The sequence below is a fragment of the Zea mays genome, chromosome 9, assembly GCF_902167145.1.
Source record: "Zea mays cultivar B73 chromosome 9, Zm-B73-REFERENCE-NAM-5.0, whole genome shotgun sequence".
Taxonomy (NCBI): Eukaryota; Viridiplantae; Streptophyta; class Magnoliopsida; order Poales; family Poaceae; genus Zea; species Zea mays.
The window spans coordinates 127601135-127673223 of NC_050104.1; the positions used below are offsets into that span (position 1 = coordinate 127601135).

Genomic DNA, 72089 nt, shown 5'->3' on the forward strand with positions numbered 1-72089 from the left:
ATTAAACATGGCTTGCAGATGAAGAAGGCAGATTAAACAAATAAACATAATTGTTTATCTTAAACTATTGCTCTCAAAGTAGCGGGTTGCTGTAATAAACAGCCCTCCAACGCTTAAAAGGTGATCAGAGATCCTCGACTAACGTGACAGTCCTATCTTACCAAATAAGAGTTTTAGATCAGATGTAATAAGCCTAATAATCAAATATAAATACTGATAGTAAGGAGCTGTGTATTAAATAAATTAACAGAATTTAACACAGGTAAACAGCCTCAACAAAGAGAGATTTAATTAGGCACAAATAATATCAATGCTGAAAATGATAATACACTAAAATCCAGACTGTCACGCTGTCTCACTACACCGCTATCATCATCGAGCACATAAATCCGCCCACAACAGTGCAATCACACCCAAGTATTTAATACTAGCAGATTGCACAAAATTAAACAGTAAATAAAGCGAGACAACGAATAACTCACAGCACGTAGATTGTCTACGTGGGAAGACCAGCTCAGCGAACACAAGGTTCTGTCCCAGAAAACCAATTCCGCCGCCCACGTCCGGGCCTGCACGGCGGGAGGTTGACGGAGATACTAGAGCCGCTGCCGGAGCCGAGGGAGACATCCACGGCACCAGCCCGAGAAGACGAACACCGCGCAGCAGGGAGCCCAGACACCAGGCCACGGTGGACAATAATCAGAACAGACAGAGCACCACACAGGTGCACTGGTGAGACAACGGAGCGCAGGAGAACCTCGCTGCACACAAGCAGTACCACCTCCACCTTCTTCCACCAGCAGGATTAGCACCAGAACACCAAGAATCGAAGGAATCGATCCAAATCGTGACTGGAACCGAGAGGAGGAATAGGAACAGAGAGCTGGGATTTTTCGGCGAGTTGCAGAGCAGGGAACAAGTCTCCATACCTAAGGAACCGAGGGAGAAACGGTTGCAGAAGGGCGGCGTAGAGATCGGCGAGCGTAGAACTGCTCTTCTCCAGAACGCCGCCGCCACCCTGCCTTTTCTCCGCTCGCTCACTCCAGATCGTGCGGCAACTGCTGCCCTTAGGTTTTGGCTGCTGCTGTCTGGGCTGCTCGGTCAGCTGGCCTAGTAGCGGCCCAGCTGGCCGGCCTTTTTTTTCCTTCTTTTATTTCCAACAAGAAAATAACAGGGAAAATTCCCAAAAAGAACAGCAATCCCCACCATTTTCACTCTTATTTTCTGATCAATGTCATTGAGCTCCCGTACTGTTTATATACTACTTTTTGGCAGAGGTACTTGTTAGGTTTGAACCAAAGCCTATCCCAGTGTACTCTAACCCTGCACGAGTAAGCGGAGGACTACGCCTTGATCCACAAACCCTAGTGTGAGAATCTTCGCACAAAAGGCACATAGTACTAGGCAGATTATCTGCTTCTCTTACGGGGCAGGGCGTTACGGTCATGCCCTTTAATATCTATTCATGAGCTCACTAGAGAGAAAACCCCATTCTCTCCTGGACTGCGACCCCACAGTCAGCTCATATAGGTGAAATCGTTAAGGAAATTCTGTAGGACAATTTCCCTGCTTATAGCATTGACTTCATTAAGAGCATATCGCTCAACCTGCCATACAGTCAGAGCACAGCAGCTCATGAGACTCTTTATCTTTTGTGCTCTTGGTTCCACAGTGCTTCGTTTCCTGGAGCCTGGATCTCGGGATCTCCGGTCACACAGGACAGTTATCCGCAGTTGAAACCGCTAACAGGGTACGAGTCCCATTCCCATGCACGCTGCTTGGATTGGCTTTTGAGCCAGCCCTTTGGTGAAAGGATCAGCAAGGTTCCTTTCAGACTTGATGTAATCTACGGTTATTACACCCGTCTCTCTAGCATGCCGACATGAATCAAGTCGTCTTCTGATATGCCTCGAGGATTTTTGGTTGTCCTTCCTACTGTTCACTTTCAGCAACACAGAAGTGTTGTCACAGTATACTAGGACAGCCGGTATCGGCTTTGCTAGCATTGGAAGGTCCGACAATAGGTCTCTCAACCATTCAGCCTCCAATGCTGCTGAATCAAGTGCAACTAATTCAGCCTCCTTGGTGGAACGTGTCGACACTGATTGTTTAGACGATCTCCATGACACGGCCCCACCAGCTAAAGTGAACACATAGCCACTTGTAGACTTCATTTGATCCGAGTCAGAGATCTAGTTTGCATCACTGAATCCTTCAAGTACTGACGGAAATCCGGTATATTTAATACCAAGATTCATCGCTCCCTTCAAATATCGAAGCACTCTGTACAAGGCTACCCAGTGTCTATCTCCTGGACTGGTCGAATAACGAGCCAGTCTGCATATTGCATATGAGATATCTGGTCTAGTTGCACTGCTCAGGTACATGAGAGATCCGATGATCTGCGAATATAGTAGCTGGTTCACAGGCTCGCCTTCATATTTACTGAGCGTGTAGGATGGATCATAGGGCGTGGTGACTGGTTTACAGTCCATATGTCCAAAGCGAGTCAGGACCTTTTCCACATAATGGGATTGTGACAAAGTAATCCCATCCTCACCCTTTATCAGCTTGATGTTCAGTATAACATCAGCTTCACCCAAGTCCTTCATATCAAAGTTCTTGGAGAGGAATAATTTTGTCTCCATGATAGCCTCCAAATCGGTCCCAAATATCAATATGTCATCAACGTATAAACACATGATGACACCTTTGCCCCCAGAGAAGCGATAATACACACACTTGTCGGCTTCGTTTACACAAAACCCGGCAGTGGTCAGAGTATTATTAAACTTCTCATGCCATTGTCTGGGAGCTTGCTTAAGACCGTATAAGGATTTAATCAAGCGACACACTTTGCTCTCTTGTCCTTTAACCACAAATCCTTCTGGTTGCTACATATAAATTTCCTCTTCCAACTCTCCATTTAGGAATGCTGTCTTTACGTCCATTTGATGGACAAGAAGTTTATAAGCAGCTGCCAGCGCTAAAAGCACACAGATTGTGGGCAATCGAGCCACCGGAGAATAAGTATCAAAATAATCCTCCTCTTTCTTTTGAGTAAAACCCTTAGCCACAAGACGGGCCTTGTACTTTTCAATAGTACCATCGGGTCTCCTCTTCCTCCTAAAGATCCATTTGCAGCCCACAGGCTTGCAACCAGCTGGGAGATCAGTTATCTCCCAAGTTCCGTTCGAAATGATTGAATCCATCTCGCTACGGACAGCCTCCCTCCAGTACTCTGCATCCGGGGATGTATATGCCTCTGTGAGGGAGCGTGGTTCTTCATCCACTAGATAAATAATATAATCATCACCCAGAGACTTTTCAGTCCTTTGTCTCTTACTCCTCCTTAACTCCAAATCTGGAGTCTGGTCATTGACACTCGAGGGCAGAGAATATGTCCGAGATGGACCATCTGGGGCTACTACTTCCTTATCCCGCATAGGGAAGATGCTCTCAAAGAATGTCACATCCCGAGACTCCATTATTACATTTATAGCAACTTCGCTTGTCTCGGAATGGACCACTAGAAATCTATAAGCTGCACTGTTATGTGCATAACCCAGGAAGACACAGTCTACGGTCTTAGGGCCTAACTTTCTCTTCTTCGGCAACGGGACATTCACCTTTGCAAGGCAACCCCAAGTCCGAAGATGCGAAAGATCTGGCTTCCTTCCTTTAAATCCTTCATAGGGCGTGGCCTCACGGTTGCGAGGCGGCACCCTGTTCAGGACATAGCACACCGTGAGTACTGCCTCGCCCCACCAGATGTCAGGCATCCCCGAACTTTGTAACAAAGCATTAGCTAAGTCACACACTGTTCGGTTCTTCCTTTCAGCTACCCCATTTGACTGAGGTGAATATGGAGCGGTGGTTTCATGAATGATTCCACACTCTTTGCAGTACTCATCAAAAAGGTTGGAAAGGTATTCACCTCCTCTATCAGACCGTAGCCTTTTAATTTTCTTGTCTAACTGGTTTTCAACTTCAGTCTTATAGATCTTAAAGTGTTCTAGTGCCTCATCTTTAGTTCTGAGTAAGTAAATATAACAGAACCTAGTAGCATCATCTATCAAGGTAAGAAAGTATCTTTTACCGCCTTTTGTGATTATACCATTCATCTCACAGATATCTGAGTGAATTAGTTCTAAAGGAGTGGTACTTCTGCCTTCAACCGTATGAAACGGTTTTCTTGGCTGCTTAGCTTGCACACAAATACCACATTTTACACCTTTAACATGTTTATATTCAGGAATTAAAGACATGTCACTTAATCTCTTAATGGCCTCAAAATTCACATGACACAAACGGGAATGCCATATATTATTAATGGAATCGTTATTACAGACCACATTAACAAGGTAAGAAGAATGATTATTCAAAACAGAAAGACGGAACAAACCGCCTGACTCATATGACTTTCCAACAAAAGTACCAAACTTAGAAAGGACCACTTTATTAGACTCAAACACTAATTTGAGACCCTGTCGACATAGCAGCGACACTTAAATGAGGTTCCGACTCATCGATGGCACATAGAGTACGTCCTTCAGCACGAGCGTCTTTCCTGAAGTTAACTTCAGGTAGACCTGTCCAGTACCTCGAACTGCTGCCGGAACACCATTTCCCATCAAGACTGGTGCGCTGTTGAATCCCTGGAATGAAGAGAACATGGATCGATCAGCACAAATATGAACAGTAGCACCGGAATCCATCCACCAGTCATCTGATGGACTTGCCATAAAGGCCTGAAGTGCATACCCTGGGGTGGAGTTAACCACCACGTTCCCTTCTTTGCGCTGAGGTGGAGGACCTTTTCCCTTCCTAAGTTTGCACCTCCGAGCTGTATGCCCGGAGACACCACAAACGTAGCAGATAAAGTCCTCCTTTTTCTTCTTCATCTTTTTGGACTTAGGTTGGTTCATATTCTTCTGTGGAGAGTTCTTCTTCTTCTGGAATTTTCTATCTCCACCCTTCTCAACAACGTGAGCCTGAAGTTGCTGGGATGGCTTGTTACTGGACCTTGCACGCTCTTCCACATTTATCGCAGCTGACAACTCAGTGAGAGTCATTTGCTTCTTCATGTGGCGGCGTGAAGTCACAAAGTCTTGCCAAGAAGGCGGGAGCTTTGCCAGTATTGAATTCACCTGAAAACTGTCTGGTAGGACGCAGCCATATTGGACCAAGTCCCTAACAAGGAGTTGAATCTCCTGTAGCTGCTCCATAACAGACCTTCCCTCAACCATTTTATAGTTGAGGTAGTTTTCCGTTGTGAATGACTCATTGCCATTGTCAACTTCAGAGAACTCGTTCTCAAGTTCAGTCCATAGACCCTTGGCGGAGGTGAAACGAGAGTACACGTCAAATAAGCGGTTCGACAAGACGTTCAGCAGACGAGACAAGCATGCCTCATTGGCTTCATCCCACTTGGCCTTCTCCGCTAGTGCGGCGGCCTTCGCTGCATCATCAGTATCATCTGATGCAGCCTGGGGAACAGCCGACGTCACTACCCAAAATAATTTTAGGTCAGTGAGCCACATGCGAGTCTTAATCTGCCAGCGTTTAAAGCTTGCGCCGTCGAACGCTTCAGGCTTAATGACATCAGAACTGGAGGCCATAATACGAATTGGTTTTCTGGATTGTTGTAGTATTAGAGAAATAAGCGACATGCTTTCTACATATTTAAATAGATTAAATATTCTAATTCCGAATAAAACAATCATATAACTCAGATAAATACCATATGAAATTATAGCAGCAATGAACAGTAGCAATTCTAAAACATGTAAACATGTAAAATAGCTACACATGTCCATTTTATAATTAAACATGGCTTGCAGATGAAGAAGGCAGATTAAACAAATAAACATAATTGTTTATCTTAAACTATTGCTCTCAAAGTAGCGGGTTGCTGTAATAAACAGCCCTCCAACGCTTAAAAGGTGATCAGAGATCCTCGACTAACGTGACAGTCCTATCTTACCAAATAAGGGTTTTAGATCAGATGTAATAAGCCTAATAATCAAATATAAATACTGATAGTAAGGAGCTGTGTATTAAATAAATTAACAGAATTTAACACAGGTAAACAGCCTCAACAAAGAGAGATTTAATTAGGCACAAATAATATCAATGCTGAAAATGATAATACACTAAAACCCAGACTGTCACGCTGTCTCACTACACCGCTATCATCATCGAGCATATAAATCCGCCCACAACAGTGCAATCACACCCAAGTATTTAATACTAGCAGATTGCACAAAATTAAACAGTAAATAAAGCGAGACAACGAATAACTCACAGCACGTAGATTGTCTACGTGGGAAGACCAGCTCAGCGAACACAAGGTTCTGTCCCAGAAAACCAATTCCGCCGCCCACGTCCGGGCCTGCACGGCGGGAGGTTGACGGAGATACTAGAGCCGCTGCCGGAGCCGAGGGAGACATCCACGGCACCAGCCCGAGAAGACGAACACCGCGCAGCAGGGAGCCCAGACACCAGGCCACGGTGGACAATAATCAGAACAGACAGAGCACCACACAGGTGCACTGGTGAGACAACGGAGCGCAGGAGAACCTCGCTGCACACAAGCAGTACCACCTCCACCTTCTTCCACCAGCAGGATTAGCACCAGAACACCAAGAATCGAAGGAATCGATCCAAATCGTGACTGGAACCGAGAGGAGGAATAGGAACAGAGAGCTGGGATTTTTCGGCGAGTTGCAGAGCAGGGAACAAGTCTCCATACCTAAGGAACCGAGGGAGAAACGGTTGCAGAAGGGCGGCGTAGAGATCGGCGAGCGTAGAACTGCTCTTCTCCAGAACGCCGCCGCCACCCTGCCTTTTCTCCGCTCGCTCACTCCAGATCGTGCGGCAACTGCTGCCCTTAGGTTTTGGCTGCTGCTGTCTGGGCTGCTCGGTCAGCTGGCCTAGTAGCGGCCCAGCTGGCCGGCCTTTTTTTTCCTTCTTTTATTTCCAACAAGAAAATAACAGGGAAAATTCCCAAAAAGAACAGCAATCCCCACCATTTTCACTCTTATTTTCTGATCAATGTCATTGAGCTCCCGTACTGTTTATATACTACTTTTTGGCAGAGGTACTTGTTAGGTTTGAACCAAAGCCTATCCCAGTGTACTCTAACCCTGCACGAGTAAGCGGAGGACTACGCCTTGATCCACAAACCCTAGTGTGAGAATCTTCGCACAAAAGGCACATAGTACTAGGCAGATTATCTGCTTCTCTTACGGGGCAGGGCGTTACGGTCATGCCCTTTAATATCTATTCATGAGCTCACTAGAGAGAAAACCCCATTCTCTCCTGGACTGCGACCCCATAGTCAGCTCATATAGGTGAAATCGTTAAGGAAATTCTGTAGGACAATTTCCCTGCTTATAGCATTGACTTCATTAAGAGCATATCGCTCAACCTGCCATACAGTCAGAGCACAGCAGCTCATGAGACTCTTTATCTTTTGTGCTCTTGGTTCCACAGTGCTTCGTTTCCTGGAGCCTGGATCTCGGGATCTCCGGTCACACAGGACAGTTATCCGCAGTTGAAACCGCTAACAGGGTACGAGTCCCATTCCCATGCACGCTGCTTGGATTGGCTTTTGAGCCAGCCCTTTGGTGAAAGGATCAGCAAGGTTCCTTTCAGACTTGATGTAATCTACGGTTATTACACCCGTCTCTCTAGCATGCCGACATGAATCAAGTCGTCTTCTGATATGCCTCGAGGATTTTTGGTTGTCCTTCCTACTGTTCACTTTCAGCAACACAGAAGTGTTGTCACAGTATACTAGGACAGCCGGTATCGGCTTTGCTAGCATTGGAAGGTCCGACAATAGGTCTCTCAACCATTCAGCCTCCAATGCTGCTGAATCAAGTGCAACTAATTCAGCCTCCTTGGTGGAACGTGTCGACACTGATTGTTTAGACGATCTCCATGACACGGCCCCACCAGCTAAAGTGAACACATAGCCACTTGTAGACTTCATTTGATCCGAGTCAGAGATCCAGTTTGCATCACTGAATCCTTCAAGTACTGACGGAAATCCGGTATATTTAATACCAAGATTCATCGCTCCCTTCAAATATCGAAGCACTCTATACAAGGCTACCCAGTGTCTATCTCCTGGACTGGTCGAATAACGAGCCAGCCTGCATATTGCATATGAGATATCTGGTCTAGTTGCACTGCTCAGGTACATGAGAGATCCGATGATCTGCGAATATAGTAGCTGGTTCACAGGCTCGCCTTCATATTTACTGAGCGTGTAGGATGGATCATAGGGCGTGGTGACTGGTTTACAGTCCATATGTCCAAAGCGAGTCAGGACCTTTTCCACATAATGGGATTGTGACAAAGTAATCCCATCCTCACCCTTTATCAGCTTGATGTTCAGTATAACATCAGCTTCACCCAAGTCCTTCATATCAAAGTTCTTGGAGAGGAATAATTTTGTCTCCATGATAGCCTCCAAATCGGTCCCAAATATCAATATGTCATCAACGTATAAACACATGATGACACCTTTGCCCCCAGAGAAGCGATAATACACACACTTGTCGGCTTCGTTTACACAAAACCCGGCAGTGGTCAGAGTATTATTAAACTTCTCATGCCATTGTCTGGGAGCTTGCTTAAGACCGTATAAGGATTTAATCAAGCGACACACTTTGCTCTCTTGTCCTTTAACCACAAATCCTTCTGGTTGCTACATATAAATTTCCTCTTCCAACTCTCCATTTAGGAATGCTGTCTTTACGTCCATTTGATGGACAAGAAGTTTATAAGCAGCTGCCAGCGCTAAAAGCACACGGATTGTGGGCAATCGAGCCACCGGAGAATAAGTATCAAAATAATCCTCCTCTTTCTTTTGAGTAAAACCCTTAGCCACAAGACGGGCCTTGTACTTTTCAATAGTACCATCGGGTCTCCTCTTCCTCCTAAAGATCCATTTGCAGCCCACAGGCTTGCAACCAGCTGGGAGATCAGTTATCTCCCAAGTTCCGTTCGAAATGATTGAATCCATCTCGCTACGGACAGCCTCCCTCCAGTACTCTGCATCCGGGGATGTATATGCCTCTGTGAGGGAGCGTGGTTCTTCATCCACTAGATAAATAATATAATCATCACCCAGAGACTTTTCAGTCCTTTGTCTCTTACTCCTCCTTAACTCCAAATCTGGAGTCTGGTCATTGACACTCGAGGGCAGAGAATATGTCCGAGATGGACCATCTGGGGCTACTACTTCCTTATCCCGCATAGGGAAGATGCTCTCAAAGAATGTCACATCCCGAGACTCCATTATTACATTTATAGCAACTTCGCTTGTCTCGGAATGGACCACTAGAAATCTATAAGCTGCACTGTTATGTGCATAACCCAGGAAGACACAGTCTACGGTCTTAGGGCCTAACTTTCTCTTCTTCGGCAACGGGACATTCACCTTTGCAAGGCAACCCCAAGTCCGAAGATGCGAAAGATCTGGCTTCCTTCCTTTAAATCCTTCATAGGGCGTGGCCTCACGGTTGCGAGGCGGCACCCTGTTCAGGACATAGCACACCGTGAGTACTGCCTCGCCCCACCAGATGTCAGGCATCCCCGAACTTTGTAACAAAGCATTAGCTAAGTCACACACTGTTCGGTTCTTCCTTTCAGCTACCCCATTTGACTGAGGTGAATATGGAGCGGTGGTTTCATGAATGATTCCACACTCTTTGCAGTACTCATCAAAAAGGTTGGAAAGGTATTCACCTCCTCTATCAGACCGTAGCCTTTTAATTTTCTTGTCTAACTGGTTTTCAACTTCAGTCTTATAGATCTTAAAGTGTTCTAGTGCCTCATCTTTAGTTCTGAGTAAGTAAATATAACAGAACCTAGTAGCATCATCTATCAAGGTAAGAAAGTATCTTTTACCGCCTTTTGTGATTATACCATTCATCTCACAGATATCTGAGTGAATTAGTTCTAAAGGAGTGGTACTTCTGCCTTCAACCGTATGAAACGGTTTTCTTGGCTGCTTAGCTTGCACACAAATACCACATTTTACACCTTTAACATGTTTATATTCAGGAATTAAAGACATGTCACTTAATCTCTTAATGGCCTCAAAATTCACATGACACAAACGGGAATGCCATATATTATTAATGGAATCGTTATTACAGACCACATTAACAAGGTAAGAAGAATGATTATTCAAAACAGAAAGACGGAACAAACCGCCTGACTCATATGACTTTCCAACAAAAGTACCAAACTTAGACAGGACCACTTTATTAGACTCAAACACTAATTTGAGACCCTGTCGACATAGCAGCGACACTTAAATGAGGTTCCGACTCATCGATGGCACATAGAGTACGTCCTTCAGCACGAGCGTCTTTCCTGAAGTTAACTTCAGGTAGACCTGTCCAGTACCTCGAACTGCTGCCGGAACACCATTTCCCATCAAGACTGGTGCGCTGTTGAATCCCTGGAATGAAGAGAACATGGATCGATCAGCACAAATATGAACAGTAGCACCGGAATCCATCCACCAGTCATCTGATGGACTTGCCATAAAGGCCTGAAGTGCATACCCTGGGGTGGAGTTAACCACCACGTTCCCTTCTTTGCGCTGAGGTGGAGGACCTTTTCCCTTCCTAAGTTTGCACCTCCGAGCTGTATGCCCGGAGACACCACAAACGTAGCAGATAAAGTCCTCCTTTTTCTTCTTCATCTTTTTGGACTTAGGTTGGTTCATATTCTTCTGTGGAGAGTTCTTCTTCTTCTGGAATTTTCTATCTCCACCCTTCTCAACAACGTGAGCCTGAAGTTGCTGGGATGGCTTGTTACTGGACCTTGCACGCTCTTCCACATTTATCGCAGCTGACAACTCAGTGAGAGTCATTTGCTTCTTCATGTGGCGGCGTGAAGTCACAAAGTCTCGCCAAGAAGGCGGGAGCTTTGCCAGTATTGAATTCACCTGAAAACTGTCTGGTAGGACGCAGCCATATTGGACCAAGTCCCTAACAAGGAGTTGAATCTCCTGTAGCTGCTCCATAACAGACCTTCCCTCAACCATTTTATAGTTGAGGTAGTTTTCCGTTGTGAATGACTCATTGCCATTGTCAACTTCAGAGAACTCGTTCTCAAGTTCAGTCCATAGACCCTTGGCGGAGGTGAAACGAGAGTACACGTCAAATAAGCGGTTCGACAAGACGTTCAGCAGACGAGACAAGCATGCCTCATTGGCTTCATCCCACTTGGCCTTCTCCGCTAGTGCGGCGGCCTTCGCTGCATCATCAGTATCATCTGATGCAGCCTGGGGAACAGCCGACGTCACTACCCAAAATAATTTTAGGTCAGTGAGCCACATGCGAGTCTTAATCTGCCAGCGTTTAAAGCTTGCGCCGTCGAACGCTTCAGGCTTAATGACATCAGAACTGGAGGCCATAATACGAATTGGTTTTCTGGATTGTTGTAGTATTAGAGAAATAAGCGACATGCTTTCTACATATTTAAATAGATTAAATATTCTAATTCCGAATAAAACAATCATATAACTCAGATAAATACCATATGAAATTATAGCAGCAATGAACAGTAGCAATTCTAAAACATGTAAACATGTAAAATAGCTACACATGTCCATTTTATAATTAAACATGGCTTGCAGATGAAGAAGGCAGATTAAACAAATAAACATAATTGTTTATCTTAAACTATTGCTCTCAAAGTAGCGGGTTGCTGTAATAAACAGCCCTCCAACGCTTAAAAGGTGATCAGAGATCCTCGACTAACGTGACAGTCCTATCTTACCAAATAAGGGTTTTAGATCAGATGTAATAAGCCTAATAATCAAATATAAATACTGATAGTAAGGAGCTGTGTATTAAATAAATTAACAGAATTTAACACAGGTAAACAGCCTCAACAAAGAGAGATTTAATTAGGCACAAATAATATCAATGCTGAAAATGATAATACACTAAAACCCAGACTGTCACGCTGTCTCACTACACCGCTATCATCATCGAGCACATAAATCCGCCCACAACAGTGCAATCACACCCAAGTATTTAATACTAGCAGATTGCACAAAATTAAACAGTAAATAAAGCGAGACAACGAATAACTCACAGCACGTAGATTGTCTACGTGGGAAGACCAGCTCAGCGAACACAAGGTTCTGTCCCAGAAAACCAATTCCGCCGCCCACGTCCGGGCCTGCACGGCGGGAGGTTGACGGAGATACTAGAGCCGCTGCCGGAGCCGAGGGAGACATCCACGGCACCAGCCCGAGAAGACGAACACCGCGCAGCAGGGAGCCCAGACACCAGGCCACGGTGGACAATAATCAGAACAGACAGAGCACCACACAGGTGCACTGGTGAGACAACGGAGCGCAGGAGAACCTCGCTGCACACAAGCAGTACCACCTCCACCTTCTTCCACCAGCAGGATTAGCACCAGAACACCAAGAATCGAAGGAATCGATCCAAATCGTGACTGGAACCGAGAGGAGGAATAGGAACAGAGAGCTGGGATTTTTCGGCGAGTTGCAGAGCAGGGAACAAGTCTCCATACTTAAGGAACCGAGGGAGAAACGGTTGCAGAAGGGCGGCGTAGAGATCGGCGAGCGTAGAACTGCTCTTCTCCAGAACGCCGCCGCCACCCTGCCTTTTCTCCGCTCGCTCACTCCAGATCGTGCGGCAACTGCTGCCCTTAGGTTTTGGCTGCTGCTGTCTGGGCTGCTCGGTCAGCTGGCCTAGTAGCGGCCCAGCTGGCCGGCCTTTTTTTTTCCTTCTTTTATTTCCAACAAGAAAATAACAGGGAAAATTCCCAAAAAGAACAGCAGTTGGCACGTGTTTGGATGACTGCATAGCATTTCTACCGTCTGCTCCCACGCATGCAACGCTGTTGTTTTTTCAGTGGGTAGCCTGCATGCGCGGAAACGCAGTTTCTCCTCGTTTCCAGCGGCCCAGGCTGGCACGATGCCGGCGGGAGACGCCCCTGCAACCAATCATGCGTAATGAGTCTTTTTTTATCACAACAGTGACTGCAGTTTCATTTCTCAGGCGGGCGGCGTATTTATTGAGACAAAGGCAGTTAACACGGGCTTATATAGTAGAGATACGCCAAAGATGGTGGCGGCGGTGGTGTTATCGACGCTCTCTCCCTAGGTGAGGGACGACGGTGAGCCACTCGAAAGGCCACCACCGTTCATGAATGGATACGTATATTGCTTCAGCTTGCAACGTGATTTATTAATTTATTACTAGTGTATGAAGCGCGCCCATGCGCGCGTGGCGAACCGTTTAGCAGCAATATATAATGTATGATGATTGTATGATTGACAGAGAGTAAATTAGGATATAAGAGCAAGGACAGAAGAAAACCAGGTTTAGTGTTTGAAAGAGTTGCACATTGTGCAGAGGTGATAATTATAGCAGTTACGATAGTTGCATAATCAACTGACATGTTCGTGGGTTTCTACAAACTTATATATTACATCATTAGCAAGATTCAACAGCTAGAGATCTGTTCAATATATACATCACTGCGAAAGTTTCAGCGTTCTGGTTATATATACACAAAAGCATTCGTGCTCCAAAAGTGACGATGCTCGTCATATTACCTGTACAAAAAATATGAGCGTCAGTACTTAAAGAGTCTTGAAGCTTTTTTTTGGTATGACCATGAGAAGAATACTCAGATTATTTTGATTGAAAATTATATACACAATAAGAGAATATGGCATGAGAGTAGATGGTGTGGTACCTTCATGAGAATATCATGAGACCATTGATGATCTAATGATTAAGGTTGCCAGGGTGTGTAGAACCTAGTTGGGTAGTCTTGATCCTGTGTTTGGTAGTGTTAGTATGAACCAGGATTGATATATGCTAAATATAAATAGTGTTTGTGACTTGGCTTTAAATTTTCTATTATAGATACATACTTCTTAGGAGGTGACGCGAGGCTGTCTTTGTTGACCTCATCTGGAATCTGTTCATCAACCTGTAAATAAGTGGATAAGAATTGTTAATTCATGTATAATCACACAAGCAGTTTTTTAAAGTAATAAGTACTAATTCGTGATTGGATAGTTGGTCTTTATTCCTCACTCGGGTTCATCATGGTGCAAGATATCTTGCAACTTTCATTAATAATTTTAAAAAGCCATAGAATACCTTCAATTTATCTCGTATTCAGCCTCTCTTTTTCTATCTATAAGGTACCAATCACATGAAAGCATAAGAAGGGATCGACGAGGTTTATTTACTCTTTTATTATTATTATTCATAGCCAGGAACTGCTTTTGAATAATATGGTATAGTACTACTTTAGAAGTTCACCCATGTTAGTTGATGGATCTGTACTTTTTTTAAAACTAAATTTATAGTACGAAGCGTGTGCGTATAAATGTGATTGTGGAAGTAAATTGAGATATATGTGAAGCAAGAGTAGATTGTAATATGTGTTTTTGTTACAATAAGAATAGACAATTGTTTTAGTGTGAGAACATATGTAATCATGATGTTAAAACATGTTTCATCTAAGAGTTTGTAGGAACATGTGTAACTGAAATGTATTAAAATAGCATACTTACATTTGTGTCGTGTAGAGTTTCAGAATACGCAAGTTTGCGTCGTGCCTGCCAAAATACAGTTGATGAGTTCATGTAGGTATATATAAGTTGATACAGAATAATTATAGTTAATATTAAGAAATATCTTACCACATTTTCTTGTTTGGTAGAAGTGGATAGTTTGGCAAACGATGTTGCTGGAGATTCTTGTGTGGTTATGACATCAACTGTGCTCTCTTGTGTAAACATCTGTTGTTGGGAAAGGTTTTGTGTGGCACATGGTATTGATGCTTGTCTTCCATGACTTGCTAGGACAGAAAGGATAGAAAAGATTCGATTTGTGACACAGAATGCAGACATGTTGATGGTAACTGCAAGTGTGAATTTGAGGGAGACAATGGCAGCTAGGTCTGGAGGAGGACCTCGAGAAACATCTGATGTGCTAAAAAGGGTTTGACAAGATTTTCCTACTATTCGTCTAGCTATAGTATCAAAGCAAAAGAATTCTGCTTCGGATGTTCCATCAGTGGCAATGAAGCTGAGTTTATATCTGTGAGCTAGAAATTGTTAGTGTTATATAACAGTTATTAGATAGCTATGCAAGAAGACGACATTTTCCTCTGTATGCAAAACATAATTGGTTTGGTGTTTGTGTATACGGTTACCTGAACTTTGTTACACCATTCTACATTGATGTGGGCTTGATATTTTTTGAGTAATGTCATGTTGTAGGGAACAACCCATCTATTGTCTAGCTTAATGTTAGATTTCATGACGAATCTATCATTGTTTGATCGTTTGTAAACTGCAAATCCATTCATATCAACTACAGTTTCACTGTTAAAGAGCTTAGGATAGTGCTTGGAGCATTGATTTCTTTTCATGCAAGGCGAATTTTGATTATAATAGCCACATGGTCCATGGACCATGTGTTCCGCAAGTAAGGCATATCCTAATGGATCAGTAGCTGGATCTGGTATCTCAGCAGTTATGTAAGAATCTATAAGGTTAGCATTTGGCTGTGAGGTATCAGTTGACACCCAGAAAATAATATGCGCGTGAGGTAATCCACGTTTCTGGAATTCTACTGTATATAGGACTGCATCACGAAAAAAAGATGAATTGATTAGAAAGACTTATAGTAGCTAAGTTATGACATGTGATGTGGTAATGGTATTAACAGTCTTGTCATTGTTATGTATGGATTCGTGTTACTGTTAGGTTTACAAAGAAAAGAACAAACCAAACAAAGAAGGGTTCCTTTTTTGTTTATTAAGTTAAAGCGTGTACAATGGAACTTATGTTGCCAGGCATGAAAAATACTATTTACGCAAATTGCAAATGGAGCAAAGAGATAAGAAGCACAAAACTTTTGGTAAATTAAGTTTGAATATGTATAATATAGCAAGGGTTTTGGTAGTTAAGGCAATATTGTTCATGGGATTGCATTGAACGGAAGGTTGCATATGAGGAAACCACGAAAAAAGTTAGGAAAACCTTTGGTGAGTAATTATGTGTTTGTAATAGATCAATGTTATAAGCGGTATTGTCAACATTTGTGTGCATTTGTATAAAATGTTTGGACAATCAAGGTTTCAATATGTACTATGTAAATGTTTTCAGTCAAAAGGTTGTATACTAAAAAAAGAGGACTAGACAAGGTGATATAGGTTAAGTGAATTATGAATAAATAAGTAAATCTAACCTTTTTACTCAAGTTAAGAAGATTATATTAGACAAGGTGTTATAAACTTAGTGTATAAAGGATGAATAAGTAAATTTAACTTTTGTACTCAAATTGTGGGTTCGCAGCATAGATGGTAAAGCAACAATATTGGAATAAAGATTTGTTTTTTTTACTGTAGATAAGGTAGAAAAAACGAATGAGTATAAGAAAGTTTGTTTACGAATACAAATTCCAACTCAATAATTAAAGAGAAGTATATGTATGTATAAAATTGGAAACAAAATATTCGCACCTGCTTTGCATGGTCCAACTATCTTTCCAGATTTTATATCTTGTAATAACTCTTGTAATTTCATATGGAATATTCTTACCGCAATATCAGGTGCGTCAGAATTTTTTTGTCCACAGTGGTAAAGACTCTCAATAATTTCGGGCCACTTTGCATTACATGTGAAGGTTACGAAGAAGTCAGGTGGGCCATGAACTCTGCAAATAGCTATGCTGTCGTGATAGTTTTGTATCATGTATCGTCTTCCACCGATATGTGACGCTGGAAGCACAATTGTTTTCCCCATCTCTTCACCGTTTATGCAACCTCTACTAACAGCATCTGATATACCTTGTAAATTTTCCATCCTTAATTTGTCCTGATTATTCAGAATGTAAGTAAGCCTATTTTCATCAATGCAGGCACGGGCATCGACCTTAGCTTGATTTGATAATATCCCATAAGAGAGAAATGGATTGGGTTGCCCGGGTTTATAATGAAATTGATAGCAATAATAGTCTTGCATTGTCATACGAACTCTTGAATTTGCCTGTCTGTTTTGTAAGCCGCTATACATAACACCAATTTGGAAACCTCGTTCTCCATATGGAAATAGGAGTGGATATTGAAGGGCCATATAAGCTGGATGTAACGATGAAATACGTTTTAATTCATAATTTCTGGTTTCTATGATAATGTCTCGTTTGAAGGTTTCAAGGGAGAAATCACCGATAACTAGCATGGCTAAATCATCAGTTGTTGGCATGTCATATTGCACAGGATCTCCTTCTTTGGCTCCAATAATTCTAATGATAAATTCCTCGTCTGCGTGTTCGATAAGCCTTTCCTTAGCAATTCTGAATTTTTTAGCGAAAGGATTATGGGTGTCCAACATCTGTAATAGTTCATGAACAATTTGTGGCTGTATAGGAGAATCAGGAGCATCATCACTTGATAAAGACCGTATTCGATTATTTACCTCATGTGATGTATCATATACATAAAGTTGAAGGAATTTTGGGGGCTGGTCGGTCATTGGAAGTAATGAGCCTATTCGATGATGGATCTGACCACATATCTTGAAGACTGGTGGTCCGCGACCATCATTCAATGATCTATCAATATGAGCGCCCATAGATGTAAATGCAAACAAGCAATTGTATTGCCTTATATTTTGCATGAAGTTTTTTGAAACCACATCACCATCAAACCTTGCTAATGACAATAAAGGTTCAGGCCTGGGTCTATAAGCAGGTATGCGAACTTTACCACCTTTACAACAACTATTGTAGATGACAGATCTTGTTCCCACAGATGACCTTATTCTCTCGTTGTGCCAAAAAAGTGCGGAGCAATGAACACATTGGTATGATGGTCTTCCATAATACGATCGATCATGGTATGTAGCTGCAAATTTCCTCACCATGCATAGAAATAACGAAGGAAATTAAGGGAAGGACAGTAAGAATTTAATAACAAAACATCTTTAGTTCTAACCTTGCGATCTTAAATAGTCTTATTATCTATTACATAATTTTTAACAATCTTAAGTAATTAATGGATTGACTCATCGTCACAATTTACCTTTGATTGTTTTTACGAAATCTGGATCGAAGTGTCCACACCGCAGTGTGGGAGTATGCTGAGATGGCGCGGTGGACCCTAGTACAGTTGTATTCATCCTCAATATTTGATATTTTTTAAAACCATCGGGGGGAAAAGTTGTGTTCACTGTCTTACCTGTTGATGCTAGTTTTCGCTGATCTAGCACTCGCTTACGTATACGCCTTGCTTCTGTATGAGATAAAGTTGATGGGGCGTAGCATGCATTGTTATGATCTGTCATGACAAACTTGTCACGAGCATATTAAAAGCTAGGCTTTTGTTATTTTTAAAGGACCGTACTAAAGGACTTACTCCGCTTTCTGTTGCTGTTTGGATTTAAGGGGTCCATATCAAAGTAGTTCCCACAAATTTGCACCTATTTTCTCCTAGTTATATATGACAATCAATATCACTGAACATAGTACATGAATAATAGGATAGTATTCCATAGATCTCCTAGATCAGACGCCTCTCTTTCTCTATACATATATAGTTCGTATGATCTCTATATATAATATATATGTACATGTTTGTATAGATCAGCTATATAGTGATCATCAGACATGTATAAGCACATGGTTGTGTGAACAGTTGACGAAGTACAGGGAAAAAATGCAAACAAATCAAGATTAATTTGGACATATACATACGTATGTATACATCTACACAGATTTTTTAACTATACCTATGTTTAATCATGTTTGTCTAAATAAACTATTTATGGTGAGTTTTGTGTACTCATATAATTGGCTAATTCAGTAGAGGAGGAAGTAGAGGGAAATCATATACACGGCATATGCCTTTATTGCTACTTAAGGATAAATAAGTTGATGCCTTGGTTGCTAATTAAGAAACTGTGTATGAACAAAATTACTCAATTTGTTGGTAGAAAGGTATCACACTATTTAGCAAAAGCAGTACATCAACCAAGTAGAACACAAGGAATTCTAAAGGAGAAGGTGTGAGAAGACTTACGTCCGTGTATGCTAAATTCCAACTGCTCTTTTATTGCTCACGAACTTTAGCTGCAGCAGAGGACCAATATGACCTACATGATGGAAATTGAGAACTTAGAAGTACGACAACTTGTTTTGAACTGGAAAAAGTGGGTTACGAATCGGCTCTAAAGGCAGGAAACAGATGCAACTTTGATCAATGTTATCCGATTTTAAAAAATGAAAGCCAAAAACTTGTTACAGGTTCAGCCAAAAAACTTTATATCCTACAATACATAGTGAACACTATATATGTATACAGTGGAAGGCATTACCATCTGGCACCTGAACGTAGAAATTGTCTAAAAAAAGGTGTCCGAACCTCACTAAGGTAAAGAAGTGAAACCAAATTACAAACCAATTAACATATCAGTTGATGACGAAGGAAAAAAAGTACACACTGTCAGAACCAGTTTACTTGTGACCATAAACAATACACATATATTTAATGTCCAGACAGCACGCATTATAAATCTAGCAACAATCTATTTGTTTTGTACTAAGTACGCCCAATATGAACGGTACTGAAACTCACCAAATGGAGCACATCACGCAGCTGCCGGTAGAAACCCCAAACCCAAGACCAATTATTGGGGTATCCTTTTTCGTCAGTTCGTTCATTCATAGATAGTTAGTGGTCCAATTGAATATCCATCTACTCATTCTGCTAGCTATACTTTAAAAAAGAACTGATCTAGGAACGAAACGAAAAAATGGCAGGGAGCTGTTTAGGCCGCCTAGAAACCACAAGATAGGGTCGAACTTGTTGTGTGTGTATAGATCCAATGTCTGAAAATGTAGTAGCTGTTCACAAACAGGTAACACAACAGATTCGGTGAAAAGAAATTCATGCAGGACAGCATGAGTAATTTCGAACAATACAATCAGTAACTAAATTTAGTTTAAATAAATAATCTCACACTTACTAATGGGCACAAAACTGCATCTTATGGATGTGAGTGAACGCTGAACAGTATCTGCAACCCCTCTTCCAAGCCCTACGGTACATACAGATAGAAAGGTCTGGGCTGCGCCTCCCTCAAAATATAGGTAATGTCTATTTCAATTGAAGCTTGAAACTCTTGTGGCTGTGTGGACAGATTCTTTAGGGTCTGATGGTTCCTGTCTGGGCGACAAGCTATTGACAATCTACTAATTCCATTTTGGAGGAAACTCCTGTGGCTGTGTGCACAGATTCTTTAGGGTCTGATGGTTCCTGTCTGGGCGAGAAGCTATTGACAATTTACTAATTCCATTTTGAAGGCAACTAAATTCATCCAAATACGATGTCAAGAAAAGCAGCGTAGCCCATCGAAGTACCATTGTGCTTAGCAGGACTAAAATTCCATTCCCAGGATCACTCACAATGCCGGCCAAACAAAATAAGACGGGAAAAAAACGAGGATTTAAGGATTCCTGCAGCATACTGATTAAGAGCGTCTCTGCAGTGAAACACCATAGGGCCGGCGGCAGTCGGCATTGTTCAGCCGCGGCAGGCGAAAAAAAAGAGTAAAAAAAGAGCATGCAGAGCACGTAGGAAAGAGCACACACAGCACGCAGGAATGAGCACGCAGTAAAAAAAAACCACAATCGCGTTGGAATGAGCACGCAGTGGGACAGCGGCGCTCAGCACTGTTCAGATCTAGGGTTTGGGATGAACGGCCACCACAGAGCAACTGAGTACACGAGGGGAAAGGAAACAGCAGCCATTCGGCAACGGCGCTCAGCACTGTTCAGACCTAGGGTTTGGGATGAACGGCCACCACAGAGCAACTGAGTACACGAGGGGAAAGGAAACAGCAGCCATTCTCACCTGTGGCGACGACGAACGGCAAACGCGACGGAGAAGTGGCAGCGATAAGGACGTGACCGCTGGCAGCTGAGACTTGCTTCTTGGTCGTCGCGGCGGGCGACCTGGAGACTTCCAGGTTTCTATGGAACGAAGGCAGCTGGCTCTATTTTTGTATGTAGTGGATGGGATAACCAGCGCTCCAACCGTTGATGTGTGATCCAATGGCCAACCTTTTTCAGCCGACGTGGACAGGCTAAGCAGCCCAGATTTGAACCGGTTATGACATCAACTGTGCTCTCTTGTGTAAACATCTGTTGTTGGGAAAGGTTTTGTGTGGCACATGGTATTGATGCTTGTCTTCCATGACTTGCTAGGACAGAAAGGATAGAAAAGATTCGATTTGTGACACAGAATGCAGACATGTTGATGGTAACTGCAAGTGTGAATTTGAGGGAGACAATGGCAGCTAGGTCTGGAGGAGGACCTCGAGAAACATCTGATGTGCTAAAAAGGGTTTGACAAGATTTTCCTACTATTCGTCTAGCTATAGTATCAAAGCAAAAGAATTCTGCTTCGGATGTTCCATCAGTGGCAATGAAGCTGAGTTTATATCTGTGAGCTAGAAATTGTTAGTGTTATATAACAGTTATTAGATAGCTATGCAAGAAGACGACATTTTCCTCTGTATGCAAAACATAATTGGTTTGGTGTTTGTGTATACGGTTACCTGAACTTTGTTACACCATTCTACATTGATGTGGGCTTGATATTTTTTGAGTAATGTCATGTTGTAGGGAACAACCCATCTATTGTCTAGCTTAATGTTAGATTTCATGACGAATCTATCATTGTTTGATCGTTTGTAAACTGCAAATCCATTCATATCAACTACAGTTTCACTGTTAAAGAGCTTAGGATAGTGCTTGGAGCATTGATTTCTTTTCATGCAAGGCGAATTTTGATTATAATAGCCACATGGTCCATGGACCATGTGTTCCGCAAGTAAGGCATATCCTAATGGATCAGTAGCTGGATCTGGTATCTCAGCAGTTATGTAAGAATCTATAAGGTTAGCATTTGGCTGTGAGGTATCAGTTGACACCCAGAAAATAATATGCGCGTGAGGTAATCCACGTTTCTGGAATTCTACTGTATATAGGACTGCATCACGAAAAAAAGATGAATTGATTAGAAAGACTTATAGTAGCTAAGTTATGACATGTGATGTGGTAATGGTATTAACAGTCTTGTCATTGTTATGTATGGATTCGTGTTACTGTTAGGTTTACAAAGAAAAGAACAAACCAAACAAAGAAGGGTTCCTTTTTTGTTTATTAAGTTAAAGCGTGTACAATGGAACTTATGTTGCCAGGCATGAAAAATACTATTTACGCAAATTGCAAATGGAGCAAAGAGATAAGAAGCACAAAACTTTTGGTAAATTAAGTTTGAATATGTATAATATAGCAAGGGTTTTGGTAGTTAAGGCAATATTGTTCATGGGATTGCATTGAACGGAAGGTTGCATATGAGGAAACCACGAAAAAAGTTAGGAAAACCTTTGGTGAGTAATTATGTGTTTGTAATAGATCAATGTTATAAGCGGTATTGTCAACATTTGTGTGCATTTGTATAAAATGTTTGGACAATCAAGGTTTCAATATGTACTATGTAAATGTTTTCAGTCAAAAGGTTGTATACTAAAAAAAGAGGACTAGACAAGGTGATATAGGTTAAGTGAATTATGAATAAATAAGTAAATCTAACCTTTTTACTCAAGTTAAGAAGATTATATTAGACAAGGTGTTATAAACTTAGTGTATAAAGGATGAATAAGTAAATTTAACTTTTGTACTCAAATTGTGGGTTCGCAGCATAGATGGTAAAGCAACAATATTGGAATAAAGATTTGTTTTTTTTACTGTAGATAAGGTAGAAAAAACGAATGAGTATAAGAAAGTTTGTTTACGAATACAAATTCCAACTCAATAATTAAAGAGAAGTATATGTATGTATAAAATTGGAAACAAAATATTCGCACCTGCTTTGCATGGTCCAACTATCTTTCCAGATTTTATATCTTGTAATAACTCTTGTAATTTCATATGGAATATTCTTACCGCAATATCAGGTGCGTCAGAATTTTTTTGTCCACAGTGGTAAAGACTCTCAATAATTTCGGGCCACTTTGCATTACATGTGAAGGTTACGAAGAAGTCAGGTGGGCCATGAACTCTGCAAATAGCTATGCTGTCGTGATAGTTTTGTATCATGTATCGTCTTCCACCGATATGTGACGCTGGAAGCACAATTGTTTTCCCCATCTCTTCACCGTTTATGCAACCTCTACTAACAGCATCTGATATACCTTGTAAATTTTCCATCCTTAATTTGTCCTGATTATTCAGAATGTAAGTAAGCCTATTTTCATCAATGCAGGCACGGGCATCGACCTTAGCTTGATTTGATAATATCCCATAAGAGAGAAATGGATTGGGTTGCCCGGGTTTATAATGAAATTGATAGCAATAATAGTCTTGCATTGTCATACGAACTCTTGAATTTGCCTGTCTGTTTTGTAAGCCGCTATACATAACACCAATTTGGAAACCTCGTTCTCCATATGGAAATAGGAGTGGATATTGAAGGGCCATATAAGCTGGATGTAACGATGAAATACGTTTTAATTCATAATTTCTGGTTTCTATGATAATGTCTCGTTTGAAGGTTTCAAGGGAGAAATCACCGATAACTAGCATGGCTAAATCATCAGTTGTTGGCATGTCATATTGCACAGGATCTCCTTCTTTGGCTCCAATAATTCTAATGATAAATTCCTCGTCTGCGTGTTCGATAAGCCTTTCCTTAGCAATTCTGAATTTTTTAGCGAAAGGATTATGGGTGTCCAACATCTGTAATAGTTCATGAACAATTTGTGGCTGTATAGGAGAATCAGGAGCATCATCACTTGATAAAGACCGTATTCGATTATTTACCTCATGTGATGTATCATATACATAAAGTTGAAGGAATTTTGGGGGCTGGTCGGTCATTGGAAGTAATGAGCCTATTCGATGATGGATCTGACCACATATCTTGAAGACTGGTGGTCCGCGACCATCATTCAATGATCTATCAATATGAGCGCCCATAGATGTAAATGCAAACAAGCAATTGTATTGCCTTATATTTTGCATGAAGTTTTTGAAACCACATCACCATCAAACCTTGCTAATGACAATAAAGGTTCAGGCCTGGGTCTATAAGCAGGTATGCGAACTTTACCACCTTTACAACAACTATTGTAGATGACAGATCTTGTTCCCACAGATGACCTTATTCTCTCGTTGTGCCAAAAAAGTGCGGAGCAATGAACACATTGGTATGATGGTCTTCCATAATACGATCGATCATGGTATGTAGCTGCAAATTTCCTCACCATGCATAGAAATAACGAAGGAAATTAAGGGAAGGACAGTAAGAATTTAATAACAAAACATCTTTAGTTCTAACCTTGCGATCTTAAATAGTCTTATTATCTATTACATAATTTTTAACAATCTTAAGTAATTAATGGATTGACTCATCGTCACAATTTACCTTTGATTGTTTTTACGAAATCTGGATCGAAGTGTCCACACCGCAGTGTGGGAGTATGCTGAGATGGCGCGGTGGACCCTAGTACAGTTGTATTCATCCTCAATATTTGATATTTTTTAAAACCATCGGGGGGAAAAGTTGTGTTCACTGTCTTACCTGTTGATGCTAGTTTTCGCTGATCTAGCACTCGCTTACGTATACGCCTTGCTTCTGTATGAGATAAAGTTGATGGGGCGTAGCATGCATTGTTATGATCTGTCATGACAAACTTGTCACGAGCATATTAAAAGCTAGGCTTTTGTTATTTTTAAAGGACCGTACTAAAGGACTTACTCCGCTTTCTGTTGCTGTTTGGATTTAAGGGGTCCATATCAAAGTAGTTCCCACAAATTTGCACCTATTTTCTCCTAGTTATATATGACAATCAATATCACTGAACATAGTACATGAATAATAGGATAGTATTCCATAGATCTCCTAGATCAGACGCCTCTCTTTCTCTATACATATATAGTTCGTATGATCTCTATATATAATATATATGTACATGTTTGTATAGATCAGCTATATAGTGATCATCAGACATGTATAAGCACATGGTTGTGTGAACAGTTGACGAAGTACAGGGAAAAAATGCAAACAAATCAAGATTAATTTGGACATATACATACGTATGTATACATCTACACAGATTTTTTAACTATACCTATGTTTAATCATGTTTGTCTAAATAAACTATTTATGGTGAGTTTTGTGTACTCATATAATTGGCTAATTCAGTAGAGGAGGAAGTAGAGGGAAATCATATACACGGCATATGCCTTTATTGCTACTTAAGGATAAATAAGTTGATGCCTTGGTTGCTAATTAAGAAACTGTGTATGAACAAAATTACTCAATTTGTTGGTAGAAAGGTATCACACTATTTAGCAAAAGCAGTACATCAACCAAGTAGAACACAAGGAATTCTAAAGGAGAAGGTGTGAGAAGACTTACGTCCGTGTATGCTAAATTCCAACTGCTCTTTTATTGCTCACGAACTTTAGCTGCAGCAGAGGACCAATATGACCTACATGATGGAAATTGAGAACTTAGAAGTACGACAACTTGTTTTGAACTGGAAAAAGTGGGTTACGAATCGGCTCTAAAGGCAGGAAACAGATGCAACTTTGATCAATGTTATCCGATTTTAAAAAATGAAAGCCAAAAACTTGTTACAGGTTCAGCCAAAAAACTTTATATCCTACAATACATAGTGAACACTATATATGTATACAGTGGAAGGCATTACCATCTGGCACCTGAACGTAGAAATTGTCTAAAAAAAGGTGTCCGAACCTCACTAAGGTAAAGAAGTGAAACCAAATTACAAACCAATTAACATATCAGTTGATGACGAAGGAAAAAAAGTACACACTGTCAGAACCAGTTTACTTGTGACCATAAACAATACACATATATTTAATGTCCAGACAGCACGCATTATAAATCTAGCAACAATCTATTTGTTTTGTACTAAGTACGCCCAATATGAACGGTACTGAAACTCACCAAATGGAGCACATCACGCAGCTGCCGGTAGAAACCCCAAACCCAAGACCAATTATTGGGGTATCCTTTTTCGTCAGTTCGTTCATTCATAGATAGTTAGTGGTCCAATTGAATATCCATCTACTCATTCTGCTAGCTATACTTTAAAAAAGAACTGATCTAGGAACGAAACGAAAAAATGGCAGGGAGCTGTTTAGGCCGCCTAGAAACCACAAGATAGGGTCGAACTTGTTGTGTGTGTATAGATCCAATGTCTGAAAATGTAGTAGCTGTTCACAAACAGGTAACACAACAGATTCGGTGAAAAGAAATTCATGCAGGACAGCATGAGTAATTTCGAACAATACAATCAGTAACTAAATTTAGTTTAAATAAATAATCTCACACTTACTAATGGGCACAAAACTGCATCTTATGGATGTGAGTGAACGCTGAACAGTATCTGCAACCCCTCTTCCAAGCCCTACGGTACATACAGATAGAAAGGTCTGGGCTGCGCCTCCCTCAAAATATAGGTAATGTCTATTTCAATTGAAGCTTGAAACTCTTGTGGCTGTGTGGACAGATTCTTTAGGGTCTGATGGTTCCTGTCTGGGCGACAAGCTATTGACAATCTACTAATTCCATTTTGGAGGAAACTCCTGTGGCTGTGTGCACAGATTCTTTAGGGTCTGATGGTTCCTGTCTGGGCGAGAAGCTATTGACAATTTACTAATTCCATTTTGAAGGCAACTAAATTCATCCAAATACGATGTCAAGAAAAGCAGCGTAGCCCATCGAAGTACCATTGTGCTTAGCAGGACTAAAATTCCATTCCCAGGATCACTCACAATGCCGGCCAAACAAAATAAGACGGGAAAAAAACGAGGATTTAAGGATTCCTGCAGCATACTGATTAAGAGCGTCTCTGCAGTGAAACACCATAGGGCCGGCGGCAGTCGGCATTGTTCAGCCGCGGCAGGCGAAAAAAAAAGAGTAAAAAAAGAGCATGCAGAGCACGTAGGAAAGAGCACACACAGCACGCAGGAATGAGCACGCAGTAAAAAAAAACCACAATCGCGTTGGAATGAGCACGCAGTGGGACAGCGGCGCTCAGCACTGTTCAGATCTAGGGTTTGGGATGAACGGCCACCACAGAGCAACTGAGTACACGAGGGGAAAGGAAACAGCAGCCATTCGGCAACGGCGCTCAGCACTGTTCAGACCTAGGGTTTGGGATGAACGGCCACCACAGAGCAACTGAGTACACGAGGGGAAAGGAAACAGCAGCCATTCTCACCTGTGGCGACGACGAACGGCAAACGCGACGGAGAAGTGGCAGCGATAAGGACGTGACCGCTGGCAGCTGAGACTTGCTTCTTGGTCGTCGCGGCGGGCGACCTGGAGACTTCCAGGTTTCTATGGAACGAAGGCAGCTGGCTCTATTTTTGTATGTAGTGGATGGGATAACCAGCGCTCCAACCGTTGATGTGTGATCCAATGGCCAACCTTTTTCAGCCGACGTGGACAGGCTAAGCAGCCCAGATTTGAACCGGCTTTGTATAAAGAGAAATATCGCAATAAAGTGTACATGGCATATTGGCATATCATACGAGCGCTGAATTATTGGGCAGGTGCAGCCGACAACACACGCAGCACATACAAGTAGTTCGCCTTGCCCAATGGCCAATGCAATCATTAAACCACGGACACGATTCATGTACAAAACGGCTTCAACGACTGGGGATCAGCTTCAATTAAATCTGCACACATCGTCCCTCCCTTTCTTTAAGCTTATCGCTTTCATGTCGGAGAGCCTTTCAGCTGTGCGATGTGCTCCCCTCACCTGTCTGTCATCCCTTGAGCTGGCGTCGATGCTCCCACGTCGCCTTCCTCCTCCTCCTCTCGGGGTCGGCCCCCCGGGGGGCGCTATATACATGCGCACGCATCGCACATCCTGCAGCGGCACCGACACGCGCGCCGACGCAAAGCAAAGAACCAGACTACGTGCAGCAAAGAATCCATTCGCCGGCCGACCGCCATGTCCGTCGCGGGCGCCGTGACCACAGCCGCCGTTCCGTCCCGAGCGCCCATGTCGTCGGCGTCCGTCGACGAGGCGCGCTGCGGGGGCGGGGCCACTGCGGCAGCGGGGGCGGGTGGCTCGCCGTTGCCGGCCCCACCTCACGAGTGCGCGGTGTGCCTGTCCGAGCTGCCGGCTGGAGCCGAAGCGGCGGTACCGGTACGGCGACGGACGCTGCCGGCGTGCGGCCACGCGTTCCACGCGGACTGCATCGGAAGGTGGCTGCCGCTGCGCCCCGAGTGCCCTCTCTGCCGCCGCCCCGTGCTGCTCGCCGGTGGCGGCGGACAACGGGCGGCCGCCGGGGCGCCAGCTGCGTGGGCGCGGCCGGCGGCGACCATAGCGTGCGGCTTCGGCGACGGGAGGGTGGTGTGGTCGCGCAGCCCCGTCCCTCCGCCAGACAGTGACTGAACCGTTTGGTTAGAGGCCTTTTGGATTACTTGCTGTCGGCAGAGTTTGTTCGTGGTTTGCACGTTCGTCTGTGTGTTCAGCGTCTGCATGAACATTACTTAGTCTAATTGCGTGCCAAAGACGGAAACAGAACGCTGGATTAGTGTGCGTACGTGTTTTGCAGTTTTACCGCAGCATGGCAGAGCCTGTCTGTAAAAAAAACTGCAAAAGTTATATATGCATGCACTTGTAACGAGTTTCCACCTGTAAATTTCTTGTGCATATATAAGGAAAAACCTCCATAAAATTTCCCCATGCATGTCAAAAGTGAGCGATAGATTTTTGCTTCCTGCTAGCAACCCAACACACACGGTACTGAAACCATCTTTTGCATCGGTGCCTATCCTGTGCCTGATTTGACGTCCCGTGTTTCATTTTGAAGCTGACTTGATTTCAAAGCCAGGACACAAAACTATAAGGTCCCGTTTGTTTTCTTTCATTTTGAGGAATTGGAATCTTACTAATAGAATAGACTATTTTTTTAGAATGTGACATTCCACCACTTTCCAAAGTTATCATATAAGCTTATCTCAAATTCATGGGGTGAGATATGGAAATTGATTCTATAGATTTACATGCTATTTTTCCAATGCACAACTTATAGCACACTCTTCTCCTTACTTTGCTATAACATAAATGTAGTATATAACTATCTCTCTCATATGATTTAGGATAATATACAAATATATTACATATTTAAATATATGAACTTAATTAGTTTTGTCTAAATTATAATTATTAAAATGGAATTCAATTCCAACGAAACAAACGGTGCCTAAAAGATTTCATATAACCAGAGGAGGTTATCGTGCCCCTAACATGAACATGACCTGCTCCCCACGTCAAGTTCCCTAGAGACTCTAAACAAATTAAACATGATTCAGAGGTTCTCTGAAAAATTTGGTTCTCTAAAAATCTAGAGCACCATGACAAATTCTTTACTTTCATTCTCTATTTTTTGAGATGTGTCATTTCTATATATTAAACACGGGAGCAACCCCTGTCATACGTCCACGTCATTCATTTAATATCAGTTGTATGATCCAGATCAAGTGGACGCATGCTCCTCACCTAGGGGTGAAAACGGTCTTAAGGTAAACACTAAAACCATTTTTGTTTTCATATTTTTTTTCTCGGAAACGAAAACGATATCAGTAATTCAGAAACATCGAAAACGAAAGTTTGGTACGAAAATTACACCGATTACGATCGGAATCTAAAATTCGATCGGTAAAAACTGTAACATGTACACTCAGTTGACTTCAAAAATTCATGCAAGTCATTCATTCATATAAAATTAGTAATAATATATAAGGTATAAGGTCACAATCTGTACTACTTCTTAAGTACGTAACGTAGGCGTCCACAACCGTCCGTGGCGCACGTTCTGCCTCCCGTGCTCACAGTCGCGCCATCCTCGCCTACGTGCCCCGCGCCTCGCTCCCGCCGCTTCGCCTCGCTCCTCGCGTCCCAGGCATTCCTACAGCTCCACCGCGCGAGTGGCCGCCTCCGCCCATGCCTCCTCACCATCTCCTCCTCCTCCTCCTCCGCCTGCTCTCCTCGCCCCCACACTCCTCTCTCCCCAGAATCTCGTTCGCGAATCGCTCGCCCAGATCTGTAATCCATGGATTCTCCGCAATCCATGGAGTCTCCTCGACCCAGCCACTCCAACCGCGTCCGCTTCCTACACCAAAATCGACGCAATCCCTGCTCTCACCTCGCCCCGGCCTCTCCAACCGCGTCCGCGCCGCGCTCTCCATGGATTCCGCTTCCTCGGCACAGATCGACGCAATCCATGGAGTCTCCCCACCTGCGCCCGACCCCTCCCTGTGCCCGGACGTGCGTCCCCGCCTGCGCGTGGCTCTGTCCCTAGATCGCACCATGCCCACGGGGAGGCGGATCAGACCTACACCGAGCCACCGTGCCCCCACCCCCGTCCGAGATCCTCCCCCCAACCACCGTCGGCTTCCATTGCAGGAGGAGCTCTTCGCCCGCGCCCGCTTCTTCACCGGCGACTCAGCGAATTCGAAGATGGCGCTGCCCCCTGTTTCTGCTTCTGTCACTCTGCCGGAAAGCCACCGCCCGCGTCCATGGACCCCCTCCCCCCGTTGTCGTCTGTCACCGAGAATAGAAGCCATCCACTACACCGGGAATGGGAGCCCGAGGCTATAACCCCGGACTCCTCGCCCTCGTACCTCACCGCTGGTGAAGAGCGTCATCAGTGGCGAGTGGAGGTTCACTACACAGTAAGCTCCGTCACTCATTTCTTCCCCTCCCCAAACTCTAGAGATCCCATCCGTGATCGAGGCCGGTTCTCTGTCCAAGGAGGCCCGCCGGATCTTGGAGCATCATTCGCGGTCTTGGCGCGTCTACGCAACTGTATCTGAAGGGCGTCGAAGAGGAGAGACGGTAGGCCAGTGGCGACATGGTACAGTAGATTTGAACTGGAGTGTGGAGGTATCGTCGACCAGTGACATCAGCGATGGGTGGAGGTTTCCGTCGAGTCGAGGAAGAAGGAGCGCTTCGTGGAAAGGTAGCACTGCTTGCTCACGTTAATCATCACTATGCCTACATCTATGTTTTGGTTTTACTGACTTGCATGAATACAACCACTTGTTTTGGTCCTCGGCATTTGTTTTGGCCCTCAGTGTGGTCGGTTTTCTAATCGCTTTGGTCAGCTTGTGATCTACTCTTGATGTACATACAACATGACAGATGCAATTCAGTTGGGTGGAAATGCAACTAGATCTTGAGTTCTTTCATTAGTTCTAGAACCCATTTTGGGGAGAAATATTATTCTATAGGATACTCCTCCTTATCTGAAGAGAATATGTGAAACAAACAATTACATAATAATTGGGTCGCCAGGAAGTTGGATACTTTTAAACTCCTACATTTTCTAAACATTTCTATAAATAGACGGTACTGTAGTCTGTTTCAACTCTTTAGTAACTTGATTATTTTCCTTCAGTTACATGGAGTCTACTTTGTAAGGTTCAGACAGGTGTGTTATAGTTGTAGTTACAGTATCGTAGTTTGTTTGAACTCTTTAGTAACTCGATTGTTTTCCTTGAGTTACATGGAGTCTGCTTGTAAGGTTCAGACTGGTGTGTTATACTTGTAATTTTAGATACTGGTTTGGTACATGGTGATGAAATAACTTGGTAGGAATCAAATCATACACAGAGGTTGGAATTATCGTACACAACACACAAATCCAGATATGTTGGAAGTGATTGTTGGCTAATTTTTCTCTTTTGGTTAAGGTGGGTTCTGCTGGTTGATGGTCATTGTGACCATATGCTTCTATAAGAAACATTTTTCTGTTGTTTATGCATGATATTCGTTGTTGCTGCTTCATTCGATAAAATGTAATATACAAATTTTGTTGCAGCCTCAGATGTTATGGATGCCAAAAACATCTATTTAGTTACCCCGGTATATTTTTAGAATTTTACTATTGTGCTCAATCAGGCTACTTGTGTTATGCTAAAGAGGTCTATAAAATACATGCGCTTCACGCGCTGCCCACCCCCCGGCAAGCTCGGAGACGGCGATGCCGCCCCCACGAATCTGCTTATCGCGCGTCCCTCCCCTCGCACCCCCGGCAAACTGTAAAACAGTATGTACGATCAGGCCAATGTCTGTCTGTCTGCCTCTAAACATTATGAACCCTTTTGTTCTTATCTGAAGTGTTACATAGCTCCATTTTTTCCATGTTGTTTTCAGATGCGCACCCTAGCAGGCAACTGCGACTGATGCGCATTGCTGAGGACCAATGTGGCCATTGTGGACTTCAACCAGTGGTGGTTTGAGGCCCGTTGCGTTCACGCCGCTGGGAACATCTACTGGAGTGCCGCATCCTCAGCGGGACGCAAATAACCCAGCTAGGTAATTTCAGTCCCTAACATTTTTAGGCTGCTATTGTGCTTGTAAATCTTATGGAGTTTTTTTTTCAGTATGACAGTCTACTAGCTATTTGCTGAGGAGACCTTGGTAGAGTTCCTGTCGAAAGCAACAGGAACTGTTGTCGATTGGGTGCAAATGGTTGGGATGAAGGTAATTCACTGCTATCGATTGGGTGCAAATTGTTGGGATGAAGGAAATTCACTTATTGTGACAAAAAGAAAGATATGTGCCATGTGTTGTCTACTTAAATTTTATTTTTGCTAATTACTTAAAGCATGTATTTGAAAGGGAAATAGGCTTAAACCTTTTCCTAAATGATTTTGGTGGTTGAATTGCCCAACACAAATAATTAGAATAACTAGTTTGCTCTAGATTATAAGGTCTACAGGTGCCAAAGGTTCAACATAAACCAATAAAAAGTCCAAAAAAGGGTTCAAATAAAAAGAGCAAAAGACAACCGAAGGCTGCCTTGGTCTGGCGCACCGGACTGTCCGGTGCACCACCGGACAGTGTCCGGTGCACCAGGGAGATCAACTCCAAACTTGCCACCTTCGGGTTTCTGGAAATGCCCTCCGCTATAATTCACTGGACTGTCTGGTGTAGCATCGGACTGTCCGGTGTGCCAAGCGGAGTAACTGCTACAGCGCCAACGGTCGTCTGCAAAAGGTGAACAGTGCGTGGACAGCACGCGCAGAAGTCAGAGCAGGCGCAGATGGCGCACCAGACAGTGCACAGTGACTGTTCGGTGCATCACCGGACTGTCCAGTGGCCCCACATATCAGAGCTCCAACGGTCGAACCCTAACAGTTGGGTGACGTGGCTGGCGCACCGGACTGTCCGGTGCGCCCTTCGACAGCAGCCTTCCCCAACGGCCACTTTGGTGGTTGGGGCTATAAATACCCCCAACCACCAACACTTCAAGGCATCCAAGTTTTCAGCCAACACATTCAATACAAGACACAAATAGAGTGAATCAAAATCTCTCCAAGTCCCAATTCCACTCAAAGCAATTAATGACTAGAAGAGAGAGTTTTGCCATATTCTTTTGAGCTCTTGCGCTTGGATCGCTTTTCTTCTTCCCCATTTCTTGTTCCTAAGATATTTGTAATCAAAGCAAGATACACCAATTGTGTGGTGGTCCTTGTGGGGACTTAGTGTCCCATTTGATTGAGAAGAGAAGCTCACTCGGTCTAGGTGACCGTTTGAGAGAGGGAAAGGGTTGAAAGAGACCCGGTCTTTGTGACCACCTCAACAGGGAGTAGGTTTGCAAGAACCGAACATTGGTAAAACAAATCACCGTGTCATCCGCCTTATTTGCTTGTGATTTGTTTTTGCCCTCTCTTTCGGACTTGACTTTATTTCTAACGCTAACCCTGACTTGTAGTTGTGCTTAAACTTTATAAATTTCAGATTTGCCTATTCACCCCCCTCTAGGCGACTTTCAATTGGTATCAAAGCCCGGTACTTCATTAGAGCCTAACCGCTCGAAGTTATGTTGGGAGCTCACGCCAAGAAGGAGATGGTGACCGGCGAGAAGCCCGCCACAAGCCACGGGAAGGCTCCATCGGGGGAGTTCGGCAACAAGAAGAGGGAGGAATCACCTCCCCGCGTCAAGTCGCACCGGAGTGGTGACAAGAAGAAGAAAATGAAGAAAGTGGTCTACTACGAGACCGATTCTTCGTCGCCATCCACCTCCGGCTCTGACGCGTCGTCCGTCACTTCTAAGCGCCATGAGCGCAAGAAGTTTAGTAAGATCCCCTTACGCTATCCTCGCATTTCCAAACGCACTCCTTTACTTTCCGTCCCACTAGGCAAACCACCGGTTTTTAACGGTGAAGATTATTGTATGTGGAGTGATAAAATGAGGCACCATCTAACCTCACTCCACGCTAGCATTTGGGACACTGTTGAGTTTGGAGCGTAGGAACCATCCGTGGGGGATGAAGGCTATGACTCGGACGAGGTAGCCCAAATCCGACACTTCAACTCCCAAGCCACTACTATACTCCTTGCCTCTCTAAGTCGAGAGGAGTATAATAAGGTGCAATGGTTGAAGAGTGCCAAGGAGATTTGGGACGTGCTCAAGACCGCGCACGAAGGAGACGAGGTGACCAAGATCACCAAGCAGGAAATGATCGAGGGGGAGCTTGGTCGATTCATGCTTCACCAAGGAGAGGAGCCACAAGCTATGTTCAACCGGCTCAAGACCTTAGTGAACCAAGTGCACAACCTCGGGAGCACCAAATGGGATGACCATGAAATGGTCAAAGTTGTTCTTAGATAACTCGTTTTTCTTAACCCTACTCAAGTTCAATTAATTCGTGGTGATCCTAGATATAAACTAATGTCTCCCGAGGAAGTGATAGGAAAGTTTGTGAGCTTTGAGTTGATGATCAAAGGCTCCAAACAAATCATCGAGCGTGGCGCCACCTCCACACCCGAGGTGCAACCCGTTGCCTTCAAAGCAATAGAGGAGAAGAAAGAAGAGTCTACATCAAGTAGGCTCCCCATCGACGCCTCCAAGCTCGACAATGAGGAGATGACTTTAATCATCAAAAGCTTTCGCCAAATCCTCAAGCAAAGGAGGGGGAAGGACTACAAGCCCCGCTCCAAGAAAGTTTGCTACAAGTGTGGTAAGCCCGGTCATTTCATTGCTAAATGTCCATTATCTAGTGATAGTGACAGGGGCGACGACAAGAGGGGAAAGAAGAAGGAGAAGAAGAGATACTACAAGAAGAAGGGCGGCGTTGCCCATGTGTGCCGGGAGTGGGACTCCGATGAGAGCTCCACCGACTCCTCCTCCGACGAGGACGCCGCAAACATCGCTGTCAACAAGGGTCTTCTCTTCCCCAACATCGGCCATAAGTGCCTCATGGCAAGGGACGACAAAAAGAAGGTAAAATCTAGAGCCTCCACTAAATATGCAACATCGAGTGATGAGGAGAACTCTAGTGATGATGAGGATAATTTGCTTGCCCTTTTTGCCAACCTAAACATGCAACAAAAGGAAAAGTTAAATGAATTAATAGGAGCTATTCATGAGAAGGATGAACTCTTGGATAGCCAAAAGGACTTCCTAATTAAAGAAAATAAGAAGCATGTTAAGGTTAAAATGCTTATGCTCAGGAAGTAGAAAAGTGTGAAAAATTGACTAGTGAGCTAAGCACTTGCCATGATGTTATCTCAAACCTTAGAAATGAAAATGCAAAATTAATTGCTAAGGTTGAGAAGTTAGATATTTGTGATGATTCAATTGTTAGTCTTAGAAATGATAATGATAATTTGATTACTAAGATTGACAAATTGAATGCATCTCTCTCTAGCCTTAAAATTGAGAATGAAAAATTAGTTGCTAAGGCTAAAGATTTAAATGTTTGCAATGATGTTATTTCCAATCTTAAGAATGAGAATGCTATTTTACATGCTAGGATTGATGAACTAAATATTTGCAAACCCTCTACATCTACCATTGAGCATGTCACTATTTGTACTAGATGTAGAGATATTAATGTTGATGCTATTCATGATCACCTAGCTTTAATTAAACAACAAAATGATCGCATAGCTCAACTTAGTGCTAAGATTAATAAGTATGACTTAGAAAATGAAAAATTTAAATTTGCTAGAAGCATGCTCTATAGTGGGAGACGCCCTGGCATTAAGGATGGCATCGACTTCCAAAAAGGAGACAATGTCAAGCTTAATGCCCCTAAGAAATTGTCTAATTTTGTTAAGGGTAAGGTTCCCATGGTTCAGGATAACGAGGGTTACATTTTATACCCTGCTGGTTATCCCAAACACAAAATTAGGAGAATTCATTCTAGGAAGTCTCACTCTGGCTCTCATCATGCTTTTATGTATAAGAGTGAGGCATCTAGTTCTAGGCAATCCACACATGTTAAATTGCCTAAAAAGAAATCTCCCATTGCATCAAATGAGTCTAACATTTCATTTAAGACTTTTGATGCTTCATATGTTTTAACTAATAAATCAGGCAAAGTGGTTGCAAAATATGTTGGGGCCAAACACAAGGGGTCTAAGACTTGTGTTTGGGTATCCAAGGTGCTTGTTTCTAATGTCAAAGGACCCAAGACCGTTTGGGTACCTAAAAACAAGGCCTAAATTTGTTTTGTAGGTTTATGCATCCGGGGGCTCAAGTTGGATAATTGATAGCGGGTGCACAAACCACATGACTCGGGAGAAAATGATGTTCTCCTCCTATGAGAAAAACCATGATCCCCAAAGAGCCATCACATTCGGGGATGGAAATCAAGGTTTGGTCAAAGGACTTGGTAAAATTGCTATATCACCTGACCATTCTATTTCCAATGTTTTTCTTGTAGATTCTTTAGACTATAACTTGCTTTCTGTTTCTCAATTATGCAAAATGGGCTACAATTGTTTTTTTACGGATATAGGTGTTACTGTCTTTAGAAGAAGTGATGATTCAGTAGCATTTAAGGGAGTATTAGAGGGTCAGCTATACTTAGTTGATTTTAGTAGAGCTGAACTCGATGCTTGCCTAATTGCTAAGACTAACTGAGAGCACCTAGAGGGGGGGTGAATAGGTGATCCTGTGATACTCAAAACTTAAGCCACAAAACTTGGTTAATCGTTAGCACAATAATTGCCAAGTGGCTAGAGAGGGGTCAAAACACAATAACCACAAAAGATCAATCACAGAGATGGCACGGTGGTTATCCCGTGGTTCGGCCAAGACCAACGCTTGCCTACTCCACGTTGTGGCGTCCCAACGGACGAGGGTTGCAATCAACCCCTCTCAAGCGGTCCAAAGACCCACTTGAATACCACGGTGTTTTGCTTGCTTTTCTTAATCCCGTTTGCGAGGAATCTCCACAGCTTGGAGCCTCTCGCCCTTACACTTGAAATTCACAAAGAAGCACAGAGCAAGGGGGGATTAGCAACGCACACAAGACACAAGAATCAAAGTGTCAACACGCACACAAGTCGCAACAAGAGCTCGCAACACAACCCAATGAGTTCACAACTCCACTAGAGCTCTATATGCTATCACAATGAAACAAATGCGCGGAATCGAGGTCTTGGTGCTTAGGAATGTTGTAGGAGTGCTTGGTGTACTCCTCCATGCGCCTAGGGGCCCCTTTTATAGCCCCAAGGCAGCTAGGAGCCGTTGAGAGCATTCTAGGAAGGCTGATCTTGCCTTCTGTCGACTGGCGCACCGGACAGTCCGGTGCCCGATTTCTTTCCAAAAATGGCGCAGTCGACCGTTGGCAGCCTGAGAGCCGTTGGCGCACCGGACATGTCCGGTGCACACCGGACAGTCCGGTGCCCCCTTCTAGCCGTTGGCTCGGCCACGTGTACCGCGCAGATCGTGCGGCCGACCGTTGGCCCTGCCGACCGTTGGCTCACCGGACAGTCCGGTGCACACCGGACAGTCCGGTGAATTATAGTCGTACGTCGCCGGTGAATTCCCGAGAGCGGCCACTTCGCTCGAGCCAGCCTGGCACACCGGACACTGTCCGGTGCACCACCGGACAGTCCGGTGCTCCCAGACTCAGCAAAGTCTTGGCTGCTCAAGCCAAGACATTTCCAATTGAATTTTTCCTGTTTCCAGCACTTAGACACAATACATTAGTCCATAAAACAATGTACTAAGTCTGAGAAACATACCTTTATCCTTGATTTGTACTTTGTCCACCTTTTTACACTTAGGCACTTGTGTTGGGCACTAAATCACCAAAATACTTAGAAATGGCCCAAAGGCACATTTCCCTTTCAATCTCCCCCTTTTTGGTGATTTATGCCAACACAACATAAAGCAAGTAGAACAAGTACAAAATCAATTCAAATAAGAACCCAAAATTGTTTTGATTCAATTTTGACATATATGGATCATCCTTTGCCACCACTTGGTTTGTTTTTGCAAATCAAACTCAATTTTCTATCTCTAAATCAAATCCACTTGTAGAGACATAAAGAGAGATATTCCTAAAGAAATTTATCAGGAATTTAAAAAACTCCCCCTTTTTCCCATAATCAACATTTCTTCCCACAAGAAGCCAACTTTTGACAAGAGAGACAATAAAAGAGTTTTGACAAACCAAAAGCTCTATTTTACTATTTTCAAAATCTCTCAAGTGGTAGCTGATCCATTTATCGCTTTGGCCTTTATTTTCTCCCCCTTTGGCATCAAGCACCAAAACGGGATCAATCTTGGCCCTGAAACCCCATTGCCTCACCAAAATCTTCAAATAAGAACACAAAGGCAATAAGAGTACATGAGATGAACTTGGAATAAGTTACCCTCTCATCGGAGTGCAGTGGAAGTCTTTCATGGTCCAAGTCCACCTTTCCCTTTCAAACCTCCTTTGAGACTCCTTTGTTGAGGTCGGTGTGTCCGTCAGTTCCCATCGGCGTCTTTGCGGGCTTGGCGTCCTTCATCCTAAACCGCTTTAGCAAATCTTGCGTGTACTTTGTTTGGGAGATGAAAGTGTCGTCCTTGAGTTGCTTCACTTGGAACCCAAGGAAGTAGTTCAACTCGCCCATCATCGACATCTCGAATTTCTGCGTCATAACCCTGCTAAACTCTTCACAAGACTTTTGATTAGTAGAACCAAATATTATGTCATCGACATAAATTTGGCACACAAAAAGATCACCATCGCACGTCTTAGTGAAAAGAGTTGGATCGGCCTTCCCAACATTGAAAGCATTAGCAATTAAAAAAGTCTCTAAGGCATTCATACCATGCTCTTGGGGCTTGCTTAAGTCCATAGAGCGCCTTAGAGAGCTTACACACGTGGTCGGGGTACCGTTCATCCTCGAAGCCAGGGGGTTGCTCCACGTACACCTCCTCCTTGATCGGCCCGTTGAGGAAAGCGCTCTTCACATCCATTTGGTACAACCTGAAAGAATGGTGAGCGGCATATGCTAGAAAGATACGAATTGATTCTAGCCTAGCCACAGGAGCAAAAGTCTCCTCAAAGTCCAAACCTGCGACTTGGGCATAACCTTTTGCCACAAGTCGAGCCTTGTTCCTCGTAACCACCCCGTGTTCGTCCTGTTTGTTGCGGAACACCCACTTGGTTCCCACAACATTTTGCTTGGGACGAGGCACCAGTCTCCAAACTTCATTGCGCTTGAAGTTGTTGAGTTCCTCCTGCATGGCCAACACCCAGTCCGGATCTAGCAAGGCCTCTTCTACCCTGAAAGGCTCAATAGAAGAGACAAAGGAGTAATGCTCACAGAAATTAACTAATCTTGAACGAGTAGTTACTCCCTTGCTAATATCACCCAATATTTGGTCGACGGGATGATCCCTTTGGATCGTCGCTCGAACTTGGGTTGGAGGTGCCTGAGGTGCTTCTTCCTCTTCAACTTGATCATCCTGTGCTCCCCCTTGATCATGCGCCTCCACTTGAGGTACCTATTCGTCATCTTGGGTTGGGGGATGCACCATAGTTGAGGAAGACGGTTGATCTTGCTCCAATTGTTCCTGAGGCCGTACATCTCCAATCGCCATGGTGCGTATCGCGGCCGTTGGAACGTCTTCTTCATCTACATCATCAAGATCAACAACTTGCTCTCTTGGAGAGCCATTAGTCTCATCAAATACAACGTCGCTAGAGACTTCAACCAAACCCGATGATTTGTTGAAGACCCTATACGCCTTTGTATTTGAATCATAACCTAATAAAAAACCTTCTACAGCTTTGGGAGCAAATTTAGAAGTTCTACCTTTCTTCACAAGAATATAACACTTGCTCCCAAATACACGAAAATAAGACACGTTGGGTTTGTTACCAGTTAGCAGCTCATATGAAGTCTTTTTGAGGAGGCGGTGAAGGTAGACCCTGTTGATGGCGTGGCAAGCCGTGTTTACGGCTTCCGACCAAAAACGCTCGGGGGTCTTGAACTCTCCAAGCATAGTCCTCGCCATATCAATGAGCGTCCTGTTCTTCTTCTCTACCACACCATTTTGCTGAGGTGTGTAGGGAGCGGAGAACTCGTGCTTGATCCCCTCCTCCTCAAGGAACTCCTCTACTTGAAGATTCTTGAATTCGGACCCATTGTCGCTCCTTATCTTCTTCACCTTGAGCTCAAACTCATTTTGAGCTCTCCTTAGGAAGCGCTTGAGGGTCCCTTGGGTTTCAGACTTATCCTGCAAAAAGAACACCCAAGTGAAGCGGGAAAAGTCATCAACAATAACTAGACCATACTTACTTCCTCCTATGCTCAGATAGGCGACGGGTCCGAAGAGGTCCATATGCAGCAGCTCCAGAGGTCTTGAAGTGGTCATCACATTCTTGCTGTGATGTGCTCCTCCCACTTGTTTACCTGCTTGACAAGCTGCACAAGGTCTATCTTTTTCGAATTGCACGTTAGTCAAACCTATCACGTGTTCTCCCTTTAGAAGCTTGTGAAGGTTCTTCATCCCCACATGTGCTAAGCGGCGATGCCACAGCCAGCCCATGCTAGTCTTAGCAATTAAGCATGCATCTAGACCGGCCTCCTCTTTTGCAAAATCAACTAAATAAAGTTTGCCGTCTAGTACACCCTTAAAAGCTAGTGAACCATCACATCTTCTAAAGACAGACGCATCTACATTTGTAAATAGACAATTATATCCCATATTACATAATTGACTAACAGATAGTAAATTATATCCAAGAGACTCAACTAAAAACACATTAGAGATAGAGTGTTCATTTGATATTGCAATCTTGCCTAAGCCTTTCACCTTGCCTTGGTTCCCATCACCGAATATGATTGAATCTTGGGAATCCTTATTCTTGACGTAGGAGGTGAACATCTTCTTCTCCCCCGTCATATGGTTTGTGCATCCGCTGTCGATAATCCAACTTGAACCCCCGGATGCATAAACCTGCAAGGCAAATTTAGGCTTGGGTCTTAGGTACCCAACTCTTGTTGGGTCCTACAAGGTTAGTCACAATTGTCTTAGGGACCCAAATGCAAGATTTGTCACCTTTGCATTTGGCCCCTAACTTCCTAGTCAATACCTTCTTACCCTTTCTACAAATGGCAAATGAAGCATTGCAAGCATGATATATTGTAGATGGTTCATTAACTTTCCTAGGAACATTAGCAACATTTCTCCTAGGCATATTATGAACAACATTTTTCCTACCAACATTTCTATTATGCACATAGGAAGAACTAGAAGCAAACATGGCATGAGAATCAAAAGCATCATATGCATTATAACTCCTATAAGCACTTCTATATTGTCTCTTGTCATGATACATAAAAGCATGGTTCTTTTTAGCACTAATAGCCATAGGGACCTTCCCTTTCTCCTTGGTGGAGATGGGAGCCTTATGGCTTGTTAAGTCCTTGGCCTCCCTCTTGAAGCCAAGTCCATCCTTAATTGAGGGGTGTCTACCAATCGTGTAGGCATCCCTTGCAAATTTTAGCTTATCGAAATCACTTTTGCTAGTCTTAAGTTGGTCATTAAGACTAGCTACTTCATCATTTAATCTAGAAATTGAAACTAGGTGTTCACTACAAGCATCAATATCAAAATCCTTACACCTAATGCAAATCATAACATGTTCTACACAAGAATTAGATTTATTTGCTACTTCTAATTTAGCATTTAAATCATTGTTAACACCTTGTAAAGTAGAAACGGTTTCATGACAAGTAGATAGTTCATAAGAAAGCATTTCATTTCTTTTAACTTCTAAGGCATAGGATTTTTGTGCTTCTACAAATTTGTCATGTTCTTCATACAACAAATCTTCTTGTTTTTCTAAAAGCCTATTCTTATCATTCAAGGCATCAATCAATTCATTAATTTTATCTACCTTGGTTCTATCTAGGCCCTTAAATAGACATGAATAATCTATTTCATCCTCATCACTAGATTCGTCCTCACTTGAAGAAGCATAAGTAGAGTTTCGAGTACATACCTTCTTCTCCCTTGCCATAAGGCATGTGTGACGCTCGTTGGGGAAGAGGGATGACTTGTTGAAGGCGGTGGCGGCGAGTCCTTCATTGTCGGAGTCGGACGAGGAGCAATCCGAATCCCACTCCTTGCCAAGATGTGCCTCGCCCTTTGCCTTCTTATAGTTCTTCTTCTTCTCCCTCTTGTTCCCTTGATCCTGATCACTATCATTGTCGGGACAGTTAGCAATAAAATGACCAATCTTACCGCATTTGAAGCATGAGCGCTTCCCCTTGGCTTTGGTCTTGCTTGGCTGTCCCTTGCGACCCTTTAGCGCCGTCTTGAATCTTTTGATGATGAGGGCCATCTCTTCATCATTAAGTCCGGCCGCCTCAATTTGTGCCACCTTGCTAGGTAGTGTCTCCTTGCTTCTTGTTGCCTTGAGAGCAAGGGGTTGAGGCTCGTTGATTGGACCATTCAATGCGTCGTCCACGTACCTCGCCTCCTTGATCATCATTCGCCCGCTTACGAATTTTCCAAGGACTTCTTCGGGCGACATTTTGGTGTACCTGGGATTCTCACGAATATTATTCACCAAATGAGGATCAAGAACGGTAAAGGACCTTAGCATTAGTCGGACGACGTCGTGGTCCGTCCATCGCGTGCTTCCGTAGCTCCTTATTTTGTTGATAAGGGTCTTGAGCCGGTTGTATGTTTGGGTTGGCTCCTCGCCCCTTATCATCGCGAACCGTCCAAGCTCGCCCTCCACCAACTCCATCTTGGTGAGCAAGGTGACGTCGTTCCCCTCATGAGAAATCTTGAGGGTGTCCCAGATCTGCTTGGCGTTATCCAAGCTGCTCACTTTGTGGTATTCATCCCTGCACAATGAAGCTAGAAGAACAGTAGTAGCTTGTGCATTCTTATGAATTTGTTCATTAATGAAAATAGGACTATCCGAGCTATCAAAGTGCATTCCACTCTCTACAATCTCCCATATACCAGGATGGAGAGAGAATAGGTGACTACGCATTTTGTGGCTCCAAAATCCATAGTCCTCCCCATCAAAGTGTGGAGGCTTGCCGAGAGAAATGGAGAGCAAATGTGAATTTGAACTTTGAGGAATACGAGAGTAGTCAAAAGAAAAGTTCGAATTGACCGGTTTTCTTCTCTCGTAGTCGTTGTGGTCGTCGTCCTTTTGGGAAGAAGTAGACTCATCGCTGTCGTCGTAGTAGACGATCTCCTTGATGCGCCTTGTCTTCTTCTTCTTCCCATCTTTCCGTCTATGGCCCGAGCCCGAGTCGGTAGGCTTGTCATCCTTCGGCTCGTTGACGAAAGACTCCTTCTCTTTGTCGTTGATCACGATTCCCTTCCCCTTAGGATCCATCTCTTCGGGCGATTAGTCCCTTTGTGAAGAGAACGGCTCTGATACCAATTGAGAGCACCTAGAGGGGGGGTTGAATAGGTGATCCTGTGATACTCAAAACTTAAGCCACAAAACTTGGTTAATCGTTAGCACAATAATTGCCAAGTGGCTAGAGAGGGGTCAAAACACAATAACCACAAAAGATCAATCACAGAGATGGCACGGTGGTTATCCCGTGGTTCGGCCAAGACCAACGCTTGCCTACTCCACGTTGTGGCGTCCCAACGGACGAGGGTTGCAATCAACCCCTCTCAAGCGGTCCAAAGACCCACTTGAATACCCGGTGTTTTGCTTGCTTTTCTTAATCCCGTTTGCGAGGAATCTCCACAGCTTGGAGCCTCTCGCCCTTACACTTGAAATTCACAAAGAAGCACAGAGCAAGGGGGGATTAGCAACGCACACAAGACACAAGAATCAAAGTGTCAACACGCACACAAGTCGCAACAAGAGCTCGCAACACAACCCAATGAGTTCACAACTCCACTAGAGCTCTATATGCTATCACAATGAAACAAATGCGCGGAATCGAGGTCTTGGTGCTTAGGAATGTTGTAGGAGTGCTTGGTGTACTCCTCCATGCTCTTAGGGGCCCCTTTTATAGCCCCAAGGCAGCTAGGAGCCGTTGAGAGCATTCTAGGAAGGCTGATCTTGCCTTCTGTCGACTGGCGCACCGGACAGTCCGGTGCCCGATTTCTTTCCAAAAATGGCGCAGTCGACCGTTGGCAGCCTGAGAGCCGTTGGCACACCGGACATGTCCGGTGCACACCGGACATGTCCGGTGCACACCGGACAGTCCGGTGCCCCCTTCTAGCCGTTGGCTCGGCCACGTGTCCCGCGCAGATCGTGCGGCCGACCGTTGGCCCTGCCGACCGTTGGCTCACCGGACAGTCTGGTGCACACCGGACAGTCCGGTGAATTATAGCCGTACGTCGCCGCTGAATTCCCGAGAGCGGCCACTTCGCTCGAGCCAGCCTGGCACACCGGACACTGTCCGGTGCACCACCGAACAGTCCGGTGCTCCCAGACTCAGCAAAGTCTTGGCTGCTCGAGCCAAGACATTTCCAATTGGATTTTTCCTGTTTCCAGCACTTAGACACAATACATTAGTCCATAAAACAATGTACTAAGTCTGAGAAACATACCTTTATCCTTGATTTGTACTTTATCCACCTTTTTACACTTAGGCACTTGTGTTGGGCACTAAATCACCAAAATACTTAGAAATGGCCCAAAGGCACATTTCCCTTTCACTAACATGGGTTGGCTCTGGCATCGCCGACTAGCCCACGTTGGAATGAAGAATCTTCATAAGCTTCTAAAGGGAGAAGACATTTTAGGACTAACAAATGTTCATTTTGAGAAAGACAGGATTTGTAGCGCATGTCAAGCAGGGAAGCAAGTTGGTGTTCATCATCCACACAAGAACATCATGACGACTGACAGGCCGCTTGAGCTACTCCACATGGACCTATTCAGCCCGATAGCTTACATAAGCATCGGTGGGAGTAAGTATTGTCTCGTAATTGTGGATGATTATTCTCGCTTCACTTGGGTATTCTTTTTACAGGATAAATCTCAAACCCAAGAGACCTTAAAGGGATTCTTGAGACGGGCTCAAAATGAGTTCGGCTTAAGGATCAAAAAGATTAGAAGCGACAACGGAACGGAGTTCAAGAACTCACAAATAGAAGGCTTCCTTGAGGATGAGGGCATCAAGCATGAGTTCTCTTCTCCCTACACACCACAACAAAATGGTGTAGTGGAGAGGAAGAATAGAACTCTACTTGACATGGCAAGGTCCATGCTTGATGAGTACAAGACTTTGGACCGGTTCTAGGCGGAAGCAGTCAACACTGCTTGCTACGCCATCAACCGTCTCTACCTTCACCGAATCCTCAAGAAGACATCATATGAACTCCTCACCAGTAAAAAGCCCGATGTTTCATATTTTAGAGTCTTTGGTAGCAAATGCTTTATTCACTCACAACTTTGGTATAATCCTTCACTCATATATTATTTGCCAAAGGGAAAGAGTTTGAAAAAGGGCTTTTATTTCACTCACAAAGTATCCGTTTTTGGCGATTCATGCCAAAGGGGGAGAAAGTATTAGCCCAAAGCAAAAGGACCGTACCACCACCAATTTCAAAAATGTAGTCTTTCAATTTGTATTAAAAGAAGTTTTTCAAATGGGTATCTTATTTTTGATATGATTTCAAATTGGTATAACCTCTTCAAAATTAATATCTAAAACCCTCTTGAACACTAAGAGGAGAATTTCATTGAGGGGGAGTTTTGTTTAGTCAAAGGAAAAGCATTTGAAACAGGGGGAGAAAATTTCAAATCTTGAAAATGCTTCTCGAAATCTTATTCATTTACCTTTGACTATTTGCAAAAAGACTTTGAAAAGAATTTCCAAAAGATTTTGCAAAAACAAAACATGTGGTGCAAAAACAAAAAAATGTTAACTAGAAGAAAGCATCCATGCATATCTTATGAAATGTAAATTGGTTTAATTCTAAGTAGCCTTTGCACTTACCTTATGCAAACTAGTTCAATTCTGCACTTATATATTTGCTTTGGTTTGTGTTGGCATCAATCACCAAAAAGGGGGAGATTGAAAGGGAAATAGGCTCAAACCTTTTCCTAAATGATTTTGGTGGTTGAATTGCCCAACACAAATAATTGGACTAACTAGTTTGCTCTAGATTATAAGTTCTACAGGTGCCAAAGGTTCAACACAAACCAATAAAAAAGTCCAAGAAAGGGTTCAAATAAAAAGAGCAAAAGACAACCGAAGGCTGCCATGGTCTAGCGCACCGGACTGTTCGGTGTGCCACCGGACAGTGTCCGGTGCACCAGGGAGATCAACTCCAAACTTGCCACCTTCGGGTTTTTGGAAATGCCCTCCACTATAATTCACCGGACTATCCGGTGTAGCACCGGACTGTCCGGTGTGTCAAGCGGAGTAACGGCTACAGCGCCAACGATCGTCTGCAAAAGGTGAACAGTGAGCTACAGTGCGCGGACTACGAGCGCAGAAGTCAGAGCAGGCGCAGATGGCGCACCGGACAGTGCACAGTGACTGTCCGGTGCACCACCGGACTGTCCGGTGGCCCCACATGTCAGAGCTCCAACGGTCGAACCCTAACGGTTGGGTGACGTGGCTGGCGCACCGGACTGTCCGGTGCGCCCTTCGACAACAGCCTTCCCCAACGACCACTTTGGTGGTTGGGGCTATAAATACCCCCAACCACCAACACTTCAAGGCATCCAAGTTTTCAGCCAACACATTCAATACAAGAGCTAGTACATTCAATACAAGACACAAATAGAGTGAATCAAAATCTCTCCAAGTCCCAATTCCACTCAAAGCAATTAGTGACTAGAAGAGAGAGTTTTGCCGTGTTCTTTTGAGCTCTTGCGCGTGGATCGCTTTTCTTCTTCCCCATTTCTTGTTCCTAAGATCTTTGTAATCAAAGCAAGAGACACCAATTGTGTGGTGGTCCTTGTGGGGACTTAGTGTCCCATTTGATTGAGAAGAGAAGCTCACTCGGTCTAGGTGACCGCTTGAGAGAGGGAAAGGGTTGAAAGAGACCCGGTCTTTGTGACCACCTCAACGGGGAGTAGGTTTGCAAGAACTGAACCTCGGTAAAACAAATCACCGTGTCATCTGCCTTATTTGCTTGTGATTTGTTTTCGCCCTCTCTTTCGGACTTGACTTTATTTCTAACGCTAGCCCCAGCTTGTAGTTGGGCTTAAACTTTATAAATTTCAGATTTGCCTATTCACCCCCCTCTAGGCGACTTTCAGTATTCCTTTACAGCCTGGTCTAGATTCCATTGGAATCATCGCTGTTTCGCACAATTGCAGTGGCATAGCTGCCCAAGTAGATCAAGGTATGGTTCCAGAACCATAGGTGCGTACGTCGCCGGAACACCCCGAGCCTCTCTCTCCATCCATCATCTCGACTCTGTTTACGCCTCCGCCTTTCTGCTGACGAATTATGCGCTCCTGCTACTGAAATTTGTCTCCCCCACCCCCTTTTTTAGTTTTGCTGTCTTCGGTTGGGTTAAATTAATATTAATGGAACGAGCTTCCTTGTTAGCTGCATATATGTGGGATGTTTGCTTTCATGTAAGTAAGCCATCAAAATCGTTTGGGTACGAAATGACGAGGGGGGAAATGATTTTGGTACTAAAGTTCGGGTTATGTCTCTTGCAATGGACTGGCTGCCAGCACACAAGCCTTGCCTCGGTCTGTTTTTGTTTGGAGTCATCAGTTTCTATGATATTTTTTAAGTTTTGAGGTCGGTCCATATTTGCTCAGGTTTTCAGCTTGAACTTGACATTGAGGGTTGATTTGGTGATAAGGGGATCGCGGGGGGGGGGGGGGGGGGGGGGGGGGGGGGGGGGGGGGGGGGGGGGGGGGGGGGGGGGGGTTGGAGGGGATTGTGGGAAAATGAACTAATTTCCCCCTCAATCCACTCTAATCCCCCCGTGAGATTTTTTTCCCCCTGGTTGTGTCGCGGTTAGGCGTAATGGATGCCTCTTTTGCTGCTCGCATGTGCTTGTTTTTTCCCGCGTGTAGCAACCTTCGTCCCCGTATTTGGATAGATAAATGGATCTAATTAAATATCTCGTGCCTATCATAATGTTCACGTTGCTAGCAGATTTAAAAGGGGGTAGTGGGGAACCACCATTTTCCGTTGGTCAAGCAATTAACTCGCCTGAGTTAGTGTGAGCCATTGCTTGCTTTACTGCCACATGGGGGGTCTTGTTGCAGTTATGCAGCTGTCTGATTTGTATGTCTTTTCTTGTCCGGAGATTCAGTCGATCTGTCCGACGCATTCCCATCCCCACCATCTGGTGAGTCCTTTTATTTGTTCTTTTGTAAAAATTTAAAAATGTCTCTTTGTTTTATAGGTGAGGCCAGGAATGAGGATTCACGAACACTGCAATTCAATTATGGTTCATTCAAACATAAGGCATTGGATAAATCCTTAACTAAAAAGGTTCCTAAAAATCGTTTGACTTCAAATACTAAACTAACACAATGTTGCTCTATTGTAGGGATTTTTGAAGCACTAACTGCATTCCCCTTCTCCCTTCCTGCTGTGCGAAGCCGTGCCCCAAACCCTCTACCATCTTATTTCAGTCCCCACTCTCTACCATCCTCCAGGGAAAAAACACTAGCAATCTTACATGAGTTCCAAGTTTTGGAGGTCGTTGCTGTTGGTGAATGTGGTTTGGATTATGACAGACTTCAGTTCTGTCCGGCAGATATGCAAAAGAAGTATACAATCTTGTTCTCCTATGCACACAAATTGGCATTTAATCTATTCATTTCTGAGTGATTTATTTTGTATTAGGTACTTTGAGAAACAATTTGAGTTGGCTGAAGCAGTAAAACAGCCCATGTTTCTTCACATGCGTGCTGCTGGTGAAAACTTATGTGAAATCATGACACGGAATTTGCACAGGTAGCATATAATATGTATTCTGTAGGTGGTGTTCCTCAATGATGCCCTGCTGGATACACTCTTGTTTTTAATGAAATAGTTGAAAGTACACTGGCCGTAAGAGTTACCTATGTTTCAATTCACTTGTTATGTTTTATAACTATTCCTTGATCTCTGTGTCTGTTTTTCTCTTTGGCAGATTCCCTGGTGGGGTTACACATTCCTTCACTGACTCAACAGAAGATCGGGATAGGCTACCTTGTTTTGAGAAGATGTTTATCGGTAAAATCTCTTTACCTAGCAATAAAAATCTGCATCTCTTGCAACATGATAAACTTCAGAGTAAAGATAGTCAATTGACCACCCATTAGATAGTTGTAACAAGCTATTCCGAATCCTGTTGTAATTCCTCTTTATGATTCAGTTCTGTGTTGAAAATTTCCATTTGGATATTGATAACTGAAACAACTATAAAATTTGATACTCTGTTATTCTTTATCTCCCAGTCGGGTCAGATGATTGTGCATCGTGGTTGCAGGTGTTAATGGTTGCTCTCTAAAAACTAACGAAAATCTTGAGGTTCTACGAGGCATTCCTGTCGAGAGGTTGATGATAGAAACAAATTCTCCATATTGTGACATAATAAATACTCATGCTGGAAGCTAGTATGTAAAATCTGTCTGGCCATCCAAGAAGAAAGAAAAGTATGAGCCAGATTCAACAGTAAAAGTCGCAATGAGCCTTGTTTAGTCAGGTACGTTGCAGCAGTTTGCCATCAATTCTTGGGTTTTCTTGCTCGGTATAGACTGGTTGCTGAATTTTTAAATATGACAACTGTTTTCCAGTGTAGAGAATATTTGCTTCTCATTTAAGTACTCCATTCTTTTACATGCTTTCTCTGTAGAAGCATCCAAGTAATCCATCCTTAACTCATGCCCTTCTCTGTAGAGAGACTAAACAAGAAACTTGTCTTTTACATGGAAATTTGTATTTCTACCCTGATCAATGTTGTTGAGCATTGATCATTGACTTTTGTGCTTCATTAGCCTTATTCCCTAAGTCATGATTGTTCCATTGTTATTACTGGGAGCTGAACTCGTCAGACTTATCTGTTACTCAAATTTTTATTCTCACATGAATGTTGCCCCTAGAAAATTTGACTCGGAGCTATCGGTTTCAGGCAAGTTCTTGAGGTAGTGGCTGGAAGCAAAGGAATTTCTGACATAGAAGGCCTGAGCAGAACTCTGTACCACAACACATGCATGTAAGATAACTTCGTACCAACCTTAGAATTTTCCACTGGTTATCAGTAACTAGAAACAACCCATGTCATAATCATGTTGCTTATTTGTAGCTCCAGCTCTATGGTGTTCGATAAGTCATCTTTTAATCGATGTGAATACATGATTAATGGATCTACCAATCTTGCAAGCTCTTCTTTCCTCAGGATCTTGACGTGTCTGCTAATGCGCAGCTTGAGAGTGGTACTGCCGTCCAGGATTGCTGATGTCAGAGTGATTTTTTTAAAATGTTTCCTTTTGGTTGGCGTTTGGTTTCGTACAACTTCCAATATGCCTATGAAATATTTTTGGTCTTATAATCTTCCCTCGCTGTCAATTTTGCCATGTTTCATGAGCCTGATGACATGTCAGGCAAGTTCTGACTATGTAGAAGTACCCTACCGAGACTATGCCGTAAAATCATTTAGGGCTGAGATGTACAAGTACAGTTTGATGGCTGCATTGTTCACTACAATCAAACATCAACTAAGCTCTATGTCTATATTTTATACTAATTTTTAAATCCCGTGGCAACGTACGAGCATGTACCTAGTAAATATATAAGGTAAGAAGTATACAATAATAAAATCATTATTATGTATTTAAATAAAGTAGAATCAAAATGTGCATGTGATATGACACTTGCATTCTATTTGTATTCCTACTACTTGGTATAGTCAATATAATTAGTGTCCTCTTGGTTCTTCTTAAGTTATCGTGTAAATTATGAATATATGTATCGAGAGTAATAACAGGTAAGAAAACATAAATAAGATTTATAAATGTTTCAAACAATTCTAAACTATATACTACTAGATATATCTTGATTTTAGGAAAATAATAAAATTAGTTTCATATTTTTTTAAGTTAAGATGAATTTATTATGAATTTATAAATGTCAGTTTAGATTTAATATTTTTCTGAAAAAATACTGAATTTATTACCGATGGTAAAATACCGAATAAGAACGGTAATTTTCATAAACAGTCAAAAAAAGTTCAAACCGTTTCCGTTTCCGATTTTTTCTACTGATTCCATTTCCGTATTTTTTGTAAAAGTTTTCGTTTTCGTTTAGACCTAAATTTCGGTAAAACTTCGAAAATGATTCCCGGTATCCGAAAATTACTGTTTCCATTTTCATCCCTACTCACATCTGCCTCCACAAATAAAAAAACCCTACATCTCTACAGTGTTAGGAATATGAGTCGGAATTTTTGGACCAACACTAGCACGCTCCAAAAACAGGATACATTCATCAGACACTTGTGCACTTTGAAAAAAGGCGGCCGCAGCAGATTGTACACTTCGAAAACATAGTTTTTTTTAATTAATACAACCAATCTTATATACAATAATGGTATTCTTATAAATCGGGGTATCACCTATAAATTATAAAAAAAATACTACTTTACTTCTAAACAAGCCCTAAATTTTGATGGGCCATGTGTAGCAACGCATCATTGGAACTGAACTAAAACTTTCCTCATTTCTTGGAGCGCGTCAAGGACATTATTTTGCCAGCGTCCAAAATCAAGCGCAACCCCTAAAAAAATCAGACAATATACGCGACGATGACCGTGATGTCGTCCTTCTTTCCGCCATGCCATACCTCCCCATGTCCCTCCAAGTATCCGATCCCGAACGGCGTGCGTGCCAGATTGTCCTTGGATATCCCGTAAGCGATGCCCGCGACGATGTCTGCCATGTTCTTGGGAGAGAAGCCCAGGCAGGTGCCCATCCGCACGGCGCGCTCGAGCTGCCAGTCGTGCATGTTGTCGAACAGCCCGTCCGTCGCGACAACTACGACGTCGCCGTGCATCACCGTCGGCATGCTGCCGACCTTCGCCTCGTCGAGGCTGCCACCACTACCCTCGGAGCTCAGCTGGTACGGCTGGTTGAAGCGGCGCTGCTGCTGCTCCGAACGGCAGATGATCTTGCCGCCTCGGAGGACGGCGAAGGCGCTGTCGCCAATGTACGCCCACGCGAGCGCCGTGCCGTGGAGCGACAGGATGACAGCCGTGGACGCCCCTGGCGTCTCGTCCGCGGCCGCTTTCTTGTGCGCCCGCTCCAGCTCCTTCTTGGGGCAAAGGCCGCAGCGGACTTTCCTGCTGGCCTTGGCCACCCGCTCCGCCGACGCCAGAGCGTTCGCCATGAGAGCTCGTGCGAACGCGCCGGCGTCCACGCCACGGTCCCGGTACCCGCCGACACCGTCCGCGACGCCGACGACGCCGGCCTCGGCGTGCCCGAAGTGCGCGTCCTCGCCGTGCAGAGGGACGACGCATGCCGCCCAGTCCATCTGCAGGGTGGGAGCGCCCGGCCGCGCGCCAGACGGCTCCGCGTCGCGTTCGTGACCGGCGGCGTCACCGCTCTTCCGCTCCGACGTCGCGTATTCGGTCTGCAGCCACTCGACCAAAACGGAGGCGACGAACCTTGAGATGCTCACGTGGGGTGTTCGTTCATTGATCTCCGCTAGGGTTTCTTGGATCTGCTGTAACGTCTCCATGGCTCTCGTCATATTCGCTAGTTGCCATGACCACCACAGTGCATCCATATCCACCCCTAAATATCCTCGAGAACGCTGGCACCAAGGACCATTGGGCTCGCCTTTTATATATAGCCTGGATGGATGGAGGTATGGAACGTAACGTTCTCGCCTCAGAGTCGGCCGATGTTGGCGGGATCTCGTTTAGGAGTCAGAGTGCCGATCAGGGGATCACGACGACTGACGAACGTTACGGTCACGGGCGTCCAAGCTTTGCGATGATACCCCCGGTGCGTGACAGCGACCGGGGCTTCCACAGGTATGCAATCGGACGGATATTAATATTTTTTCCTTAGATTCAGATGAAGTTGTGTTGAATAAGATTTGAATAGATATCTATAACTTAAATATACATCTTTTGATTATACGAATACTACAAATACAAATAAGATACAGACCAGATATTAAATGTCCGAACTCAAGTTCAGATACAGATCGGATATTAGGCATTTTAGACGGATTGAATTTGAATACGAGTAAATAATATCCATACCATTTCTCTACACATTTAAAGCACCAGTTATGTCGTGTGTAGTGCATCAAGTGTTGGATCTTTTATGGGCTTGTCTCATTTAATTAATAAACTCTATGGTGTGTAATTGTGGACAATATCAATAGTACTATATTGGAATTCTAAGGGTCGTTAGCTTGACTTATATGGTGGGAATTATTCCAATGGCGTGGCGTGACGTGGCGAGGCGGCGAGCGGGCGTGGTGTGGTTGTGTTAATTTTTAGCACTCATTAACCGCGGGAGTTTCAACTCCGGGTTAAACCTTTCAGTTGCCCGTCTCTTGAACTGCTGCATGCGAGACCCTTCTCCTTCAGCTTCCCTTCCGCGAAAGGTTAAGTAGGGGAGAACTCCTATCACTTAGCACGAGAGCAAAACTCTTTCAGAATCACAGTCCAGCCGCAAGAGTGGGTATTTCCATCTCGTATCTCTACGACACAGAGAAGCGAGAGGGCAGGTACCTCCGAAGCCCTTGCCGATCGAGACCTTGCACGGGTAATCGGCAATTAGGTTTTTGGGGAGCGTCTACGCGACCGCCCGAACATCCTTCTAGTAAACATCTTCTTCCTCCTGGCGTCTTCATCTCGTACGGATGACAAGAGAAGTTGGACAAGGATCATGATCCTCGGAGCGCATGAGAGGGTATGATCAATTCATCTACTTATTGTTTTATGTTCTGTAGATTATATATGTTTCATATGGTCATCTCTGTTGTTTCATATGTAGCCATGAATTTATCCAAACTGTTCTGTCATATTATATCATGACTTTTCTGATGTCTGTTCATGCTATTAATATACCATACCTGTTTATTTTAATTTTACAGTCATGCTGTTTATATTGCTATCTATTTATTTTCTGTTGTTCTATCATGTTGCATGTACCATGTTTATATGCTTATTATATTTATATGATTCAAATGTTTTATATTCTCATGTTCCATATTGTTATGGATATATTTGACATCATGATTTCTATGATTAATTATCTTTTATATGTCATCACCATAATGTTAATTTATGGAATTAAAATGATATGGAAAATGCTTATAATTCTAACAATCCAAAAATCTAATGTTAGGCATTTTTCTGTCAGAGGTTTTGCTGCCGTGTTAAAGCCTGATCCTTTTGATGGTAAAAACTTCTTGATTTAGAAAGCTAAGATGGAATTGTGGCTTACTGCAATGTGTTGTTATCATGCTGCTGAGGGCAAGCCTGGAAACTTACCTCCTGAGGATGAGGCTAAGTTTAAGGCTGAAGACAACCTCTTTTGAGGAGCAGTAATTAGCGCACTTGATACAAAATTCCAGAAAAGCTATATCATCCTTCCTATAGGGAAAGAAATGTGGGATGCACTTGTTGGAAAGTTTAGAGTAACTAACGCTGGTAGCGAGCTGTATCTCATGGAGCAGCAGTATGACTACAAGATGGTTGAGAACCGATCTGTAGTAGAACAGGCTCATGAGTTTCAGACACTAGCTAAGGAACTTGAGCTTTTTCCTTGTCCTTTGCCTAACAAGTTTGTGGCTGGCGGTATAATCACCAAGTTACCACCTTCTTGGAAGGACTTTGCTACCTCTCTCAAACATAAGAGACAAGAGTTCAATGTGGAAGAGCTCATTGGTACTCTTGATGTTGAGGAAAGGGCTAGAACAAAGGACAATGGAAAAGGTATTGAGACCTCCACTGCTAATATGGTGCAAAAGAGAAACTTCCGCAAGTTTATCAAGAAGAAAAACCAGAACAAACAAGAGAACACAAATAAACCTGTTCAAACAACACAGTTTAAAAAGAAGAACAACAACAACAAGGGAAAGTGAGGATGCTTTGTTTGTGGCAGTGGTCAACATTGGGCTAGAGAGTGCCCTGATCGCAAGTTCACACAAGACAAGAAATCAGCTAATATTGTAACCACTGAAACTGGAGATGGAACATCTGGGTATTGTAATTCTTTACCATTTGTTCTTTCAGTTTGTAATTCACCTGAGTGGTGGATGGATAGTGGTGCAAACATTCATGTGTGTGCTGATGTCTCTATGTTCTCTTCCTACCAGGTCGGGAGGTTTGGCGCCTTGTTAATGGGAATTGTGTCGCGTGCTCATGTTCTTGGTGTTGGTATGGTCATTCTGAAGTTTACTTCGGGAAAGACGGTGGCATTGAAGAGCGTGCAACATGTGCCCTCTATCAAGAAGAATCTCGTTAGTGCTTCTATGCTATGTCGAGATGGGTACAAAGTTGTTATTGAGTCAAATAAATGTGTTGTGTCAAAACATGGTACTTTTGTTGGTAAAGGATATGACTGCGGAGGCTTGTTCCGCTTATCACTGCATGATGTTTGTAATAAAATGGTGAATTCTGTTAATTTTTCTGATGAGTCAGATTTATGGCATTCACGTTTTTGTCATGCAAGCTTTGGCTATCTTATGCGGTTAGCAAATCTAAATCTAATTCCTAAATTTAACTTGGTCAAAAAGTCTAAGTGCCATGTGTGGATCAAAACAACCTCGCAAGCCTCACAAGGCTGCTGAGGCGACGAATTTGACACCTCTAGAACTTGTTTATTCTGATCTGTGCGAGATGAATGGAATTTTGACAAAAGGTGATAAAAGATACTTTCTCACTTTTATAGATGACTCCACCAAATTTTGCTATGTGTATCTCGTAAAAACAAAAGATGAAGCGTTTAATTATTTTAAGACCTATAAAGCTGAAGTTGAGAACCAACTTGGGAGAAAAATAAAACGGTTAAGGTCCGATCGAGGTGGAGAATATTTCTCTAATGTTTTCGATGAGTTTTGCATGGAACATGGTATTATTCATGAGAGGACACCGCCATTCTCACCACAATCCAATGGGATTGCTGAAAGGAAAAACCGCACTCTAACAGATTTGGTGAATGCCATGTTGAGTACAGCGGGGTTATCCAAGGCATGGTGGGGTGAGGCGATTTTGACGGTGTGTCATGTCCTGAATAGAGTTCCAACAAAGAACAAAGAGATCACACCATTTGAGGAATGGGAAAAGAGAAGATTAAATCTCTCATATTTGCGCACTTGGGGTTGCTTGGCTAAAGTGAATGTGTCAATCAACAAAAAACGTAAACTTGGGCCTAAAACTGTTGATTGTATATTTCTTGGGTACTCTTTTCACAGCACTGGGTATAGGTTCTTAATTATAAAATCTGATGTGCCTGATATGTATGTTGATACTATCATGGAATCAAGAGACGCAACATTTTTTGAGAATGAGTTTCCCATGAATAATACACCTAGTGATACAAGTCATGAGACTATAATTCTCCATGAGCACGAACTGTCTATTTCTATAGATCATGCTGAGGATCCTCACGTACACATCCCTGAGGAGGATGACACTATAATCACTCGAAAGTGCAAGAGACAGAGGGTTGCAAAATCCTTTGGTAATGACTTTATAGTGTACCTTGTGGAAGACACACCAACTACCATTAGTGAGGCATATTCCTCTCCTGATGCTGACTTATGGAAAGAAGCAGTAAGGAGTGAGATGGAATCTATTATGTCTAATGGAACTTGGGAGGTCGTTGACCGTCCTTATGGTTGTCAATCTATAGGCTGCAAATGGATCTTCAAGAAAAAGCTTAGGCCTGATGGTACAATCGAAAGGTATAAGGCAAGGCTTATGGCCAAAGGATATACCCAAAAAGAGGGTGAAGATTTCTTTGATACCTACTCACCAATTGCTCGATTGACTACAATTCGCACATTAATAGCTGTGGCAGCCTCTTATGATCTTATCATTCATCAGATGGATGTTAAGACTGTTAGAAATATGCCCTAGAGATAATCATAGAGATGAGCATATTTCTTTGTATCCATGATATATATATTGCTTAATTGAATATCCATGGAAGGCACCTTGTATTGATTAGCAATTATGTGAATTGTTTGTGAGATTCTTTACTTATATGGTTATTCTAAATGATGTCCCTAGTCAGAGTCGATGACTAGCACATGTATTAGTTGATGACTACATTTCACAAGTCATGAACATGGAGATGTTAAACTAATAATGTGGGCGCATGTATGACATGAGGCTGGACGGACCCAACGTGAGATATTGTAATATAGTTCTCTTTTTGCAACATGAATATTGTATCCTTAGACCTGAGATTGTCGCATGTTCTCAAGATGTGAATTGACTTACTTAGGGACTATCAAACGTTATTCCGTAACTGGGTAGTTATAAAGGTAGCTTTGGGTTTGTCAGGAAGCATGCTTTGAGGCATGGTCAGTCAAGATGGAATTTGTCCCTCTCTTTGTGAGAGAGATATCTCTGGGCCCCTCGAGTGATTGGATCAAGAAATGCATGGTCGTGCTAGGGTTAAGAGTTAACCATTGAAAGGATTCCAATTCACAGTATCGAGAAAGAGAGGTCAGCTTAGAGCCAGACCAAATATCGTGAGACAAAGGGAACAACATGTACGTAATGTTGCAATGGTTCGTCTGATATAATCTTTACGTGCGCATAGGAGTTGACATGTCTTGCTAGAGGCCGCTGTCAATTATTGGGCCAAGTAAGAGTACTCGGGCTATGTCTATTTGTACGTGAAGCTATAGGGTCACACACTTAAGGGGAAGGAAGCCTAACTCGGATTAGATCCGAAATTAGACTAGGCTTTAGGGTTACTGATGGGCCTCGGTGTCAGAAGCCCACCATAACGCCTATATAATGAGGGGCGGGCGCGCGGTTAGGATAACCCTAATTCGCCACCAGCAAATGAGTAGCTGCTCGCCTCTCGCCCTCGCCAAGCTGCCGTCGCGAACCTAGCAGTTCGGTACGCGGCGCTTCCTCCCTGTACGTGTGGATACCTCGGAGGTGCTGCATCTGGAGCACTAGGACGAACCGTGCGAGGACGTGAAGGACGCCGACGACTGCACGGCACTGCTCGACACGTTCGTCTACATCGAGACGTCTTCCGCTGCTCTACGCGTCTAGTGGTAATTCCATGACCTATAACCGCAGTAGTTCTTGGTTTTATGGGGTTGAAAATTTTGTTTTGCGCTAGCGTAGCCTCCCTGTAATCCTACAAAGACAACTTTCCTAAATGGAGAGTTGGATGAGGAGATCTACATGAATCAGCCAGAAGGGTTCATTGCGGATGGTCAAGAGAACAAGGTGTGCAGGTTGATAATCATTGTATGGCCTAAAACAAGCACCTAAGCAATGGCATGAAAAATTTGATAATACTCTTACAGCTACTGGTTTTGCTGTAAATGAAGTTGACATGTGTGTATATTATCGGTATGGTGGGGGTGAGTCTGTTATGCTGTGCCTTTATGTTGATGACATCTTGATCTTTGGATCAAATCTCGATGTGATGGAGGAAGTTAAAAATCTTCTATCGAGCAATTTCAAAATGAAAGATTTGGGAGAAGTTGATGTCATTCTAAACATCAAGCTTGTTAGAGAAGGTGATGGTGGGGTAACTTTGTTGCAATCTTATTATGTGGAAAAGGTATTGAGTCGCTTTGGTTTTAGTGACTGTGATCCTGCTCCAACACCTTATGACCCTAGCATGCTATTGAGAAAGAATCGGAGGATAGCAAGGGATCAATTGACATACTTCTAGATCATTGGCTCGCTCATGTACCTTGCAAGTGCAACAAGACCGGACATCTCATATGCTGTGAGTAAGCTGAGTCGGTTTGTGTCAAAACCAGGAGATGATCGCTGGCGTGCTCTTGAGAGAGTGTTGCGGTATTTGAAAGGTACTATGACATACGATATTCATTATACTAGAAACCCAAAAGTGCTGGAAGGCTATTGTGATGCCAACTGGATTTTTAATGCTGATGAGCTTTATGCCACAAGCGAATATGTGTTTCTGTTTGGAGGTGACGCTGTTTCCTGGAAGTCTTGCAAGCAGACTATCTTAACAAAGTCTACAATGGAAGCAGAACTCGCAGCATTAGACACTGCTGGGGCTGAGGCTGAGTGGCTCCGTGATTTCCTATTGGATTTACCGGTAGTTGAAAAACTGATACCTGCTATTTCCATGAACTGTGACAACCAAACGGTGATTACAAAGGTTAACAGTTCTAGGAATAACATGAAGTCTACAAGGCATGTTAAGAGAAGATTAAAATCTGTCAGAAAGCTGAAAAACTCTAGAGTTATAACAGTGGATTATGTCCACACATCGAATAATCTGGTAGATCAATTCACTAAGGGTCTGTCACGCAATGTGATAGAAAGTGCATCGAGAGAAATGGGTATGAGACCCATGTGAAATCTACTATAGCGGTAACCTACTCTATGTGATCGGAGATCCCGTGAAGTAGAGTGGGGAAACAAGCTAGGAGTAGGTTGTGAGGAAAGATCCCTTCCTTAACTCATTTCTGATCCACATATTTCCTATTTGTAAGGCAGGATGGTATTTACCTTAATGTATTCCAAGAGTCTTATAAAGGTGAGATGTTGTCCTACAGAACATCTTCTGAGGAATACACCTATATGAGTCAGACTGCTGGTCACAGTTTATGGGACTTGGGTAATCCCTAAATACTCATGAAAGGCACTGAAGTGTGACTTATATGCTTCTAAACAGCGAGCATGCCCTTTTGCAGCCTAGTATCAGCAAAGGATTTGAGCGAATCTCATTTCGCACAAAACTGTCAATTCAAGGCTTAGTCCATTGCTCAGTTGTGAATGGGTGAAACTCCTATTCTAGATGAATGTTCAACTTAACAGTCTCCATCAAAACACTGGTATATCAAAGGATTGTGATTCTGATACTTCATCATTACAAACCCTAGAGTTTGGTGGGGATTGTTGGATCTTTTATGGGCTTGGCCCATTTAATCAATAAACTCTATGGTGTGTAATCGTGGACAATACCAATAGTAACATATTAGAATTCCAAGGGTCGTTGGCTTGACTTATATGGTGGGAATTATTCCACTTAATTTGAGAAGTCAAGAAACGATCAAGGGCGTGCCACACGCGCGCGCGCCGCCGCCGCCGGCCGGGCGTGGTGACGCAGGCAGGCAGGCGGCGAGCGGGCGTGGTGTGGTTGTGTTAATTTTTAGCACTCATTAACCGCGGGAGTTTTAACTCTGGGTTAAACCTTTCAGTTGCCCGTCTCTTGAACTGCTGCATGCGAGACCCTTCTCCTTCAGCTTCCCTTCCGCGAAAGGTTAAGTAGGGGAGAACTCCTGTCACTTGGCACAAGAGCAGAACTCTTTCAGAATCACAGTCCAGTCGCAAGAGTGGGTATTTCCATCTCGTATCTCTGCGCGCACAGAGAAGCGAGAGGGCATGTGCCTCCGAAGCCCTTGCCGATCGAGACCTTGCACGGGGAATTAGCAATTAGGTTTTTGGGGAGCGTCTACGCGACTGCCCGAACATCCTTCTGGTAAACATCTTCTTCCTCCTGACGTCTTCATCTCGTACGGATGACAAGAGAAGTTGGACAAGGATCAGGATCCTCGGACCGCATGGGAGGGTATGATCAATTCAGCTCCTTACTGTTTTATGTTCTGCAGATTATATATGTTTCATATGGTCATCTCTGTTGTTTCATATGTAGCCATGAATTTATCCAAACCGTTCTGTCATATTATATTATGACTTTTCTTATGCCTGTTCATGCTTTTAATATACCATACCTATTTGTTTTTATTTTACAGTCATGCTGTTTATATTGCTATCTATTTATTTTCAGTTGTTCCATCATGCTGCATGTACCATGTTTATATGCTTATTATATTTATATGATTCATACGTTTTATATTCTCATGTTGCATATTGTTATGGATATATTTGACATCATGATTTCTATGATTAATCATCTTTTATATGTCATCACCATAATGTTAATTTATAGAATTAAAATGATATGGAAAAATGCCTATAATTCAAACATCAAGTAGGAAGCATGTAAGGAAGCATGTATGTATATTCCTCTCTCCTGCTTATCGCCTACTAATGGATCGTTATACCATATATGCATGAACCGTGATAAACCACCAAAACCCACCATGATCAAGAAGTCACACGCACCACAATACCCCACATAGTACCACCTTGCTATCTGAAGGAGGATAAGTGACCGAGGGAGCTATAGAAAAAGGGGTTGGTCTCATTTCCAAGTCATACCTTTTTCCGTCTTTTAGCTAAGATAAAGTATAATATTTGTACTTACCCGTTTAATATTTGATATACGGACTATATATTCACTTTAATATTAAATTTACTAGTACAATACCCATGTGTTGTAACGACACACAAGAACAATTATTACACTTTATCTTGGCCAAAAGGCCTAAAAAGGTATGAGTTGAAAAAGAGTATGATCTTTTTTATAGCTCGGTCGGTCGCTCGTCCTTCTTTAAGTAGCGAGGTGGTATTATATGGGAAGCATTGTGTGTGGCTTTCTATCGTGTTAGTCTTTGATAGTTTCTCACGGACCATTTGTGGGGTAATGGTCCATTAATAGGGGTTTGGGTGGTTTTCGGGACTTAACTATGTGGTAACGACCCACTGATTGGAGAGCGGAATAGACCTACACGCTTCACGCATAAAGCACGACGACTGTGAAAACTAATGTTTTATAGTAAAAGAGATAGAGGAGAGATTACATAGCATAAAAATAACTCGATTTGGCGACCCTAAAAGACCTAGCTAAACCCAGGATGCCTAGCTGCTTGGCTCCAGACAAAGCCTAGCAAGATCTGTCCTTCGAAATCAACAGTCGTTGGAGAAGTTAAAATCAATTGTGGCATATGCAAAAAAGTGTGGAAACTAGAAACACTAATCGACTGATTGGTTAGGTAGGCGAGTGGCGCCTGGCTCGGGCGACCGTAGCCCACGAGAAACTAGATTTTCTTGCGTATCTATACATGCAGCTTGAGAATATGTTTTTGGCCTGCATTATATGTGTAGGTGTAGACTCAGCCTCGCTATATTAGCAGTTAACCAAACAAGGGATGTTGTTTGATCAATGCATGCACTCGGTCTAAATCGACTCACCAATCAACCGGTAAATGAAAATGTGATCTCATTCAATCCATAAACAATTGCAGAGAACTATTTACCCAGTGAGTTATTTTATTGCGAAGTAGCTCATCTGTAAAGGGATAAAGATACTCATCTTGTACTGGGCAACAGAAACAACAACATTCAGATAATAGTTTGGTCGGGAAGCCAGTGCGAAGTAATCCGTCGTATTCACAATAATATCAAGCGAGCGAGAGGGCGCACTACCGGAATCTGAGGCTTTGCCGAGTGTTGGCCTCTTTGCCGAGTGCCTTTTGTCGGGCACTCGGCAAAGAAGGCTTTGCCGAGAGCCGCACTCGGTAAAAGTTAGGCTCTCGGCAACGAGCCTCTTTACCGAGTGCTGGACACTCGGCACAGGACCCCACTCGGCAATCACATGTTTGCCGAGTGTGAAACACTCGACAAAGGGGGCGCTCGGCAAAGGGCCGTCAGCGGCCTTCCCAAAGCTGACGGCCGTCAGTCTTTGCCGAGAGCCGAGTGTTGGCACTCGGCAAAGAGTCTTCTTTGCCGAGTGCCAAATAGTGGGCACTCGGCAAAGGACTCTTTGCCGAGTGTCTTCTCTAGACACTCGACAAAGTATATTTTTATTTTTATGATTTTGTCTCCCAAACTTTTTGTGGTATGTTCCTATACTATGTAGACCTATATGTATCATTTGTGGACAATTATAACAGAGTTTTCAATCGTTAGTAGATTTAGTTCGTTTATTTGAATTTCTTCAGAAAATTTAGATTTGAACTGTAGGTCACTCGAAACTTGGAAAACCGTGCATGCAAAAATGATACTCATGTTACTTAGCATAAGTTACGACCGATTCCAGAAGCGGACCAGAAACTTCGAGCAACATGCTCACTAAACATGGCCGTGAACTTGCCATCCACATGTTTAAAAATTGTATAAAACACAAACAAAGTCAGAAAATCATGAAACTTGTCCACGTGTCATGATATCATATGTACAGGTCGTGATAAAAAATTGAAAAAGTTTCGAGAAAACTATGACGCGCTATGTGTACAAACCTAAGAGATCCACATTGAAACTCTATGATTTCATGTGTAGTTCTCTTAGGTTTCTACATATAGTGTCTCACAACTTTCTGCAAACATTCTAAAATTTTTATCACAGCCTGTACATATGATATCATGACACGTGGACAAGTTTCATGATTTTCTGACTTTGTTTGTGTTTTATACAATTTTTAAACATGTGGATGGCAAGTTCACGGCCATGTTTAGTGAGCATGTTGCTCGAAGTTTCCGGTCCGCTTCTGGAATCGGTCGTAACTTATGCTAAGTAACATGAATATCATTTTTGCATGCACGGTTTTCCAAGTTTCGAGTGACCTGCAGTTCAAATCTGAATTTTCCGAAGAAATTCAAATAAACGAACTAAATATACTAACGATTGAAAACTCTGTTATAATTGTCCACAAATGATACATATAGGTCTACATAGTGTAGGAACATACCACAAAAAGTTTGGGAGACAAAATCAAAAAATAAAAATATACTTTGCCGAGTGTCAGCTGGTTGACACTCGGCAAAGTAGGCTTTGTCGAGTGCCCCATGGGTGGCACTCGGCAAAGAAGTGTAAGTTAGTCTTTGCCGAGTGTCACCTCGTCGACACTCGGCAAAGGAGCCTTTGCCGAGTGTCCCCGATCTGGCACTCGGCAAAGCTTATTTTAAAAATAAAAAAAATCTTTGCCGAGTGCTAGATCACGGGCACTCGGCAAAGCGCGTTCACATAGCGCAGGTAATTCCTTCTTTCTCTCTCACTCTCTCACAGCCGCGCCGCCGCCGCCGTAGACTCGCCGCTGCGACCCCGCAGCGACCCCGCCACCCCGCCGTGCCCGCGCCCACGCCCTCGCCGCGCGGCCGCAGCCGCCGCAGCCGCGACCACGCCGTACGTCGTAGACTCGCCGCCGTCGTGCCCTCGCCGTGCCCCCGCCACGTCCCCGCCGTGCGTGCCCTCGTCGTGCCCTCGCCTTGCCCTTGCCATGCCCCCACCGCCTCACCCGCGACCCGCCGTCTCGTCCGCGACCTGTCGATTCGTCCGCGACCCGTCGTCCCGCCCGTTGGGTATGATTAGGTTTAATATTGAGTTGATTAGATTAATATTTAGTTTTCTTGTGTTAAATTTATGTACGTGTATGATTAGGTTAATATTGAGTATTGATGATTGCCGGCCATCGTGCCGTTGAATTATGTGTGGATGTCAGCCATCGTGCTGATAATTTTATTTGTAGAATTTCGAAACCTCCCCGTGCATGGGAGGTGCTGCCAAAATTTCCTGTTAGAGGATGGAGGATCGTGAGTGGATGTACACGGGCCGTAGAGAAAGAAACGATGTCACCACTGAATGGATTAGAAAGACCGATGATTTCGTGGAACGGGCATATGGCGAAGCTGCTAAGGGAGCGAGTCTAGTCCCATGCCCGTGCAGCAAATGTGCCAATCGGAAAAGAAAACCAAAGAAGGCCATGGTAGAACATATTTGGAAGAATGGATTTACGCCGGGCTATACTCGGTGGATATTTCATGGTGAAGCGCATCGTACGAGAGAGGAGGTGCTGAGACAACGTGTCGAGGATTATGACGCGGATGCGGGGGTAGCGGATATGTTGAATGACTATCAGGAGGCACAGTACATGGGAGGATATATGGATGACGAGCCAGAGCCGACTACAAAGGCGTTCTACGACATGTTCGATGCGGCACAGAAGCCCCTTCACGGCCAGACAATGGTTTCTCAACTAGATGCCATTGGGCGTGTAATGGCGTTCAAGTCGCAGTACAGCATGAGTAGAGACACATTCGATGGCTTGTTGACGGTTATTGGGAGCCTGCTTCCGGATGATCACGTTCTGCCAAAGAGCATGTACGAGGCACAGAAACTCCTTCGTGCACTCAAGATGACGTATGAGCAGATTCATGCTTATCCGAAGGGCTGCGTGCTATTTAGGAAAGAATACGTGGAGGCAAAGTACTGTCCCAAGTGTACATCGTCTAGGTTCATGGAGGTAGACTCTGGTGATGGACAGAAGAGGCAGCTCGACATCCCCTTAACAATCCTACGGCACCTTCTGTTCATACTGAGGATCCAGCGTCTGTACATGACAGAGGAATCCACGAAACAGATGACATGGCACAAAAATGGAAAACGATACAATCCTGACAAGATGGTGCACACATCCGATGGCGAAGCATGGAAACACTTTGATGCCATTCACCATGAGAAAGTCGAAGAGGCTCGTAATGTACGTGTTGCATTGGCCACAGATGGGTTCAATCCCTATGGAATGAGCGCTGCCCCGTACACATGTTGGCCCGTGTTTGTTATCCCAATCAATCTCCCCCTGGTGTGTGCTTTCAAAGGCAGAATATATTCGTGTCGTTGATAATTCCCGGACACCCGGGGAATAAAATGGGCGTGTACATGGAGCCTTTGATCGATGAATTGGTACGTGCCTGGGAGGAAGGGGTATGGACGTATGACCGAGCTACGAAGACAAACTTCAGAATGCATGTTTGGTACCAGTACTCCATGCATGACTTACCGGCGTATGGGCTATTCTATGCCTGGTGTGTTCACGGTAAGTTCCCATGCCCAGTTTGCAAGGAAGCTCTCAGGTTCATTTGGTTGAAAAGGGTGGCAAATATTCGTCCTTCGATAAACATCGACAATTTCTTCCTGCTGACCATCCATTCCGCCTAGACATCAAGAACTTTATGAAAGGTGTCGTAGTGACAGACCGCCCACCTGCAACAATGACTGGTGCCGAAATTCGTCAACAGATAGATGGGCTCGTGGCCAATACAGAAGGTGGTTTTGTGGGATATGGTGAGCAGCATATGTGGACACATAAGTCTGGCTTGACTCGACTCCCCTATTATGACGACCTGCTCCTTCCACACAACATTGACGTGATGCACACTGAAAAGAATGTTGCTGAGGCACCGTGGACAACAATTATGGACATTCCTGATAAGTCAAAGGATAATGTGAAGGCAAGAATGGATCTGGCAGCGTTATGTGATAGACCAAAACTAGAGATGAAGCCGCCAAGTGGCGGAAAGACGTGGAGAAGGCCTAAGGACGATTTTGTCCTAAGCAGGGCCCAGAGGAAGGAAGTACTTCAGTGGATCAAGATGTTGATGTTCCCTGATGGGTATGCAGCTAACCTGAGTAGGGGGGTGAACTTATCTACTATACGAGTCTTAGGGATGAAGAGTCATGACTTCCACATATGGATTGAATGGATTCTTCCTGCGATGGTTCGAGGCTATGTCCCTGAGCATGTCTGGCTAGCGCTTTCAGAGTTGAGCTATTTCTTCCGTCAGCTTTGTGCAAAAGAGTGATCTCGGACCGTGGTTGCAGACTTGGAAAGATTGGCACCCGTGTTACTGTGTAAGCTTGAGAAGATATTTCCACCCGGCTTCTTCAATCCAATGCAGCATTTGATTCTTCATCTCCCCTATGAGGCACGAATGGGAGGGCCCGTGCAGGGATGTTGGTGCTATCCAATCGAGAGATGTCTAAATACTATTCGAAAGAAATGTAGAAATAAATGCAAAATCGAGGCTTCCATTGCAGAGGCATACATTCTAGAGGAGGTCTCAAACTTCACAACAACTTATTATGGTGACAAACTGCCGAGCGTGCATAATCCACCCCCTCGTTACAATGATGGCGACAATGAATCGAACCTTAGCATATTTCGAGGCCAACTCGGAAGCTGAAGTGGCTCGACCACCAAGACCCTGACACATGAAGAGTGTCGGCATATCATGCTATACGTATTGACCAACCTTGAAGAGGTGACGCCATACATGGAACAATTTCTTCATGAATTCTGGCGTCGATCAAGGGACCCCACTCCATAGGAATATGACACTCTTCTTAGAAAGGGTGCGAGAAATGGGTTGCTCGATTTCATTTCCTGGTTCAAACGTAAGGTACGTGCTTAGTTTGTAAAAGAGATACGTCTTTGAACTCAATTTAGCGTCTTTTAACTTGCGAATACTTGCAGGGCCAAAGAGATCCGTCTATGAGTGCCGAGTTGAGACAAGTAGCCAACGGCTTTGCTTATAGGGCCAAGAAATATTCTGGGTATGACGTCAATGGATACCGTTTTTGCACAACAAACTATGACAAAAGTCGGCCCAATCGGAAAACAACGTGTTCTGGAGTCTTTACGCCCGGCCTTGACAATGTCGATTATTTTGGACGAATCGAAGAAATATATGAGCTCAATTTTTATGGTTCGAAACCTCTTACTCTAGTGATATTCAAATGTCATTGGTTTGACCCTCAAGTGACGAGACGGACACATTCTAATCTTGGGATAGTCGAAATTCGACAAGATTCCACCTTAGCAGGAGACGATGTCTATATCGTGGCCCAACAGGCCACACAAGTGTATTATCTCCCATATGCGTGTCAAACGAAAGAACATCTTAAGGGTTGGGATGTTGTGTATAAGGTATCGTCGCACGAGAGGTTACCTATTCCTAACGATGAAGATTACAACTTAGACCCAGACACATATGATGGAGAGTTCTTCCAAGAAGATGGGCTAGAAGGGCGATTTGAGATAGACTTAACTGAAGCTATCAGAATGGACGTAGATATTGAAATGCTTGTTGATGAGGAGGATGATGAGGTGCAAAATGATAATGACTTAGTAATCCTTGAAGGCAATGACATTAATGACGAACTTGCGTCTTCCGATGGTGTTGAGATTGAAATGCTTGATAGTGATGATGAGAGTTATGATCCGGCTAACCCCGACACATATGAAGATTACTTTTAGTCGATGTAATGCTATATGACTTTTTATTTCGCACCTATTTTTAAATACATCTTTTTATATGTGCTTATTTGTTTACTCTTAATTACAGGTTGTTGGACAAATATGGTGGGCGGTTGGCTGAGGAGGAGGAGGGGGAGGAGGAGTAGGACGGCGGACGAGGCAGAGCAGGCAGCACAGCAGGACGACCCTGTCCAGCAGCAGGCGGCGCCTCAGGACGACGACGACCAGCAGCAGGACGACGAAGACCAGCAGCAGGACGCCTCATGTTCAGGCAGCTCAAGTTCGAGGAGCATCTACCTGCGAGGCCCCGCGAGTCTCCCTCAGCGTCCCATACTTTGGGACAGGCGGCCGATGATTCGGCCGGAAGGGGAGAGGTATGTAACTTTATGTTCTTCATTCTTGTTCATATTATGTGTTCAAAATCATAATATAAACTAATACTTTTTATTTATCACTTGGACAGGTCTTGGACGGTTTTGTATTATGCTGGGGGTCATCGTCGCCCCCCAATGGCATCCTCGGCCTGCTATGCAGAGAACACTTCCCTGGACTTGTGGAGTACGCCGGAGTGACGGACCCAGCCTTCACCTTCGACCACTACGCCGTCGCCCCCGATGCAGTAGACCAGGACGGCCGGGAATTCAATAACAAGGCGGAGCGGGTGAAGCAAGAGCTGTGGGTAAGTCTTAGTATAATGTAAAATATGTCGCATTCGTTGCAAATTCTTCAAATAATGTATGGATACATCGTTTTGTATGCAGGATTTCTTCAGATGCGATGCTGGATACGAGGCTAGGGCGGATGTGGTGGCCACCACGAGCTGTAAGAAGCTCGTCGTGGACATGCACTATGAGGCCCGAATCCAGGCCATCATCACCTACCACGGCTCCGTCCTTGGGGAGAGGGTGACCAAACCTCAAGCCCGAACCATGTCGTTGACCAGGGAGCAGTACCTGCAGGTAAAGTCATGCATGTTTGGTACCGGTACTCCATGCATGAATTTTATTTTATCTTCTGATATGCACTTTACGTGTTTACTTTGTAGATGATTCCACATTGGTGCGCCGCACATCCTCTGTGCTGGGAGCAGATGGTGGATAGGTGGTGTTCGGTTGAGTGGGACGAGGCGCACACCGCTAGTCGGGAACGACGTTTGATGATGCAAGGCCCCTCCCACCACCAAGGCAGCCGGAGCCTGGGCCAATATGCCGAAGCATGGGTACGCCCTCTTTTTTATTTAGATATATAGCACTGAATTAGATATTATTTCTAACTATCTCGTTGGTTTTCTTTGCAGTCGGCGTCACATGGTGGCCGGCCTTGCTCCACCTTCTCGGCCTATGCTATGGCCCATAAGGGTAAGGCGACGTCCGACGTCACCTACAACCCAGATGACGGGCCCGAGGCCTACACCAACCCCGCCGTCTACAGCCGCCTCCATGACTACACCGCCATGGCGCAGGAGGTCCATGGCCCAGACTATGATCCGAGCACCGAGCTGATCGACACCGATGTGCTCATGAGGGTCGGAGGAGGCAAGAGACATGGGCGGTACTGGATTGCCGACGGGACAATCGACTCGTCCTCCACTCGCACTCTGTCTCAGGTGAGAGCAAGGAGCACGGGCTCGAGTCCAGCCATACGACCTCGGCACGACAGCTCACAGCATCGCATACAGCAACTCGAGGTTAGTGCTTCTGTAACTCGTCCTTCCTTGAGTTATATACCTTCTCTTTGAGTTACTATAACGTTGGCTTGTAATATTACAGACCAACTAGAAGAAGAGAGGAGGGAACATCACGAGATGGAGGCGAGGATGATAGCGGAGCGGGAGGTGGAGCGCCGGGCAGATCATCAGAGGATGGCGGAGATGTTCCAGTACATGCAGAGCCTTGGCGCCGCACAGGGCATCGCTCCGCCACCTCCATTGTTCCCTCCAGTTGACCCTGCTCTCTTCCACACTCCTGTGAGTATCAAAATTGTAGTTAGATGTTTGTAATGCATCTGGTATAACACATGCAATCTCTTCTCTGTGCAGGGCCAATCTGGGGTGGCATCCAACAACCCTCCGGAAGGGTTCAGCCCAACGCAGCCCCGGTCAAACCGCCCACCTCCATGAGTGTTGTGTTTTCATTGTTTTAAACTTCAGAACTTGTGTATAATACTTATGTTTGTGTTTGATACTTATGTGAGAGCTTGAGACGTTTGAGACTTATGTTTGTGTTTGATACTTGTGTTGAACACTTATGTTTGTGATGGATATTTATGTTTGTGGTGACGGTTTTATGTTTGTGTTGGCTATTTATGTTTGTGATGATATCTGTGATGTATATATGTGATATCTTTTGTTTGTGTGGACGGAATACAAAAAACAAATAAAAAAGGTACATACTGGTCACTTTGTCGAGTGTAACACTCGGCAAAGAGGTGTTTTACCGAGTGTCAGGGTCATAACACTCGGCAAAGAGCAAAAACCTGGGCACCGGTTTAGGGACTTTGCCGAGTGTTATGTCGCTGGCACTCGGCAAAGAGGCACGCTTTGCCGAATGCCGCGCAGAGCACTCGGCAAAGAACCTAACATGGGGACCCTCCCTGGTGGGCTCTTTGTCGAGTGTCCCAGGGGGCACTCGGCAAAGGTTGAATCTTTGCCGAGTGCTACTGGGCAGACACTCGGCAAAGTTAACTCCTTTATCGAGTGTCATCCTTGACACTTGGCAAAGAAGTCGTCTCCGTTACCTCGTCGCCGTAACGACCACTTTTCTTTGTCGAGTGCTCCCTGGCACTCGGCAAAGCTCTTTGCCGAGTGCCCGAGAAAAAGTACTTGGCAAAGAAGGCTTTGCCGATGTACTGTTTGTCGAGCCTTCTTTGCCGAGTGCGACACTCGGCAAAGCCTTTGCCGAGTGTTTTTGGGGCTTTGCCGAGTGCTTCGGGCACTCGGCAAAGCGCCCGTTTCCGGTAGTGACGTAGGGAATTGGGTGGGTGCAGGAGAGAGGTTGGACCACGATAGATTGGGTTGGAGGCACGAGTTGATTACAAAGTGGAAGTGTAGTTTTGTAAAAACGACAATATAATGATGGAAACAGTTGTATAGATTTTTTATTATTATATAGGTATAAAATGTGATTGTGTGACGTCGCAACGCGGACACGCGTTGTACCAGTGTTTCCATATATATTACAGTCTGCATCCTTTCTAACTTTTAATTTTTTATGGCCGGCAGGAAAGGAATTAAACACATGTATGCATGGTGATAACAAAAATAAAAACAGGTTTCCGGCAGATTGCACCACGCGCCGCGCCGCTCCGGCAATTTCGTCATGGGCGACGACGCGGCCAGATGCTAAACACAGTGCCGTGCTAGCTAGCTAGACGATGTAGCATATCCAGGCTGACGCCAATAAATAAAAGCTAGGAGTATTATTATTATGTTTGTGTTTATATTTGGCATCTCACATCTAATTCCAATTAAAGCTTGCTTGCATGCAGATTTGGCACATCTCGTCCGATTTCTCCTTCTGGAGACCAACGCGGCCGGGTTCTCTCTCGGATCGGTAGCAGGAGAGCCGGCCGGCCGCCGGCCTGGAAGAACGATGGACCCGTGTTCTCATCATCTGTCCATGGCCATGCATGCGAGCTGAGTA

The 72089-nt window shown here is 43.8% G+C and overlaps 4 protein-coding genes and 1 pseudogene across 6 annotated transcripts; 2 read left to right on the forward strand and 3 right to left on the reverse strand.

Annotated features, from left to right (window-relative positions):
• Nucleotides 1-13467: 13467 nt before the first annotated feature.
• On the reverse strand, nucleotides 13468-27542 carry LOC109942408 (uncharacterized). 3 transcript variants are annotated; one of them, XM_020544372.2, is made up of 10 exons: nucleotides 27362-27542; nucleotides 25528-25600; nucleotides 20953-21297; nucleotides 18457-19192; nucleotides 18124-18378; nucleotides 14735-17946; nucleotides 14606-14650; nucleotides 13955-14013; nucleotides 13774-13857; nucleotides 13468-13630 (listed from the first exon to the last, which is right to left on the reverse strand). In XM_020544372.2, exons 4-6 carry the CDS (start codon nucleotides 18491-18493, stop codon nucleotides 16508-16510), a joined length of 1731 nt encoding a protein of 576 aa, XP_020399961.1. In that variant the 5' UTR covers nucleotides 18494-19192; nucleotides 20953-21297; nucleotides 25528-25600; nucleotides 27362-27542; the 3' UTR covers nucleotides 13468-13630; nucleotides 13774-13857; nucleotides 13955-14013; nucleotides 14606-14650; nucleotides 14735-16507. The 3 variants fall into 3 exon arrangements, with proteins under 3 accessions (XP_020399961.1, XP_020399960.1, XP_020399963.1); XM_020544371.1 differs by having other exon boundaries at nucleotides 20953-24354; nucleotides 27362-27541; XM_020544374.2 differs by lacking the exon at nucleotides 20953-21297 and having other exon boundaries at nucleotides 18457-18530; nucleotides 19120-19192; nucleotides 27362-27539.
• Nucleotides 23986-27470, reverse strand: LOC100383223 (uncharacterized). Its single transcript, NM_001175885.1, has 2 exons — nucleotides 27362-27470; nucleotides 23986-25600 (listed from the first exon to the last, which is right to left on the reverse strand). Exon 2 carries the CDS (start codon nucleotides 24791-24793, stop codon nucleotides 24521-24523), a length of 273 nt encoding a protein of 90 aa, NP_001169356.1. The 5' UTR covers nucleotides 24794-25600; nucleotides 27362-27470; the 3' UTR covers nucleotides 23986-24520.
• Nucleotides 27543-27672: 130 nt separating the features above from the next.
• LOC103639029 (E3 ubiquitin-protein ligase synoviolin) lies at nucleotides 27673-28847 on the forward strand. The gene has a single exon (XM_008661810.3). The coding sequence runs from the start codon at nucleotides 28103-28105 to the stop codon at nucleotides 28547-28549; it is 447 nt and encodes a 148-aa protein (XP_008660032.1). The 5' UTR covers nucleotides 27673-28102; the 3' UTR covers nucleotides 28550-28847.
• A 1256-nt stretch (nucleotides 28848-30103) lies between these two features.
• LOC111590169 (uncharacterized) lies at nucleotides 30104-50774 on the forward strand (annotated as a pseudogene).
• A 1141-nt stretch (nucleotides 50775-51915) lies between these two features.
• LOC103639030 (putative protein phosphatase 2C 24) lies at nucleotides 51916-53109 on the reverse strand. Its single transcript, XM_008661811.2, has one exon. It carries the CDS (start codon nucleotides 53096-53098, stop codon nucleotides 52100-52102), a length of 999 nt encoding a protein of 332 aa, XP_008660033.1. The 5' UTR covers nucleotides 53099-53109; the 3' UTR covers nucleotides 51916-52099.
• Nucleotides 53110-72089: the final 18980 nt, after the last annotated feature.

Bases quoted from the DNA above. Each gene is read 5' to 3' on its own strand.
- LOC109942408 (XM_020544372.2), bottom strand. From the start codon at position 18,493: ATGGACCCCTTAAATCCAAACAGCAACAGAAAGCGGA. The intron at 18,379-18,456 runs GTAAGTCCTTTA...TTGTCATGACAG, and splicing joins AAACAGCAACAGAAAGCGGA to ATCATAACAATGCATGCTAC. The intron at 17,947-18,123 runs GTAAATTGTGAC...GGAAATTTGCAG, and splicing joins TTTCGTAAAAACAATCAAAG to CTACATACCATGATCGATCG.
- LOC100383223 (NM_001175885.1), bottom strand. From the start codon at position 24,793: ATGACAGATCATAACAATGCATGCTACGCCCCATCAACTTTATCTCAT.
- LOC103639029 (XM_008661810.3), top strand. From the start codon at position 28,103: ATGTCCGTCGCGGGCGCCGTGACCACAGCCGCCGTTCCGTCCCGAGCG.
- LOC103639030 (XM_008661811.2), bottom strand. From the start codon at position 53,098: ATGGATGCACTGTGGTGGTCATGGCAACTAGCGAATATGACGAGAGCC.